Genomic DNA, 72,089 nt, shown 5'->3' on the forward strand with positions numbered 1-72,089 from the left:
TAACTTCAGGCGTCAAATGCCTTCAGCCAATTCTTATGGATCACCGGCAGGGTGCTTCCATTTATGTTGATCAGTTTGTAGTATCCTCCATTTATGGACTTATCAACTACAAATGTCCCTTACCAATTGGAGCTTCTTGCAGAGTGAAGGTTGCGCTGAGTTGCCTTGAGAACTAGGTATCCTTCACAAAATTTGTTAGGCTTGGTTGTTTGCGCCTTGAATATCTTCTGTTGATTTAGAATTCCTTGTGCGGAGTAACTCCAAGGCTGTGGTACATATGGACACTCACGCAAAGGGGAGTATCCAGAGTATTGTCTGTCATGCTTAGCCATATCTTCAACGATGAACCTTTTGATAGAATTATCAATTTGAAGGGGCTTTGTGCTCAACCATTTGGTGTAATATTGTTGAGGTGAAGATATCCACTCGTAGATTTTCGTGATTGCTAAGTTGTTAGTGGGAAGAAGTCCTCGAACCATAGCAACATAATTAAACATTGGTAGTATAGGCGCATGAAGAGGAATTAAACTTGCCTGAGTACGGAACCTTCTGATGAAAGAGTGTGCACTTTCTCCAGGTTTCTGTGCTAATTCCACCAAATCTTTAACCTCCTCCAGGTGTCCGAATGATGGAATATCTTCTACTTCTTCTGAATCAGAGCTTTCTTCAATTGAAGGTATTAGAGTCATTTTTCCAGCGTGAATCCAAGGTCTTCCAAGAATCATGTCGTATCCTGGATCTTCCCGGATTATATAAAATTTGGTCTCAGTGCAAACTGAGTTTTCTCTGACCTTAACGGTGATGTGGCCGTATGCATCTTTGAATTCCCCTTCGTGATCCCTGATTGACATGGGAGCATGAGTAGCTTCTTGTCGAGTGATGCCAGCAGCTCTGAGAGTTTTCAAAGGAATGATGTTGATGGCAGTACCAACATCAAAAAATGCTATTTTGAATTCATTTCCCTTGATTTACACTGTGGTGAGCAGTCCCAAGGTTTACATTTCTTTGTCGGTGGCTGGAGGTTCAGGAGATACTTATGGAATAAGTAAACATTTACCAGATACTATATGGTTCAAAGCCATGAACTTGTCTCCCCTTTGCGCTTTCAACAGATAAAGCAATTCACAGACATGCTCGATCAATGACTGAACCGCTTCTTTAACTGGTTGTTCAGAGATGGAGAAAGTCCTGACTGGGAGAGGGTCTCTGTGCACTCCTTCAGTCCCCAAGTTGAGCTCTCCTGATTCAACCTTTTCCATGAATGCGTTTCAAGACTCTGCAGTCACTGGTGGGATGATTGACAAACCTGTGAAAGCGACAATACCGAGGACTTTCCATGTCTTCTTCAGTTGGTTCTTTCTTGACATATGGCAGCTTGATTGCACCATCTTGGATCCAAGCATCCAGGAGCTCGATCACTTCTTTAATGGAAAGGGGAAAGTCAGGTGCGTCTTGATCAGGAACCCATGTGCGCTGGTCAGGGAATTGTGCATCTTGCTTATCCTTCCTTTGTGCTTTTGAAGGAGCGGAGGTATGTTTGCGCGGAGGTTCAGCTTTCCGTTTGCTCCCTTCTCCAACAACATTTGTGGAAGGCTGAAGGTTGTATTGCTTGTTGATCAGACGTCTGTTACCTCGAGTGTCTCGCGGTTATTCAGCCTTTGTAGTTTTTGCTCTTTCCAATAGAACAGGCGCAGTAGTTGCTGATCTCTTCATCGCTTCATGAAGCTCTGAGAAATTCTGGAAACGAAGATTTTACAATAAAGCTCTGTAGACTGGGATCATGTCGTTGATGCACAAGTCCACCAGCTGTTGCTCCATGACGTTTGGGTCATTGCAGTCCAGGGCTTGGACTCTGAATCTTTTCACGTAGTCATTGGGATGTTCATTGACACTCTGAAACATTCTTCCAAGATCAGAGAGAGAACTTGCTCTGACACAAAGAAGTACTTTCTGTAGAAGGCATTGATCATTTCTCTCCAATTGCTGATAGTTCCTGGTGCGATGTTATTGTACCAGGTGTATACCCTGCCTTTCAAGGATTTTGAAAATTCCTTGAGGCGAACAACATGATTGTGTTCATGTTCTCCCAAGGCCTCCAGAAAATGAGAGACATGTTCTCGAGCATTACCTGTTCCATCATACATCGTGAAGGTTGGAGAGGTATACCCTTTTGGAAGAGGAATCTTTTGCGTAGCAGCAGGGTATAGAGGCTGGTGACGATGGACATGTGATGTCTTGTATTTTCCATGGTTCTCCAAGAGGCGTTCCAAATCTTCTCGAGTAATAAAATTTGATGATTCCTTCGCTGATGGATGTCTGCAGCTTTGCGAACTTCACTGTCATCCACTGTATGAATTGGAACTACTTCAGGATCAACATCTGAGGATGTTTCCTTTTCTTTTCCTTTTCCTTGAGTCTTCTATGACATCTTGTCAGTGAGAGTCTTGAGATAATTGAATAACTATTTCTGTGTTGCAGCCATGTCAGTTTGATTCTTTGCAAGAGTCTCTTGCACTTTGATGAGATCAGCCATGGTAGGTGGTGGATTTCCCCTGACTTCCTCAAATTTTCGTCCGAACATGGGATGACCTTCCATGTTAGCGTGAGGAGGAATAACATAACCACCGTTAACGTTAGAGGCCAGAATGGTTTTTGGGATATCTTCATTGTTGTTGTTGCTAGTGCTAGCGTCGTTTGTGTTGGAACCTGTAACTAACCCAGACCTAATACCAGCCATCTTGTGAAATTGTGAGATTGCAACCGATAGATTAATCTCCCACTGTGGTCGCCAATCTGTAGATGGGGAAAAACGATTTTCTGGTTTTTACGGAATTGAGGAGATGACCGTACGGAGGAGACTCCTTGAATCGATCAAATGCTCAAACTCACGCAGATGCACTGCAAGAAGGGAGTGCTTCAAGTTCGAGAGATCAATCTGTAGGACTCTGTCCTAAACCAAGACAATGGTCGTTCCAGAGTCAATTCGGTCACAAGAGAGGATGGGCTGATCTGTAGGAGGGAAGCTGAGAAATGTGTGAGATCAATGGTGATCGAGATTGTAGGTGTGTTGTGTATTCTGCGTAAGAAGGTTCTGAATGATTGATTTTACTCAGTTGAGAGTGATTTCTCAGACGATGAGTTCGTGTAGACGAAAGATTGTCTGTGTGAACTTGTCGAGAATTTCTTGTCTAGACGAATGTTGTCTCCCTTTTCAATCATGATTCAGAGGCATTTTATATTGCTGAATTGGAAACACCATGATCCCATGAAGTGTGATAGTCACTGGAGTCAAAGAGTGGGGAAGTGAAAATCGTATTGAAACCAGTTGCTCATCGTGCGGAGATTTGGTTAACTTTCCACACACTACTTTGCTAACTCCTCTAACTGATTGCACGACTTTCTCACATTCTCATCTTCTGTATGAACACATGTGTCGTAGACCACCAGACCAAAACCCTAGTTAATATCCCCCCATGTGACACGATTGACATCTCGTGATTGTGGAGTCGGTTGCTGACTTTATGGGATGATGTGTTATTGTGTTACTGAGTTGAACGTGACTTTGCAAATGTTTTGAGACTCATGAATTGAACATGTCCGTTGAGACAGAGGTATAATTATGTTGGTTGTTAAAGTGAGAAAATATTGCTCGTATGAGAAAATGCTGCTCGTTTGATATATCGTTGAATGTTGATAATCAATATTCATGGAATGAACAAACATTGAATATTGATAGTTGAAACAATATTCATGGATTGAACAAATATTGAATATTGATAGTTGAACCAATATTCATGGACTTAACAAATATTGAATATTGATCGTTGAACCAATATTCATGGACTGAGCGAATATTGCTCATTTGATGAATTATTGAATATTGATAGTTGAACCAATATTCTTCAGTGCGAACAAATATTGTTCATCTGAGCAAATGTTGCTCATTTGATGAATTGTTGAATATTGATAGTTGAACCAATATTCCTTAGTCTGAGAAAATATTGTTCATCTGAGCAAATGTTGCTCATTTGATGAATTGTTGAATATTGTTAGTTGAACCAATAATCATGGACTGAGCAAATGTTGCTCATTTGATGAATTATTGGTAGAGTGACCAAATAAATATTAAATTAAAATACTGGCGACCAAACCAAATATAATTAATTAGAGTGCTGATCATGGGATCAACATAAAATTTAGTGTTTGAATATGGAATTATGAACCTTGAACTCAAAACCCTAATTTTGATCAATTGCTGGATTGATGATTAATTGATGATATATTGAAAATCATTTATGAAATGAAGGAGGGACCGGCTGGGGATGATGAGTCGATCATGTCGTTCCCAGATTCTCAAGTGAGCAAAATACCAAAGTCTCTTGAAGACTAGTTGGTGAAAGGATGATCAAATGCTGGTTTAATCATTTATTGTTGAAAAATAATGCTCGTCTCAGCATTAGGTGTTAAAACCTAATTATGAAGAGATGAGAGACCGACCAAGGAATCATGAAACCGGCCTTGGTTGATCATGGGATCGTCTGTTGATCATTTTTATGAAGTTCCAAGTTGTTTGGAAGAGTTTTGGACCTAATACGTGCAATTGTGCAAATTAGGTCAAATCATGAAAATACATGGGACCGGCTCCTTGCAAGCCAAAGAGACAACCTTGGTCGGTCTTAGTCCTGAGAATTTTGATATTTTCTGGTGTGCGTTTGAGCAACATTTTGAGAAAATATGAAGAAACAGAGATTTTGCTGAAACCGTGAAAACTTCATGAGATGAACGAAAATAATAATAAGAAATGAAGGAATCATGAAGTGTGGGACCATCTAGGCCAAGGCATGGCCGGCCGGCCAATGAGCCGGTCCCAAGGCACTTTTTCCTAATTTATAATATTTTCATGATTTTATGAAAATATCATGAAATCAAAGAGTTTGTTGAAACCAAGGAATTTTGTTGAAATCAAGGAGTTTTCATGAGATGAGGAAACAAATAATATTAAAATAATAAGACACAGACGTGTGGGACCGGCCATGGCTAGGGCATGGCCGGCCGACCAATGAACCCGGTCCCGTGAGTTTTCATTAATTTTATGTTATTTTTCATGAGTTGAGAGAAATATCATGAAATCAAGAAATCTTCATGGGACGAGGAAATAATAATAATAATAAAATAAAGGCGTGTGGGACCGGCCGGCTAGGGCTCGGTCCCACGAGTTTCCCTAATTTTTTATTATTTTTTGTGACTTGAGGGAAACTTCATGAATTCAAGGAGTTTTTTCATGAAACGAAGGACATTTACTCGAATGAAGAGATTTTCATGAGATCAAGAAAAATAAAAAATATGTTAAAATATAATGTTGGGCGTGGGACTGGCCACGGCATGACCGGACGTCCGTGGGCCCAGTTCTCTGACGCTTTGATCAATATTTTATATTTATTATTTTCTTCCTATTTTGCATAGGTTCATCGTTCCTTCATGTTTTGGAAGGCTCGTTCGTGCATTCAGGTGCTCGTTTGTGCATTATTGCTGAGTACACTTACACCATTTAATTGGGGCTTACTCGATAGCTGCTCAGATGCCCGTATGTTTAATATTTATCACTAACCCATGGAATTCTACTGGGAAGAACCATGAATTGAAGTGAAGAAATATTACGAAGAATCGTAGAATACCGCTGAATATTCAGTTAACGATTAGAGATAATTAATTGATGGCTCTATACTAGTAGGCATGATGTCTAGGAGCATTAATTATCTGAGAATTGAGATATATGAGCTTGTTGAAACGTCATATTTCTCTTATATAGTCAGGAAAACCTTGTTGCATCCTGAAGACGTTATTGCTCTATACTAGCAGGCATGCTGTCTAGAAGCCGTCCAATATTTCGATTCTATATAGAAATAATTACTGAAATTGTTCAGTATTCATGAGATGTGTCGTTGCCTCAGCTGAGAGACTACACATCTTCATATACTCTGAGAGACATCATTCTCAGTCAGAGATTTTATGGCATGAGCATTCATGCTTCAATGAGAGACATGAGCCTCAATACTCATCTGATTGCCGGATCAGAAGCATGTATAATTATGGTTTTACGATTTTAACTCTTGTCGAAAATCCACCATCTACACCGACATAATAGAGATAACTTTTGAACAAGTATGAGACAGTCACAGATTCACGGACGTAAACAACATATCCTATAGCAATTTGCAATATATAAAATCATAAAGATTGAAATTGCAAAAACCATCTTCCAAATAACTTAGAATTTAAATAATAAATCTAAAAACATTGAAGATGAAAATCGTTGGACATAGCTATGTGTACCCACAATAACGGCTACTCCAAACCCTAGTTACTCTTCTAAAATCACAAGAAATAAATTCTCAAAAGAAGATTTACTAGACATTGAGACCTCTAAAGAATTCTTTATCGTCCCCGAACTCCTTGTCGTCAACAGCCATAGGAACATAAGGTTCGTGAAGAAAGGAGTCAATTTAAACAAACCTTCTGGGCTGATGATGTCGAACCAGGGCCTTCTGAATTTTGAGAGTTCTCATAACAAAATCCTTTATTTGTTGAATCTCCTTCCTTGTTTCCTTCAACTCTTCAAGAACATCAGAAAACTTCTGAGAATTTGAAGGAACGGCTCTTGGCTTCCACACATTCCTTCTTTTTCTTTTCAAAGTTGGAGGCAACGGAGATTTTCTTTATGATTGATGGCTTAACAATCATATTAACATCTTTTCCATCAGAACACATTATGCTTGGAGTCTCCATACATGTATGGGTTTGTGAGAGGAAATCACAATTTAAACTCAACAGGCAGTCTTAAGATGAAAAAGGTTTCAGAGAAGGAAAAAAGAATGTAGGGTTACAGAACCTTAAACAGCACAGGTTCACACACGCACAATTCACAACCCTAAAGAGAGTAGAATTGTCGAGAATAACCCTCTTTCATTGATAAAACAGATAAGTGCCTTCCAATAGCAATTAGATATGAAAGAATTCCAAATTTGCAAACGAAAGCAAAAACTAAGAAGAGAAAAAAAAACTACATTTCTTTTCTTAAAGCCTGAGGTGTGCACAATCTTGTCTCTTTTGATCAGGCACATGAGACGAGATGCACCAAAACAACACAATCAAGTTGTGTTGTGGTGAACAACAATTTGTCCACCATAACCTTTCTGAAAGGAATTCATAGAACCATGTCTATCAAATTGTTTAGAGCATACTCTTTTCTCTAGTGGTCTTGACCTATCTTTGGAAACCAACTTATTTGAAGAGGATAAAATCTTACATACCTCAGCGGTTTTTTGAACAAGTTTGAGCTTGTTTGCTAGGCGATTTGCTCTTCGTTGAAGTCTCTTTACATGTCTCATCTTGTGTTTATACTTGAAACACTTTAAAAGTTCATGACCCTTGAGTGAACAATAAAAGCATGTCCCTGGATAAAATGATTCAGACACACGAGATGCGCAAGCTGCAAGGCACAAAGTGGAACCTGAAAAATCAGACAAAGAGTTTCCAACAGAATGGTTAATTTCTTCTTCCAGATTGGTTGAGTCTTCTTTTGGAAGAATATCAAGATTGATGTATGTATTGCTACAATTATCAAAATCAATATCTTCACAAAAAAGTGCAACACTCGATTTTTCGTCTTCATTGGAATCATAGTGATCAGACATTTGATCAAGAGTTGCAGCAAGACCTTTGTTCCCAGTGTATTTTCTACGATTTGGACACTCATTTACAAAATGACTAAAACCTTTATACTTAAAGCATTGTGGCATATCCTCGTCATCAGCCTCGTCAGCATCCCAATTTTTATGAGGAATGCGGTTGTGAGGTTTAACTGATGACCTGGGTTTGTCTCTGAAAAACCGTTTATTTCTCTTCAATAGAAGATCCTAAAAGTGTCTTCTGATCAAAGAGACTGATTTGTCAAGATCTTCACCCGATGAATCAGCCTCAGAAATATCATCCTCAGAGACATAAAAACTTTTTATTTTGTCAAGTAATTTAGTGTTCTTTTGTGCTTTAAAGGAAACATCCTTTCTAATTTTGGATGTATGCTCATGATCAAAGATCTTTAGATTTCAAACCAACGTGTTTTTGGAAAGAGCATCAAGGTTATTTCCTTCAACGATGGCACGCTTCTTAGAATTGTATCTAGATGGTAGCGATCTGAGAATTTCATCACAATGTCCTTTTCAGGAATAATCTTACCCAATGCAAAAGATGCATTCACAATTTCAGACACTTTGTGATTAAACTCATCAAATGAATCTTCACCTGCCATACGAAGGTTTTCCCAATCGGAATTAAGGTTTTGAAGCCTAGCTTTCTTTTCATTGGTATGCCCTCGAATACAGTTTCTAAGATATCCCAAGCATCTTTAGACCGAGTGCACGTAGTCACATGGTGCTGAAGATATGTGGTAATGGCATGTATGATGACATTCAAACGATCGGAGTTTTGCTTTGCAGCAAGTATCTCGGCAGCATCGTATGCACCAATGTTCTTTGGAACGGTTGCATTCCCTACTTCCACAACAGGAGCATCATACCCATTAATAACATAAACCCATGACTGAAAATCACGCGCTTGAAGAAAGGCACGCATATCAATTTTCCACCACAAGTAATTTGAGCCATCGAAGACTGGTGGTACGTTTATAGAGATAACACCTTTGTCCATATCAGATCGCTACAAACACATACTTGTAAGGTCTTTAATGTGTTTGGCTGCTCTGATACCAATTGAAAATGCGGGGGTCTAACAACCACACCCAACAATTTGTTTGGAAATGTGATAGGACTTACTCCAATACACTTTCTATAGAATCAACTAGAGAGTCAGGCTCAATCTAGAATAAATTATATCAAAGAGTTTAATATCTTTGTTTCATAATGTAATCAGCAAATCAAATAGATAGAAATCCGCGAGCCTGATTATTATGTGAAACAACTTGAACTGTAACAAAGACCAATGTTCAAGTGTCAATCAATGTAAATCAACAACCAAAGGTTGGATATTCCAATTGAGTGATCTTAACGCACAACCTGTGATATTTCAATTATATAACAAAATATAATGCGGAAAAGAAATAATACAGACACCAGAATTTTGTTAACGAGGAAACTGCAAATGCAGAAAAACCACGAGACCTAGTCCAGTTTGAACACCACACTGTATTAAGCCGCTACAGACTCTAGCCTACTACCAATTAGCTTCGGACTGGACTATAGTTGAACCTTAATCAATCTCACACTGATTAAAGGTACATTTGCGCTCCTTACGTCTCTGATCCCAGCAGGATATTATGCACTTGATTCCCTTAGCTGATCTCACCCACAACGAAGAGTTGCTACGACCCAAAGTCGAAGACTTGATAGACAAATTTGTCTCACACAGAAAAGTCTATATGATTGAATAAATATGTCTCCCACAGAAATACCCAAGATATTTTGTCCCGTCTTTTGATAAATCAAGGTGAACAGGAACCAATTGATAAACCGAACTTATATTCCCGAAGAACAGCCTAGTATTATCAATCACCTCACAATAATCTTAATAGACTAGTGAAACAAGATATTGTGGAATCACAAACGATGATACGAAGGTGTTTGTGATTAATTTTCTATCTTGCCTATCAGAGATATAAATCTCAATCCAATCTTACGATTGCACTCAATCATGATACAAACAACAAGATCTGATCATACAACTAAAAAGATAATAGTTGGGTCGGGTTTCACAGTTCCAATGAATTCTTCAAGTCGTTAACATACAGGGTATCGAGAAGAAACCTAAGTTTAAAGGATAATCGACTCTAGTTATGCATCTAATAAGGGTTTGCAATCGACTCTAGTTACACGGGATGTGTGGGGATTAGGTTTCCCAGTTGCTAGAGTTCTCCTTTTTATAGTTTTCAAATCAGGGTTTGCAATCCAAGTTACCTTGGTAACAAAGCATTCAATATTCACCGTTCGATGAAAAACCTGATTCAACCAAGCTAATATCTTTCAACCGTTAGATCGAACTTAACTTGTTACACACAAATGAAATGTACCCTCATTTAGGTTTATGTAGCCGTACCTAAACGTGTACACCATGTTGGTTCACAAATAGTTAACTGAGATTATCCATATGATTACTCTCATATCAACCTTATTCATCTCAACCATAACTAGTTCAAATGACTCAAATGAAACTAGTTAAAGAGTTGTTCAATTGCTATATTCTCATAGAATTATACAAGAACACAATTGAAGTAAAATCGGTTTGATTCACTCGAATCAGTTAATGAACATTATAGCCACGGTTTGCAAAGATTGCATTCCTTATTGATAAATATTTAGGTTCATGTACAACCGATTTTAGAAAGTAACCACTTAAGTATGCGTACGAGTATGCATACTTAAATAACCGGATTTGAGTTTGTTTTAGTTTTTAAACTCAGCAGAAATTCACGAACGTGAACTTTCCGCCAGTATGCGTACAGGTACGCGTACTTTAGGGATGAGTTTGGTTTTAGTTTTCAAATGCAGCAGAAATTCACGTACGTGAACTTCCGCCAGTATGCGTATGGGTACGCATACTTACCTAGTTTCCTACAACCATTTTGTATACACACAACTATGCATATAGGGCTGGCAACGGATAAATATCCGCCGGATATTGGAAGTACCGATAAGGTTAAGGTTAAGTATTATCGGATATCCGGTATCCGATAATATCCGACGGATATCAAAAATTCCATATCGATAAGGTTAAGGGTAAGCTATCGGATATCGGACTTTTATCCGATAAAATCCAGTAACTAGAAAAAAAAACTTAAAACTTAGAAAAAACATAGTCTTAGTCTTTTTGAGTTCAAAATGTTCAGTGAAAAATACAAACCCCACACAAGCACAATGTAAACAAATCCCTGAATTCCTTGCATACGACACTTAAACATCAGTTGCAGTCATCATTGATCACTGAAAACATGGACATTGCGTGCCTTCTAGTACTGTTATGATACTAGTTTCTTTTTCAGACATGAGAATTCAAGCTAATACTGGAAATAAAACACGTTTAAACAAGTACGTGATGTACTGCCACAGTCACACGCGATAATTATTCGAAATAAAAAGATAGCTTTTATCAATAAAAGTAACGACCGTTACAACGTTCCACTGCTTCATCTGCTGGTTCCAACGCAACTAACATTAGAATCTTAGATTTACTTAACAATCCCAATTAAATAAAAGAGAAGTAAAAATATAGCTAATGAGGTCGATCATTTTACCTAATTCCTTGGAAGAGGCTATATTTTTGCACAAAGAGAATGCACATCCCAACTTGCAGTACTCATTGATTTCAATCAGTTTGTCACACATTTGCTATGTAAACTAACACCAAGTGAAACTCAAAATTATTGAAAGAAAAAAAACACCAAGAGATCTTAAGCCAAACTGTTCATAGACATTAGACAAGGCTTGAACATAATAGAGGCAAATTCTCATTCTTCAATACAGATTTTAAAAAATTCCAGTGAGATAATTTAATGATGCAGCAAGAAAGCGACCCCAATAATACTCATGCAACACAATAACAGTGCCATAATGCACTTTTGTGCACAGACGAATGAAAGAATTTCAGATATGTGGTTATTGAATCAGTTAGTAATCAAGATTATGGTAGGTACTGTGACTTTGATGCTCCCAGTCCCAGTTGAGCCAATGAATCAGCAAACTCAAAAATCTGGTTTGTTATCAACTAAACGTCTATAATAAATCAAAATACGAAACCTGGATAGTAAAGTACTCTTTATCATGTGATTCCTAAACAATGACGCCGAATGTCTAGCTCCTAATTCTTGAGCAGACTCAACAAGACCTGCTTCAAAAAGATAAAAGAAATAAGAACATAATCAGTTCATAATCCGATTTCACTCTAACCTAGATTGAGTCTTTCCTAACCATAACACCATATCGTTTCACTATTACCATATCATGCCCAATACATGCATCGAAAACCCACATCAGTACATGAACTCGCCATTGACAATTCAAACAACTAAATGCTAATTTAACCCATTTTCACGAACTGTATCTTTTAACCTAAAAATAAAAATTAGGGCAAACGTCAATTACAAAGACTGAATAATAGCAAAGGATTTCAATCATAAGAAAAGGGAATAAGAAAAAAATTAATCAGATGAACAATATTAATTAACAGAAAACCCTAGCAATAATTTTAATCTGTAATTGAACAAAATTTGTGTTCATACTTATCTAACAAATTAGGGAAGAAGAACAGTGACAGAATTTCATTATTCTACGAAAAACATAAGAGAGAATCTCTTCTGAAAGAAAATGGTTTAAAGGCTTCACGAAATCGAATGAATGTTTTTAGGGAAACGAAAAATTTCTGTGAACAAATATTCCGAGAGAAGTGAGAACCGAGAAGAGAAGAAAAAAAAGAAAGGGAAATGAGTTCTGTACTTCTCGACTCCTCCTCGACTAGTAGATTCGGTATGGGAGAATTACAAGTATGCCCCTACACTATCGGATATCGGATATTAACCAAATGGAAAGACCCCAACCCGATTCCGATTCCGATAAGAGGTATTATCCGATAGCTTATCGGATTCGGATATCCGATATCCGATATGTCGGATTAAATCCTATAGGATATCGGATTTTCGGAAACGGATCTCGGATTTCGGCTATGCATTGCCAGCCCTATATGCATACTTTAGGTTCCAAGTTTTGGACTTATACACTAATGTGCGAACACACTACGCTTATATCCAAAGATGGTTACAATATTCTAAACTATTTATTTCAATCATTGAAACATTCTTAGAGGATGATAATAGCCGTTTTCACACACTATTAGCATCAAAGCAATTTTCAAGATATTGAAATATTTATTATCGAAACATTCCAAGCCTACATCAAATGATTATATCACACAAACCATGTAAGATGTTACTCGGAAATTCTCTTATGATATAAGATGAACTTGGTCGAAGCGAAATCTTACCAACACATATTTCGAGAAATATGTAAGCGAGATATACTCAACTCGAAATCTTAAATGTGTATAGAGAAAACTATAACGAACACGACTTCTGTCTCAATATATGAGATAGTAGAAATAGACTTTCCAAGTGATAGATGAGTTCAAGTCTCCATATACCTTTTGTCGATGAAGTTCCACAATCTCCCCTTAGTAGTTCTTCGTCTTCAAATGATGAACGCCGTGAAGTCTAAAGCTCAACTACATAATCTATGTCCTACTCCTAGACATCTATGAATAGGCTAGAAATCAAGACATATAGTTCTAATCACTAACATTGACAAACATGCTTGAGATAACAACACATGCGAGTTCGACCGAGCAGTGCTCTAACAGAAATTAACAAAATCGGAGATTTTACAGTAAAATCTATGTATAATAAACTTAATGAGAACGAAATTAATTCTTCTAACTATGAAAATTTCTGGAAATCCCTTTGGAATTTAGAAGTCTCTCATAGAATTAAGCTTTTCCTGTAGAAAGTTTTACACAATGTTTTATTGACATACTCTAAGATTAAAGGGATAATTCGAAACATTAATCCACTTTGCTCTTTTTGTGGAGTACATGAGGACCTAGTTGAACATATATTTATGCATTGCTCTTTTGCCAAAGCAGTATGAGAACTAGGTCATAATCCAGTTCAGTTCAATTTTCCCCAAATGATGTAATATCCCTAGAATTAGTTTCGACTAAGATGTGGTTCATATGGAGAGCAATATGTAATAAAACTTTTCAGGGATCCTCTCAAAATTCCAACAATTATCCTTAGAAATTCAAAAACATTTGAAATTTTGGACAAAGACACACGAAACCAACAGTCAAAGCAGGGAAAAGGAACAAAAAAACAATTTATCCCTTGGTCAGCTCCTAAAAGGCATAATTTAAAAATAAATGTAGATGCAGCGTGCGTCTCAGATATTATTCCATCTAGTTTGACTCTTACATTGCAAAATGATACAAGTATATTTGAAGGAGTAAGAGCAAGAGATTCAACTAGTTCAGATCCGCAAGAAGCAGATGGAATAGGTTTGTTGCAGGCAGCAACATGGGCAGCAAGGGGAAAAACACTCACCAAATTCGGTATCACTGTGAAAATATAATCAAAAATCTGAATGACAATCCAGTGGCCATCTCATGGAGAATTAAATCTATTTTGGAGGAAACAGACAGACGAACAAGACAATGTCAGAACTTCTTAGATTTTTATTTTGTATCCTGAAGGGGTAATGAAGTAGGAGACTCTTTAGCAAAGAAAGCTAAACATTTTCAGAATGTAATAGATCGAAATGTTATTCAATGTTATTCCCCGTATTAACCAAAAAATGTTAGTAGACAAATCTAAAATTAAGAGAACAGATCCTCCCCTCTACTCATAATGTAATGCCTTTTTTTTTTTACTCAAAAAGGGAAGTGTATTATTGAAAAACTTCAGCTCATCACTAAGGTGGTAATGGCACTGAGAAAAAAAATACAAAAGAGAGCCAAAACACTCAAAGCTGAGTCTATTGGCGTAGTGTAAAAAAGAAAAAAATCCTAGCAAAAACTATTTACAGAAGCTAACTCATTAAAGCCTCCCAATTATGAAGTATTGTGTTTAAAGGGATATCTCCAAACATATCCCTTCCAATACACCAATTATAGATATAAGTCTTCACACTGTCGATGATATAGTCCAAAGTATGGTACTTCCCATTAAACGCCCTTTCATTCCTTTCAATCCATATTGCCCACCAAATAGCAAAAGGAAATACTCCACTTTATAGATGAATTCTTGCACTTCTTCTTTTTCTATTCCTACATATTAATTTTGACAGAGTCATGAAACACTCATTGCAGTTTTTATAGATTCAAGAAATAATGCCATACAGACCTTGTAGTTTCACAATGCAAAAAAACATGCATATTTGATTCAGCTGCTTTCTTACACAATAAACACCCTTTCACCATTATGATATCCGTGCGAGTAATTATAGGAGCTACATTGTAGTATAAAGTCCAAACAGAAAAAATTACCTTACGAGGAATTCTTGGATTCCAAAGACACCATTATGTAATGCCTTACTTTAAGTTCTTTTAATGAAATCTTATTACAAAAAAAAAAACCAACTAATCAAGAAAAATTTAAGTATGTTCCAATACATCCGGGAAACAAGCGCCAAGAGAAGCCCCGCCACACCAATTCAATACCCGGTAGTACATTCTAAAATTAATATTTTTTACCTCAGCAAGTGCCAACACGATTTAAACAGCTATGAGTTTCAAGGCTGAACATGATCTAGGAAGAAGTTAACAGAATATCACAAATCAACACTGAACAGGATCTTTAACACGATCTATTTTACGAGACGACCCACTGAAGAAGCATTGAGATCCACCACAAGCGCGTTGAGATGATGCACCACAAGGGCAATTGCATCGATGACGATTTCGGCAGAACAGTTGTTCATGACTGAGTTCGTGTGGTAACATATCACGGGGATTTCTGCAAGGGAGTTCCACTGATTAGCTTTTGAATCTTGTAACAGTAGTTAAGAAATCTAAGAAGTGAAACCAAATTTCGGTAACATCAAAACAGGTACTCAAGACCCGTAGGTCCCCTACGGGTAGACACGATAATAACCCGAAACTAACCGGTTCTTTATCAGGTCTGCACATCGGGGTACTGAAACTACAAATGTGTCCTATACTAGCACACGAACCCGGTATCGGACTCCATTCATTGACAGCCCTACCTGTAATCTGCACCAGTAGCTTCTGTGGTTGACTTGCATCCATCCCCTTCTAAGCGCTCAACCGATTCAACCTGGATATATAAAACAAAAGTTTACATACAAAAGTTGATTAATCACAAAACTACACCAATTTACCAACAGAAAAAAAGGGTTAATTATTCACTTAAACAAGAAATTAAAAAAGGGATGGGAGAGGGGGCGATCGTGGAATCCTGTAGGGGTGGTGGTGACACAGTGCCATGCCTATGCAAGCAATGTGGATACCATTACTACGAAACAACAGCTTTTAACGATCGTTAACACAAATATGCATGACAAATTCTATGGACCTCATTGAAACTTTAGGGAAATATCTAAATCATCCTACGAAATTTTACACAATGACTAATCATCCTCTTGGGTCATAAAGATCTTCCCTTTGATCATCATGTTCGGACCTACAATGCAGTTGTGTATACATATATCTCACCATCAGACACGTGTATATAGAAAAATACGTGGAAAGCATGCAGGCCAGGACATTAAAATACGATGCACTACGGAACACCAAATAAACCCCAAGGAATTACTTTATCTCATCCCAAAAGAAGCTAAGATCAACGGTGGAGAGAAAGTTAGCTGACACGAACGTGACAGGGGCAGAAGACACTTGTCTGACACGAGCAGGCATCTCAACCACCTTCATTAAACACTCTGAGCAGTATACGTGTCGATCAACCCGTGGAACGAGCGAGGATGTCTCTGCATGATCAAGTGGCAAACGCATACCTCTGCGTGATGGACACAAGACACTAGAAGATAAGGTTCCAACGGCCTTCAGAGATGGGTCCCACACTCTCACCCTATAAATACCCCCTCTCCACCAAGAGGAAGGGGGATCGGAAAAATCAGGAAGGGAAGGAGAGAGAGATTGCAAGTGTAAGTTAATCCTTTAGAAGAGAAAAACATGTAAACCCAAAAGTCATTCGACTACTCTTGTAACCGTGAAGAATATAGTGAAACAACAAACCCCGTGGACGTAGGCCTTAGTGCTGAACCACGTAAACCTCGGTCTTGTTTACATTTCAGCACTTTACATTTGTCTAACCCCATGGATCTTTACTTATACGTTTTGCTTTCTTTGTTTTTACCTATATCCCGTGCGCAAACGCCTCGCATGGAGTTGTTAGATGAGGCTATGATAAACCCGAAGGTTTTGAACCAAGGAATCAACACTAGGATATCATCATCACAAATCGCTCTAGATTACGATGATTGGTTGTGAGCATTCGGATGCCTTCGTGATTTGTGTGTTCACAGCAGTGCAGTTCCAAACAAAGGCGGGGCGTGCTTATGTTCATATATAGGGAAGTTTGAGAAGGAAAACAAATGTTTTGATCTAAAGCACCTTCTTTTGGGGAATGAGAGCAGGTTCCTTATAGGCAAAGGCTGTGGAAAGCTGAACCTTCTTACCCGCATCCTCGCCACTGGATCAAGATAATATTTACAAAAAATTCAGGCTACTTACTTACAAAATCGTAGGTGTAGCAACACGACTGACAGGCACAAGATGCTGCCAATTTTTTAGACTTACTAGCTAATTACTTCACAACCAATAAGAGGAACCTTTCCCTAGAATACGAATATAACAAACCATAAGTTCCGAGAGAAAAAGAAGTAAAAAACATGGTCAGACAAGATTAACATCAAGATTTGAAATCTGTCATTAACTTTTGCAGCCAACTGCAAGATTTTTGTTTCTCTTAGTTTCATAATCGAAATTGCTAAAAACATTGGTCTGCAATTCAACCTAATATTACATTCTATAGTTTTCAAAGAAACTGCACCAAATTGACCAAATTCTTTGTACTCAAATTTCTTTTTCTTGAACTTAAGACCATGAGGAATCATAATCTTGAATACCAGAAAAGTGCTGACTGTAAATATAAACTTACCCTTGTCAAATGATACATGTCCCTGAGCACGTTGAGTGACAGGATGAATGGATGTTCCCCACTTAAACCACCAGTTTCTTCAGAAACTGGTTTCTTACTAGCTAGACCTGGTCTTGGAATGGTTACGATCTGAGAGGAAAAAGTGAATAATTGACAATTAAATTCCACTGACATGATAAATTCATATTTCTCCGCAGTGTGAAGCATGGACAGGAGAAATGCATCTGAAGCTTTAGAAGGATAGATATTAAATATGGTCAAAAGAATGAATATTCATAACTTACCAATCCATCCACACGGAGTGTCAAGGCAACCTGAAATAAAAAGATTAAACCATAAAAATATACTACTGGTGAAGTATATAAAAAACAAAATACATGAGCATCTGAGTCACATAGGCTGCACACCACTGCAATATCTTTGAGATCTAGCTTGGACAAGTCTGCATCAATTTTCACAAGCAGCGGAGGAGGGCCTTCCTCTCCCCATTGCATTCCGTCACGAGCAGCTTGTACCTTGGCAAATAATTCAGTTATGGCTAGTTAGGAGCAGCAATTGTAGGATCGATAACTCATTCGCCACAGGAGAGAATAAACGGTAAACTTGCAGTTGGAGAACCAACCTTTTCAACAAGATCCTTAGGTTGTTCTCCTCCTTGAAGCTTACGCGATCCTGGAGTATTTGGTGATGAATGTCGATAACCTGTATGAATTTAATATCAAACAAACAATTTAATATTTTCTGTATACGCACAATCGAAAATTTATGCAGGCAGTGATTAATTGCGATCAATTCGGCTAATATCCATGTCGTCATGGAGACCTCAGAAACGTACTTAAAAAATGAAACAAAATCTGAGGTAGGTATGAATCTCAGACACATGCCAACACCCAAGCCTGGAAGATACAAGTTCAGCATCTACTCTAGAGTAGAACGGAGACACATCACTTCGATATCTATTTCCAAGTTAGTACTTCCCAGCTTATTCGACTCCTCTTTACTGTGGGAGTCTTGCAACAATAGAAGAAACGTCAGATGTATCAAACAATAAATATAAAGAACCGTATCAAACAACTCTACCACGAACAAATTGATGAGGGCAGAATCACAGGTTCAACAAGCTGTCCTTAACAATTAGTTCGCGGGTATAATCTGAAGTAATGCTAAACCCCAACGTGCGAAGATGTGTCCAGGATAAGACTGCCCGATATAACTTAAGTTAGCACAACGCAAGTTACCCACTCTTGAACTCAGCAACAGGGATGGAAGTAAAACACCGCACAAAAAACAACAAGAAGAAGAAAAGTAGACCTAGAGATATTCGCTGTTTATATATTTTGAAAACCGAATTTCGAGTCATATTTATAGGATGAGATACTTGCAAATCAAGTTAGGTTTTGGTTTTCTTCAAAAACAAGTAAAACTCGTAAAAAGAATTTCCCACAAATAAAACTCTCAAGAAAATATTTTTGGAATTTATTTCCTAAAGAAAAATTCGCCAAAAATAAATACGAGTAGAAGAGGAACTTGGTGCATGGTATACGCGCATGGGCATGGATCGAAACAAATTGATGAGGGAAGAATCACAGATTCAACAAGCTGTCCTTAACACATTAGTTCGCAGGTATACTCTGAAGTAATGCTAAACCCCAACGTGCGAAGATGTGTCCAGGATAAGACTGCCCGATAAAAACTTGAGTTGGCACAACGCAGTTACCCACTCTTGAACTCAGCAACAGGATGGAAGTAAAACACTGCACAAAAAACAACACAAGAGAAAAAGTAGACCTAGAGATATCGCTGCTTATATATTTTGAAAACAGAATTTCGAGTCATATTTATAGGATGAGATACTTGCAAATCAAGTTAGGTTTTGGTTTTCTTCAAAAACAAGTAAAACTCGTAAAAGGAATTTGCCACAAATAAAACTCTTAAGAAAATATTTTTGGAATTTATTTCCTAAAGAAAAATTCGCCAAAAATAAATACGAGTAGAAGATGAACTTGGTGCATGGTATATGCACATGGACATGGGTCGAAACAAATTGATGAGGGCAGAATCACAGGTTCTACAAGTTGTCCTTAACACATTAGTTCGCGTGTATACTCTGAAGTAATGCTAAACCCCAATGTGCGAAGATGTTTCCAGGATAAGACTGCTCGATATAACTTGAGTTAGCACAACGCAAGTTACCCACTCTTGAACTCAGCAACAGGGATGGAAGTAAAACACCGCACAAAAAACAACAAGAAGAAGAAAAGTAGACCTAGAGATAGTCGCTGCTTATATATTTTGAAAAGTGAATTTCGAGTCATATTTATAGGATGAGATACTTGCAACTCAAGTTAGGTTTTGGTTTTCTTAAAAAATAAGTAAAACTCGTAAAAAGAATTTCCCACAAATAAAACTCTTAAGAAAATATTTTTGGAATTTATTTCCTAAAGAAAAATTCGCCAAAAATAAATACGGGTAGAATAGGAACTTGGTGCATGGTATACGCGCATGGGCATGGGTCGAAACAAATTGATGAGGGCAGAATCACAGGTTCAACAAGCTGTCCTTAACACATTAGTTCGCGGGTATACTCTGAAGTAATGCTAAACCCCAACGTGCGAAGATGTGTCCAGGATAAGACTGCCCGATATAACTTGAGTTAGCACAACGCAAGTTACCCACTCTTGAACTCAACAACAGGGATGGAAGTAAAACACCGCACAAAAAACAACAAGAAGAAAAAAAGTTGACCTAGAGATAGTCGCTGCTTATATATTTTGAAAACAGAATTTCGAGTCATATTTATAGGATGAGATACTTGCAAATCAAGTTATGTTTTGGTTTTCTTCAAAAACAAGTAAAACTCGTAAAAGGAATTTCCCACAAATAAAACTCTTAAGAAAATATTTTTGGAATTTATTTCCTAAAGAAAAATTCGCCAAAAATAAATACGAGTAGAAGAGGAACTTGGTGCATGGTATACGCGCATGGACATGGGTCGAAACAAATTGATGAGGGCAGAATCACAGGTTCAACAAGCTGTCCTTAACGCATTAGTTCGTGGGTATACTCTGAAGTAATGCTAAACCCCAACGTGTGAAGATGTGTCCAGGATAAGACTGCCCGATATAACTTGAGTTAGCACAACGCAAGTTACCCACTCTTGAACTCAGCAACAGGGATGGAAGTAAAACACGCACAAAAAACAACAAGAAGAAGAAAAGTAGACCTAGATATAGTCGCTGCTTATATATTTTGAAAACAGAATTTCGAGTCATATTTATAGGATGAGATACTTGCAAATCAAGTTAGGTTTTGGTTTTCTTTAAAAACAAGTAAAACTCGTAAAAGGAATTTCCCACAAATAAAACTCTTAAGAAAATATTTTTGGAATTTATTTCCTAAAGAAAAATTCGCCAAAAATAAATACGAGTAGAAGAAGAACTTGGTGCATGGTATACGCGCATGGGCATGGGTTGAAACAAATTGATGAGGGCAGAATCACAGGTTCAACAAGCTGTCCTTAACACATTAGTTCGTGGGTATACTTTGAAGTAATGTTAAACCCAAACGTGCGAAGATGTGTCCAGGATAAGACGCCCGATATAACTTGAGTTAGCACAACGCAAGTTACCCACTCTTGAACTCAGCAACAGGGATGGAAGTAAAACACCGCACAAAAAACAACAAGAAGAAGAAAACTAGACCTATATATAGTCGCTGCTTATATATTTTGAAAACAGAATTTCGAGTCATATTTATAGGTTGAGATACTTGCAAATCAAGTTAGGTTTTGGTTTTCTTCAAAAACAAGTAAAACTCGTAAAAGGAATTTCCCACAAATAAAACTCTTAAGAAAATATTTTTGGAATTTATTTCCTTAAGAAATATTCGCCAAAAATAAATACGAGTAGAAGAGGAACTTGGTGCATGGTATACGGGCATGGGCATAAGTCGAAACAAATTGATGAGGGAAGAATCACAGGTTCAACAAGCTTTCCTTAACACATTGGTTCGGGGGTATACTCTGAAGTAATGCTGAACCCCAACGTGCGAAGATGTGTCCAGGATAAGACTCCGCGATATAACATGAGTTAGCACAACGCAAGTTACCCACTCTTGAACTCAGCAATAGGGATGGAAGTAAAACACCTCACAAAAAACAACAACAAGAAGAAAAGTAGACCTAGAGATAGTCGCTGCTTATATATTTTGAAAACAGAATTTCGAGTCATATTTATAGGATGAGATACTTGCAACTCAAGTTAGGTTTTGGTTTTCTTCAAAAACAAGTAAAACTCGTAAAAGGAATTGCCCACAAATAAAACTCTTAAGAAAATATTTTTGAAATTTATTTCCTAAAGAAAAATTCGCCAAAAATAAATACTAGTAGAATATGAACTTGGTGCATGGTATACGCGCATGGGCATGGGTCGAAACAAATTGATGAGGGAAGAATCACAGGTTCTACAAGCTTTCCTTAACACATTAGTTCGCGGGTATACTCTGAAGTAATGCTAAACCCCAACGTGCGAAGATATGTCCAGGATAAGACTGCCCGATATAACTTGAGTTAGCACAACGCAAGTTACCCACTCTTGAACTCAGCAACAGGGATGGAAGTAAAACACCGGACAAAAAACAACAAGAAGAAGAAAAGTAGACCTAGAGATAGTCCCTGCTTATATATTTTGAAAACAGAATTTCGAGTCATATTTATAGGATGAGATACTTGCAACTCAAGTTAGGTTTTGGTTTTCTTCAAAAACAAGTAAAACTCGTAAAAGGAATTTCCCACAAATAAAACTCTTAAGAAAATATTTTTGGAATTTATTTCCTAAAGAAAAATTCGCCAAAAATAAATACGAGTAGAAGAGGAACTTGGTGCATGGTATGCATGGACATGGGTCGAAACAAATTGATGAGGGCAGAATCACAGGTTCAACAAGCTGTCCTTAACGCATTAGTTCGTGGGTATACTCTGAAGTAATGCTAAACCCCAACGTGCGAAGATGTGTCCAGGATAAGACTGCCCGATATAACTTGAGTTAGCACAACGCAAGTTACCCACTCTTGAACTCAGCAACAAGGATGGAAGTAAAACACCGCACAAAAAACAACAAGAAGAAGAAAAGTAGACCTAGATATAGTCGCTGCTTATATATTTTGAAAACAGAATTTCGAGTCATATTTATAGGATGAGATACTTGCAAATCAAGTTAGGTTTTGGTTTTCTTTAAAAACAAGTAAAACTCGTAAAAGGAATTTCCCACAAATAAAACTCTTAAGAAAATATTTTTGGAATTTATTTCCTAAAGAAAAATTCGCCAAAAATAAATACGAGTAGAAGAAGAACTTGGTGCATGGTATACGCGCATGGGCATGGGTTGAAACAAATTGATGAGGGCAGAATCACAGGTTCAACAAGCTGTCCTTAACACATTAGTTCGTGGGTATACTTTGAAGTAATGTTAAACCCAAACGTGCGAAGATGTGTCCAGGATAAGACGCCCGATATAACTTGAGTTAGCACAACGCAAGTTACCCACTCTTGAACTCAGCAACAGGGATGGAAGTAAAACACCGCACAAAAAACAACAAGAAGAAGAAAACTAGACCTATATATAGTCGCTGCTTATATATTTTGAAAACAGAATTTCGAGTCATATTTATAGGTTGAGATACTTGCAAATCAAGTTAGGTTTTGGTTTTCTTCAAAAACAAGTAAAACTCGTAAAAGGAATTTCCCACAAATAAAACTCTTAAGAAATATTTTGGAATTTATTTCCTAAGAAAATTCGCAAAAATAAATACGAGTAGAAGAGGAACTTGGTGCATGGTATACGGGCATGGGCATAAGTCGAAACAAATTGATGAGGGCAGAATCACAGGTTCAACAAGCTTTCCTTAACACATTAGTTCGGGGTATACTCTGAAGTAATGCTAAACCCCAACGTGCGAAGATGTGTCCAGGATAAGACGCGATATAACTTGAGTTAGCACAACGCAAGTTACCCACTCTTGAACTCAGCAACAGGGATGGAAGTAAAACACCCAAAAAACAACAACGAAGAAGAAAAGTAGACCTAGAGATAGTCGCTGCTTATATATTTTGAAAACAGAATTTCGAGTCATATTTATAGGATGAGATACTTGCAAATCAAGTTAGGTTTTGGTTTTCTTCAAAAACAAGTAAAACTCGTAAAAGGAATTCCCACAAATAAAACTCTTAAGAAAATATTTTTGGAATTTATTCCTAAAGAAAAATTCGCCAAAAATAAATACTAGTAGAATATGAACTTGGTGCATGGTATACGCGCATGGGCATGGGTCGAAACAAATTGATGAGGGAAGAATCACAGGTTCAACAAGCTTCCTTAACACATTAGTTCGCGGGTATACTCTGAAGTAATGCTAAACCCCAACGTGCGAAGATTGTCCAGGATAAGACTGCCCGATATAACTTGAGTTAGCACAACGCAAGTTACCCACTCTTGAACTCAGCAACAGGGATGGAAGTAAAACACCGACAAAAAACAACAAGAAGAAGAAAAGTAGACCTAGAGATAGTCGCTGCTTATATTTTGAAAACAGAATTTCGAGTCATATTTATAGGATGAGATACTTGCAAATCAAGTTAGGTTTTGGTTTTCTTCAAAAACAAGTAAAACTCGTAAAAGGAATTTCCCACAAATAAAACTCTTAAGAAAATATTTTGGAATTTATTCCTAAAGAAAAATTCGCCAAAAATAAATACGAGAGAAGGACTTGGTGCATGGTATGCATGGCATGGGTCGAAACAAATTGATGAGGGCAGAATCACAGGTTCAACAAGCTGTCCTTAACACATTAGTTCGGGGTATACTCTGAAGTAATGCTAAACCCCAACGTGCGAAGATGTGTCCAGGATAAGACTGCCCGATATAACTTGAGTTAGCACAACGCAAGTTACCCACTCTTGAACTCAGCAACAAGGATGGAAGTAAAACACCGCACAAAAAAACACAGAAGAAGAAAAGTAGACCTAGATATAGTCGCTGCTTATATATTTTGAAAACAGAATTTCGAGTCATATTTATAGGATGAGATACTTGCAAATCAAGTTAGGTTTTGGTTTTCTTAAAAACAAGTAAAACTCGTAAAAGGAATTTCCCCAAATAAAACTCTTAAGAAAATATTTTTGGAATTTATTTCCTAAAGAAAAATTCGCCAAAAATAAATACGTAGAAGAGGAACTTGGTGCATGGTATACGCGCAGCGCATGGGCATGGGTGAAACAAATTGATGAGGGCAGAATCACAGGTTCAACAAGCTGTCCTTAACACATTAGTTCGCGGGTACTCTGAAGTAATGCTAAACCCCAACGTGCGAAGATGTGTCCAGGATAAGACTGCCCGATATAACTTGAGTTAGCACAACGCAAGTTACCCACTCTTGAACTCAGCAACAGGGATGGAAGTAAAACACCGCACAAAAAACAAAAGAAGAAGAAAAGTAGACCTAGATAGTCGCTGCTTATATTTTTGAAAACAGAATTTCGAGTCATATTTATAGGATGAGATACTTGCAAATCAAGTTAGGTTTTTGGTTTTCTTCAAAAACAAGTAAAACTCGTAAAAGGAATTTCCCACAAATAAAACTCTTAAGAAAATATTTTGGAATTATTTCCTAAAGAAAAATTCCAAAAATAAATACGAGTAGAAGAGGAACTTGGTGCATGGTATACGGCATGGGCATAAGTCGAAACAAATTGATGAGGGCAGAATCACAGGTTCAACAAGCTGTCCTTAACACATTAGTTCGGGGTATACTCTGAAGTAATGCTAAACCCCAACGTGCGAAGATGTGTCCAGGATAAGACTGCCCGATATAACTTGAGTTAGCACAACGCAAGTTACCCACTCTTGAACTCAGCAACAGGGATGGAAGTAAAACACCGCACAAAAAACAACAAGAAGAAAAAAGTAGACCTAGAGATAGTCGCTGCTTATATTTTGAAAACAGAATTTCGAGTCATATTTATAGGATGAGATACTTGCAAATCAAGTTAGGTTTTGGTTTTCTTCAAAAACAAGTAAAACTCGTAAAAGGAATTTCCCACAAATAAAACTCTTAAGAAAATATTTTGGAATTTATTTCCTAAAGAAAAATTCGCCAAAAATAAATACGAGTAGAAGGAACTTGGTGCATGGTATACGCGCATGGGCATGGGTCGAAACAAATTGATGAGGGCAGAATCACAGGTTCAACAAGCTGTCCTTAACACATTAGTTCGCGGGTATACTCTGAAGTAATGCTAAACCCCAACGTGCGAAGATGTGTCCAGGATAAGACTGCCCGATATAACTTGAGTTAGCACAACGCAAGTTACCCACTCTTGAACTCAGCAACAGGGATGGAAGTAAAACACCGCAAAAAACAACAAGAAGAAGAAAAGTAGACCTAGAGATAGTCGCTGCTTATATATTTTGAAAACAGAATTTCGAGTCATATTTATAGGATGAGATACTTGCAAACTCAAGTTAGGTTTTGGTTTTCTTCAAAAACAAGTAAAACTCGTAAAAGGAATTTCCCACAAATAAAACTCTTAAGAAAATATTTTGGAATTTATTTCCTAAAGAAAAATTCGCCAAAAATAAATACGAGTAGAAGAAACTTGGTGCATGGTATCGCGCATGGGCATGGGTCGAAACAAATTGATGAGGGAAGAATCACAGGTTCTACAAGCTTCCTTAACACATTAGTTCGGGTATACTCTGAAGTAATGCTAAACCCCAACGTGCGAAGATGTGTCCAGGATAAGACTGCCCGATATAACTTGAGTTAGCACAACGCAAGTTACCCACTCTTGAACTCAGCAACAGGGATGGAAGTAAAACACCGCACAAAAAACAACAGAAGAAGAAAAAGTAGACCTAGAGATAGTCGCTGCTTATTATTTTGAAAACAGAATTTCGAGTCATATTTATAGGATGAGATACTTGCAAATCAAGTTAGGTTTTGGTTTTCTTCAAAAACAAGTAAAACTCGTAAAAGGAATTTCCCACAAATAAAACTCTTAAGAAAATTTTTGGAATTTTTTCCTAAAGAAAAATTCGCAAAAATAAATACGAGTGAAGAGGAACTTGGTGCATGGTATACGCGCATGGCATGGGTCGAAACAAATTGATGAGGGCAGAATCACAGGTTCAACAAGCTGTCCTTAACACATTAGTTCGGGGTATACTCTGAAGTAATGCTAAACCCCAACGTGCGAAGATGTGTCCAGGATAAGACTGCCCGATATAACTGAGTTAGCACAACGCAAGTTACCCACTCTTGAACTCAGCAACAGGGATGGAAGTAAAACACCGCACAAAAAACAACAAGAAGAAGAAAAGTAGACCTAGAGATAGTCTGCTTTATATTTTGAAAACAGAATTTCGAGTCATATTTATAGGATGAGATACTTGCAATCAAGTTAGGTTTTGGTTTTCTTCAAAAACAAGTAAAACTCGTAAAAGGAATTTCCCACAAATAAAACTCTTAAGAAAATATTTTTGGAATTTATTTCCTAAAGAAAAAATTCGCCAAAAATAAATACGAGTAGAATAGGAACTTGGTGCATGGTATACGCGCATGGGCATGGGTCGAAACAAATTGATGAGGGAGAATCACAGGTTCAACAAGCTGTCCTTAACACATTAGTTCGCGGGTATACTCTGAAGTAATGCTAAACCCCAACGTGCGAAGATGTGTCCAGGATAAGACTGCCCGATATAACTTGAGTTAGCACAACGCAAGTTACCCACTCTTGAACTCAGCAACAGGGATGGAAGTAAAACACCGCACAAAAAACAACAAGAAGAAGAAAAGTAGACCTAGAGATAGTCGCTGCTTATATATTTTGAAAACAGAATTTCGAGTCATATTTATAGGATGAGATACTTGCAAATCAAGTTAGGTTTTGTTTTCTTCAAAAACAAGTAAAACTCGTAAAAGGAATTTCCCACAAATAAAACTCTTAAGAAAATATTTTGGAATTTATTTCCTAAAGAAAAATTCGCAAAAATAAATACGAGTAGAAGAGGAACTTGGTGCATGGTATACGCGCATGGGCATGGGTCGAAACAAATTGATGAGGGAAGAATCACAGATTCAACAAGCTGTCCTTAACACATTAGTTCGCAGGTATACTCTGAAGTAATGCTAAACCCCAACGTGCGAAGATGTGTCCAGGATAAGACTGCCCAATATAACTTGAGTTAGCACAACGCAAGTTACCCACTCTTGAACTCAGCAACAGGGATGGAAGTAAAACACCGCACAAAAAACAACAAGAAGAAGAAAAGTAGACCTAGAGATAGTCGCTGCTTATATATTTTGAAAACATAATTTCGAGTCATATTTATAGGATGAGATACTTGCAAATCAAGTTAGGTTTTGGTTTTCTTCAAAAACAAGTAAAAACTCGTAAAAGGAATTTCCCACAAATAAAACTCTTAAGAAAATATTTTTGGAATTTATTTCCTAAAGAAAAATTCGCCAAAAATAAATACGAGTAGAAGAGGAACTTGGTGCATAGTATACGCGCATGGACATGGGTCGAAACAAATTGATGAGGACAGAATCACAGGTTCAACAAGTTGTCCTTAACACATTAGTTCGCGGGTATACTCTGAAGTAATGTTAAACCCCAACGTGCGAAGATGTGTCCAGGATAAGACTGCCCGATATAACTTGAGTTAGCACAACGCAAGTTACCCACTCTTGAACTCAACAACAGGGATGGAAGTAAAACACCGCACAAAAAACAACAAGAAGAAGAAAAGTAGACCTAGAGATAGTCGCTGCTTATATATTTTGAAAACAGAATTTCGAGTCATATTTATAGGATGAGATACTTGCAAATCAATTTAGGTTTTGGTTTTCTTCAAAAACAAGTAAAACTCGTAAAAGGAATTTCCCACAAATAAAACTCTTAAGAAAATATTTTTGGAATTTATTTCCTAAAGAAAAATTCGCAAAAAATAAATACGAGTAGAAGAGGAACTTGGTGCATGGTATACGCGCATGTGCATGGGTCGAAACAAATTGATGAGGGCAGAATCACAGGTTCAACAAGCTGTCCTTAATACATTAGTTCGCGGGTATACTCTGAAGTAATGCTAAACCCCAACGTGCGAAGATGTGTCCAGGATAAGATTGCCCGATATAGCTTGAGTTAGCACAACGCAAGTTACCCACTCTTGAACTCAGCAACAGGGATGGAAGTAAAACACCGCACAAAAAACAACAAGAAGAAGAAAAGTATACCTAGACCTAGAGATAGTCGCTGCTTATATATTTTGAGAACAGAATTTCGAGTCATATTTATAGGATGAGATACTTGCAAATCAAGTTAGGTTTTGGTTTTCTTCAAAAACAAGTAAAAACTCGTAAAAGGAATTTCCCACAAATAAAACTCGTAAGAAATTATTTTTGGAATTTATTTCATAAAGAAAAATTCGCAAAAATAAATACGAGTAGAAGAGGAACTTGGTGCATGGTATACGCGCATGGGCATGGGTCGAAACAAATTGATGAGGGAAGAATCACAGGTTCAACAAGCTGTCCTTAACACATTAGTTCGCAGGTATACTCTGAAGCAATGCTAAACCCCAACGTGCGAAGATGTGTCCAGGATAAGACTGCCTGATATAACTTGAGTTAGCACAACGCAAGTTACCCACTCTTGAACTCAGCAACAGGGATGGATGTAAAACTCCGCACAAAAAACAATAAGAAGAAGAAAAGTAGACCTAGAGATAGTCGCTGCTTATATATTTTGAAAACAGAATTTCGAGTCATATTTATAGGATGAGATACTTGCAAATCAAGTTAGGTTTTGGTTTTCTTCAAAAACAAGTAAAACTCGTAAAAGGAATTTCCCACAAATAAAACTCGTAAGAAATTATTTTTGGAATTTATTTCCTAAAGAAAAATTCGCAAAAAATAAATACGAGTAGAAGAGGAACTTGGTGCATGGTATACGCGCATGGACATGGTTCGAAACAAATTGATGAGGGCAGAATCACAGGTTCAACAAGTTGTGCCTAACACATTAGTTCGCGGGTATATTCTGAAGTAATGCTAAACCCCAACGTGGGAAGATGTGTCCAGGATAAGACTGCCCGATATAACTTGAGTTAGCACAACGCAAGTTACCCACTCTTGAACTCAGCAACAGGGATGGAAGTAAAACACCGCACAAAAAACAACAAGAAGAAGAAAAGTAGACCTAGAGATAGTCGCTGCTTATATATTTTGAAAACAGAATTTCGAGTCATATTTATAGGATGAGATACTTGCAAATCAAGTTAGGTTTTGGTTTTCTTCAAAAACAAGTAAAAACTCGTAAAAGGAATTTCCCACAAATAAAACTCGTAAGAAATTATTTTTGGAATTTATTTCCTAAAGAAAAATTCGCAAAAATAAATACGAGTAGAAGAGGAACTTGGTGCATGGTATACGCGCATGGGCATGGGTCGAAAAAAATTGATGAGGGAAGAATCACAGGTTCAACAAGCTGTCCTTAACACATTAGTTCGCAGGTATACTCTGAAGTAATGCTAAACCCCAACGTGCGAAGATGTGTCCAGGATAAGACTGCCTGATATAACCTGAGTTAGCACAACGCAAGTTACCCACTCTTGAACTCAGCAACAGGGATGGATGTAAAACTCCGCACAAAAAACAATAAGAAGAAGAAAAGTAGACCTAGAGATAGTCGCTGCTTATATATTTTGAAAACAGAATTTCGAGTCATATTTATAGGATGAGATACTTGCAAATCAAGTTAGGTTTTGGTTTTCTTCAAAAACAAGTAAAACTCGTAAAAGGAATTTCCCACAAATAAAACTCGTAAGACATTATTTTTGGAATTTATTTCCTAAAGAAAAATTCGCAAAAAATAAATACGAGTAGAAGAGGAACTTGGTGCATGGTATACGCGCATGGGCATGGGTCGAAACAAATTGATGAGGGCAGAATCACAGGTTCAACAAGCTTTCCTTAACACATTAGTTCGCGGGTATATTCTGAAGTAATGCTAAACCCCAACGTGGGAAGATGCGTCCAGGATAAGACTGCCCGATATAACTTGAGTTAGCACAACGCAAGTTACCCACTCTTGAACTCAGCAACAGGGATGGAAGTAAAACACCGCACAAAAAACAACAAGAAGAAAAAAGTAGACCTAGAGATAGTCGCTGCTTATATATTTTGAAAACAGAATTTCGAGTCATATTTATAGGATGAGATACTTGCAAATCAAGTTAGGTTTTGGTTTTCTTCAAAAACAAGTAAAACTCGTAAAAGGAATTTCCCACAAATAAAACTCTTAAGAAAATATTTTTGGAATTTATTTCCTAAAGAAAAATTCGCCAAAAATAAATACGAGTAGAAGGGAACTTGGTGCATGGTATACGCGCATGGGCATGGGTCGAAACAAATTGATGAGGGCAGAATCACAGGTTCAACAAGCTGTCCTTAACACATTAGTTCGCGGGTATACTCTGAAGTAATGCTAAACCCCAACGTGCGAAGATGTGTCCAGGATAAGACTGCCCGATATAACTTGAGTTAGCACAACGCAAGTTACCCACTCTTGAACTCAGCAACAGGGATGGAAGTAAAACACCGCACAAAAAACAACAAGAAGAAGAAAAGTAGACCTAGAGATAGTCGCTGCTTATATGTTTTGAAAACAGAATTTCGAGTCATATTTATAGGATGAGATACTTGCAAATCAAGTTAGGTTTTGGTTTTCTTCAAAAACAAGTAAAACTCGTAAAAGGAATTTCCCACAAATAAAACTCTTAAGAAAATATTTTTGGAATTTATTTCCTAAAGAAAAATTCGCAAAAATAAATACGAGTAGAAGAGGAACTTGGTGCATGGTATACGCGCATGGGCATGGGTCGAAACAAATTGATGAGGGCAGAATCACAGGTTCAACAAGCTGTCCTTAACACATTAGTTCGTGGGTATACTCTGAAGTAATGCTAAACCCCAACGTGCGAAGATGTGTCCAGGATAAGACTGCCCGATATAACTTGAGTTAGCACAACGCAAGTTACCCACTCTTGAACTCAGCAACAGGGATGGAAGTAAAACACCGCACAAAAAACAACAAGAAGAAGAAAAGTAGACCTAGAGATAGTCGCTGCTTATATTTTGAAAACAGAATTTCGAGTCATATTTATAGGATGAGATACTTGCAATCAAGTTAGGTTTTGGTTTTCTTCAAAAACAAGTAAAACTCGTAAAAGGAATTTCCCACAAATAAAACTCTTAAGAAAATATTTTTGGAATTTATTTCCTAAAGAAAAATTCGCCAAAAATAAATACGAGTAGAAGGGAACTTGGTGCATGGTATACGCGCATGGGCATGGGTCGAAACAAATTGATGAGGGCAGAATCACAGGTTCAACAAGCTGTCCTTAACACATTAGTTCGCGGGTATACTCTGAAGTAATGCTAAACCCCAACGTGCGAAGATGTGTCCAGGATAAGACTGCCCGATATAACTTGAGTTAGCACAACGCAAGTTACCCACTCTTGAACTCAGCAACAGGGATGGAAGTAAAACACCGCACAAAAAAACAACAAGAAGAAGAAAAGTAGACCTAGAGATAGTCGCTGCTTATATATTTTGAAAACAGAATTTCGAGTCATATTTATAGGATGAGATACTTGCAAATCAAGTTAGGTTTTGGTTTTCTTCAAAAACAAGTAAAACTCGTAAAAGGAATTTCCCACAAATAAAACTCTTAAAAATATGTTTGGAATTTATTTCCTAAAGAAAAATTCGCCAAAAATAAATACTAGTAGAATATGAACTTGGTGCATGGTATACGCGCATGGGCATGGGTCGAAACAAATTGATGAGGGAAGAATCACAGGTTCTACAAGCTTTCCTTAACACATTAGTTCGTGGGTATACTCTGAAGTAATGCTAAACCCCAACGTGCGAAGATGTGTCCAGGATAAGACTGCCCAATATAACTTGAGTTAGCACAACGCAAGTTACCCACTCTTGAACTCAGCAACAGGGATGGAAGTAAAACACCGCACAAAAAACAACAAGAAGAAGAAAAGTAGACCTAGAGATAGTCGCTGCTTATATATTTTGAAAACAGAATTTCGAGTCATATTTATAGGATGAGATACTTGCAAATCAAGTTAGGTTTTGGTTTTCTTCAAAAACAAGTAAAACTCGTAAAAGGAATTTCCCACAAATAAAACTCTTAAGAAAATATTTTTGGAATTTATTTCCTGAAGAAAATTCGCGAAAAATAAATACGAGTAGAAGAGGAACTTGGTGCATGGTATACGCGCATGGGCATGGGTCGAAACAAATTGATGAGGGCAGAATCACAGGTTCAACAAGCTGTCCTTAACACATTAGTTCGTGGGTATACTCTGAAGTAATGCTAAACCCCAACGTGCGAAGATGTGTCCAGGATAAGACTGCCCGATATAACTCGAGTTAGCACAACGCAAGTTACCCACTCTTGAATTCAGCAACAGGGATGGAAGTAAAACACCGCACAAAAAACAACAAGAAGAAGAAAAGTAGACCTAGAGATAGTCCCTGCTTATATATTTTGAAAACAGAATTTCGAGTCATATTTATAGGATGAGATACTTGCAACTCAAGTTAGGTTTTGGTTTTCTTCAAAAACAAGTAAAACTCGTAAAAGGAATTTCCCACAAATAAAACTCTTAAGAAAATATTTTTGGAATTTATTTCCTAAAGAAAAATTCGCCAAAAATAAATACGAGTAGAATATGAACTTGGTGAATGGTATACGCGCATGGGCATGGGTCGAAACAAATTGATGAGGGAAGAATCACAGGTTCTACAAGCTTTCCTTAACACATTAGTTCGCGGGTATACTCTGAAGTAATGCTAAACCCCAACGTGCGAAGATGTGTCCAGGATAAGACTGCCCGATATAACTTGAGTTAGCACAACGCAAGTTACCCATTCTTGAACTCAGCAACAGGGATGGAAGTAAAACACCGCACAAAAAACAACAAGAAGAAGAAAAGTAGACCTAGAGATAGTCGCTGCTTATATATTTTGAAAAACAGAATTTCGAGTCATATTTATAGGATGAGATACTTGCAAATCAAGTTAGGTTTTGGTTTTCTTCAAAAATAAGTAAAACTCGTAAAAAGAATTTCCCACAAATAAAACTCTTAAGAAAATATTTTTGGAATTTATTTCCTAAAGAAAAATTCGCCAAAAATAAATACGAGTAGAAGAGGAACTTGGTGCATGGTATACGCGCATGGACATGGGTCGAAACAAATTGATGAGGACAGAATCACAGGTTCAACAAGTTGTCCTTAACACATTAGTTCGCGGGTATACTCTGAAGTAATGCTAAACCCCAACGTGCGAAGATGTGTCCAGGATAAGACTGCCCGATATAACTTGAGTTAGCACAACGCAAGTTACCCACTCTTGAACTCAGCAACAGGGATGGAAGTAAAACACCGCACAAAAAACAACAAGAAGAATAAAAGTAGACCTAGAGATAGTCGCTGCTTATATATTTTGAAAAACAGAATTTCGAGTCATATTTATAGGATGAGATACTTGCAAATCAAGTTAGGTTTTGGTTTTCTTCAAAAATAAGTAAAACTCGTAAAAAGAATTTCCCACAAATAAAACTCTTAAGAAAATATTTTTGGAATTTATTTCCTAAAGAAAAATTCGCCAAAAATAAATACGTGTAGAAGAGGAACTTGGTGCATGGTATACGCGCATGGGCATGGGTCGAAACAAATTGATGAGGGCAGAATCACAGGTTCAACAAGTTGTCCTTAACACATTAGTTCGCGGGTATACTCTGAAGTAATGCTAAACCCCAACGTGCGAAGATGTGTCCAGGATAAGACTGCCCGATATAACTTGAGTTAGCACAACGCAAGTTACCCACTCTTGAACTCAATAACAGGGATGGAATTAAAACACCGCACAAAAAACAACAAGAAGAAGAAAAGTAGACCTAGAGATAGTCGCTGCTTATATGTTTTGAAAACAGAATTTCGAGTCATATTTATAGGAGGAGATACTTGCAAATCAAGTTAGGTTTTGGTTTTCTTCAAAAACAAGTAAAACTCGTAAAAGGAATTTCCCACAAATAAAACTCTTAAGAAAATATTTTTGGAATTTATTTCCTAAAGAAAAATTCGCGAAAAATAAATACGAGTAGAAGAGGAACTTGGTGCATGGTATACGCGCATGGGAATGGGTCGAAACAAATTGATGAGGGCAGAATCACAGGTTCTACAAGCTGTCCTTAACACATTAGTTCGTGGGTATACTCTGAAGTAATGCTAAACCCCAACGTGCGAAGATGTGTCCAGGATAAGACTGCCCGATATAACTTGAGTTAGCACAACGCAAGTTACCCACTCTTGAATTCAGCAACAGGGATGGAAGTAAAACACCGCACAAAAAACAACAAGAAGAAGAAAAGTAGACCTAGATATAGTCGCTGCTTATATATTTTGAAAACAGAATTTCGAGTCATATTTATAGGATGAGATACTTGCAACTCAAGTTAGGTTTTGGTTTTCTTCAAAAACAAGTAAAACTCGTAAAAGGAATTTCCCACAAATAAAACTCTTAAGAAAATATTTTTGGAATTTATTTCCTAAAGAAAAATTCGCCAAAAATAAATACGAGTAGAAGGTGAACTTGGTGCATGGTATACGCGCATGGGCATGGGTCGAAACAAATTGATGAGGGAAGAATCACAGGTTATACAAGCTGTCCTTAACACATTAGTTCGCGGGTATACTCTGAAGTAATGCTAAACCCCAACGTGCGAAGATGTGTCCAGGATAAGACTGCCCGATATAACTTGAGTTAGCACAACGCAAGTTACCCACTCTTGAACTCAGCAACAGGGATGGAAGTAAAACACCGCACAAAAAACAACAACAAGAAGAAGAAAAGTAGACCTAGAGATAGTCGCTGCTTATATATTTTGAAAACAGAATTTCGAGTCATATTTATAGGATGAGATACTTGCAACTCAAGTTAGGTTTTGGTTTTCTTCAAAAACAAGTAAAACTCGTAAAAGGAATTTCCCACAAATAAAACTCTTAAGAAAATATTTTTGGAATTTATTTCCTAAAGAAAAATTCGCCAAAAATAAATACGAGTAGAAGGTGAACTTGGTGCATGGTATACGCGCATGGGCATGGGTCGAAACAAATTGATGAGGGAAGAATCACAGGTTCTACAAGCTGTCCTTAACACATTAGTTCGCGGGTATACTCTGAAGTAATGCTAAACCCCAACGTGCGAAGATGTGTCCAGGATAAGACTGCCCGATATAACTTGAGTTAGCACAACGCAAGTTACCCATTCTTGAACTCAGCAACAGGGATGGAAGTCAAACACCGCACAAAAAACAACAAGAAGAAGAAAAGTAGACCTAGAGATAGTCGCTGCTTATATATTTTGAAAACAGAATTTCGAGTCATATTTATAGGATGAGATACTTGCAAATCAAGTTAGGTTTTGGTTTTCTTCAAAAACAAGTAAAACTCGTAAAAGGAATTTCCCACAAATAAAACTCTTAAGAAAATATTTTTGGAATTTATTTCCTAAAGAAAAATTCGCCAAAAATAAATACGAGTAGAAGAGGAACTTGGTGCATGGTATACGCGCATGGACATGGGTCGAAACAAATTGATGAGGACAGAATCACAGGTTCAACAAGTTGTCCTTAACACATTAGTTCGCGGGTATACTCTGAAGTAATGCTAAACCCCTAGTTCGCGGGTATACTCTGAAGTAATGCTAAACCCCAACGTGCGAAGATGTGTCCAGGATGAGACTGCCCGATATAACTTGAGTTAGCACAACGCAAGTTACCCACTCTTGAACTCAGCAACAGGAATGGAAGTAAAACACCGCACAAAAAACAACAAGAAGAAGAAAAGTATACCTAGAGATAGTCGTTGCTTATATATTTTGAAAACAGAATTTCGAGTCATATTTATAAGATGAGATACTTGCAAATCAAGTTATGTTTTGGTTTTCTTTAAAAACAAGTAAAACTCGTAAAAGGAATTTCCCACAAATAAAACTCTTAAGAAAATATTTTTGGAATTTATTTCCTAAAGAAAAATTCGCCAAAAATAAATACGAGTAGAAGAGGAACTTGGTGCATGGTATACGCGCATGGGCATGGGTCGAAACAAATTGATGAGGGCAGAATCACAGGTTCAACAAGTTGTCCTTAACACATTAGTTCGCGGGTATACTCTGAAGTAATGCTAAACCCCAACGTGCGAAGATGTGTCCAGGATAAGACTGCCCGATATAACTTGAGTTAGCACAACGCAAGTTACCCACTCTTGAACTCAATAACAGGGATGGAATTAAAACACCGCACAAAAAACAACAAGAAGAAGAAAAGTAGACCTAGAGATAGTCGCTGCTTATATGTTTTGAAAACAGAATTTCGAGTCATATTTATAGGAGGAGATACTTGCAAATCAAGTTAGGTTTTGGTTTTCTTCAAAAACAAGTAAAACTCGTAAAAGGAATTTCCCACAAATAAAACTCTTAAGAAAATATTTTTGGAATTTATTTCCTAAAGAAAAATTCGCGAAAAATAAATACGAGTAGAAGAGGAACTTGGTGCATGGTATACGCGCATGGGAATGGGTCGAAACAAATTGATGAGGGCAGAATCACAGGTTCTACAAGCTGTCCTTAACACATTAGTTCGTGGGTATACTCTGAAGTAATGCTAAACCCCAACGTGCGAAGATGTGTCCAGGATAAGAATGCCCGATATAACTTGAGTTAGCACAACGCAAGTTACCCACTCTTGAATTCAGCAACAGGGATGGAAGTAAAACACCGCACAAAAAACAACAAGAAGAAGAAAAGTAGACCTAGATATAGTCGCTGCTTATATATTTTGAAAACAGAATTTCGAGTCATATTTATAGGATGAGATACTTGCAACTCAAGTTAGGTTTTGGTTTTCTTCAAAAACAAGTAAAACTCGTAAAAGGAATTTCCCACAAATAAAACTCTTAAGAAAATATTTTTGGAATTTATTTCCTAAAGAAAAATTCGCCAAAAATAAATACGAGTAGAAGGTGAACTTGGTGCATGGTATACGCGCATGGGCATGGGTCGAAACAAATTGATGAGGGAAGAATCACAGGTTCTACAAGCTGTCCTTAACACATTAGTTCGCGGGTATACTCTGAAGTAATGCTAAACCCCAACGTGCGAAGATGTGTCCAGGATAAGACTGCCCGATATAACTTGAGTTAGCACAACGCAAGTTACCCACTCTTGAACTCAATAACAGGGATGGAATTAAAACACCGCACAAAAAACAACAAGAAGAAGAAAAGTAGACCTAGAGATAGTCGCTGCTTATTGTTTTGAAAACAGAATTTCGAGTCATATTTATAGGAGGAGATACTTGCAAATCAAGTTAGGTTTTGGTTTTCTTCAAAAACAAGTAAAACTCGTAAAAGGAATTTCCCACAAATAAAACTCTTAAGAAAATATTTTTGGAATTTATTTCCTAAAGAAAAATTCGCGAAAAATAAATACGAGTAGAAGAGGAACTTGGTGCATGGTATACGCGCATGGGAATGGGTCGAAACAAATTGATGAGGGCAGAATCACAGGTTCTACAAGCTGTCCTTAACACATTAGTTCGTGGGTATACTCTGAAGTAATGCTAAACCCCAACGTGCGAAGATGTGTCCAGGATAAGACTGCCCGATATAACTTGAGTTAGCACAACGCAAGTTACCCACTCTTGAACTCAGCAACAGGGATGGAAGCAAAACGCCGCACAAAATATAAGAAGAAGAAGAAAAGTAGACCTAGAGATAGTCGCTGCTTGTGTGTTTTTTAAAAAAAGAATTTCGAGTCATATTTATAGGATGAGATACTTGCAAATCAAGTTAGGTTTTTTTTTGTTTTCTTCAAAAACAAGTAAAACTCGTAAAAGGAATTTCCCACAAATAAAACTCTTAAAAAATAATTTTGGAATTAAATTCCTAAAGAAAAAATTCTCCAAAAAGTAAATCCGAATAGGAAAGGGACTTGGTGCATGGTATACGCGTATATCGCATGGGTCAAAACAAGTACAACTCTACCACGAACAAATTGATGAGGGCAGAATCACAGGTTCTACAAGCTGTCCTTAACACATTAGTTCGTGGGTATACTCTGAAGTAATGCTAAACCCCAACGTGCGAAGATGTGTCCAGGATAAGACTGCCCGATATAACTTGAGTTAGCACAACGCAAGTTACCCACTCTTGAACTCAGCAACAGGGATGGAAGTAAAACACCGCACAAAAAACAACAAGAAGAAGAAGAAGAAAAGTAGACCTAGAGATAGTCGCTGCTTATATATTTTGAAAACAGAATTTCGAGTCATATTTATAGGATGAGATACTTGCAACTCAAGTTAGGTTTTGGTTTTCTTCAAAAACAAGTAAAACTCGTAAAAGGAATTTCCCACAAATAAAACTCTTAAGAAAATATTTTTGGAATTTATTTCCTAAAGAAAAATTCGCCAAAAATAAATACGAGTAGAAGGTGAACTTGGTGCATGGTATACGCGCATGGGCATGGGTCGAAACAAATTGATGAGGGAAGAATCACAGGTTCTACAAGCTGTCCTTAACACATTAGTTCGCGGGTATACTCTGAAGTAATGCTAAACCCCAACGTGCGAAGATGTGTCCAGGATGAGACTGCCCGATATAACTTGAGTTAGCACAACGCAAGTTACCCACTCTTGAACTCAGCAACAGGAATGGAAGTAAAACACCGCACAAAAAACAACAAGAAGAAGAAAAGTATACCTAGAGATAGTCGTTGCTTATATATTTTGAAAACAGAATTTCGAGTCATATTTATAAGATGAGATACTTGCAAATCAAGTTATGTTTTGGTTTTCTTTAAAAACAAGTAAAACTCGTAAAAGGAATTTCCCACAAATAAAACTCTTAAGAAAATATTTTTGGAATTTATTTCCTAAAGAAAAATTCGCCAAAAATAAATACGAGTAGAAGAGGAACTTGGTGCATGTTATACGCGCATGGGCATGGGTCGAAACAAATTGATGAAGGCAGAATCACAGGTTCAACAAGCTGTCCTTAACACATTAGTTCGCGGGTATACTCTGAAGTAATGCTAAACCCCAACGTGCGAAGATGTGTCCAGGATAAGACTGCCCGATATAACTTGAGTTAGCACAACACAAGTTACCCACTCTTGAACTCAGCAACAGGGATGGAAGTAAAACACCGCACAAAAAACAACAAGAAGAAGAAAAGTAGACCTAGAGATAGTCGCTGCTTATATGTTTTGAAAACAGAATTTCGAGTCATATTTATAGGATGAGATACTTGCAAATCAAGTTAGGTTTGGGTTTTCTTCAAAAACAAGTAAAACTCGTAAAAGGAATTTCCCACAAATAAAACTCTTAAGAAAATATTTTTGGAATTTAATTACTAAAGAAAAATTCGCCAAAAATAAATACGAGTAGAAGAGGAACTTGGTGCATGGTATACGGGCATGGGCATAAGTCGAAACAAATTGATGAGGGCAGAATCACAGGTTCAACAAGCTGTCCTTAACACATTAGTTCGGGGGTATACTCTGAAGTAATGCTAAACCCCAACGTGCGAAGATGTGTCCAGGATAAGACTGCCCGATATAACTTGAGTTAGCACAACGCAAGTTACCCACTCTTGAACTCAGCAACAGGGATGGAAGTAAAACACCGCACAAAAAACAACAACAAGAAGAAGAAAAAAAGACCTAGAGATAGTCACTGCTTATATATTTTGAAAACAGAATTTCGAGTCATATTTATAGGATGAGATACTTGCAACTCAAGTTAGGTTTTGGTTTTCTTCAAAAACAAGTAAAACTCGTAAAAGGAATTTCCCACAAATAAAACTCTTAAGAAAATATTTTTGGAATTTATTTCCTAAAGAAAAATTCGCCAAAAATAAATACGAGTAGAAGATGAACTTGGTGCATGGTATACGCGCATGGGCATGGGTCGAAACAAATTGATGAGGGCAGAATCACAGGTTCTACAAGCTGTCCTTAACACATTAGTTCGCGGGTATACTCTGAAGTAATGCTAAACCCCAACGTGCGAAGATGTGTCCAGGATAAGACTGCCCGATATAACTTGAGTTAGCACAACGCAAGTTACCCATTCTTGAACTCAGCAACAGGGATGGAAGTAAAACACCGCACAAAAAACAACAAGAAGAAGAAAAGTAGACCTAGAGATAGTCGCTGCTTATATATTTTGAAAACAGAATTTCGAGTCATATTTATAGGATGAGATACTTGCAACTCAAGTTAGGTTTTGGTTTTCTTCAAAAAAAAGTAAAACTCGTAAAAGGAATTTCCCACAAATAAAACTCTTAAGAAAATATTTTTGGAATTTATTTCTTAAAGAAAAATTCGCCAAAAATAAATACGAGTAGAAGATGAACTTGGTGCATGGTATACGCGCATGGGCATGGGTCGAAACAAATTGATGAGGGCAGAATTACAGGTTCTACAAGCTGTCCTTAACACATTAGTTCGCGGGTATACTCTGAAGTAATGCTAAACCCCAACGTGCGAAGATGTGTCCAGGATAAGACTGCCCGATATAACTTGAGTTAGCACAACGCAAGTTACCCATTCTTGAACTCAGCAACAGGGATGGAAGTAAAACACCGCACAAAAAACAACAAGAAGAAGAAAAGTAGACCTAGAGATAGTCGCTGCTTATATATTTTGAAAACAGAATTTTGAGTCATATTTATAGGATGAGATACTTGCAACTCAAGTTAGGTTTTGGTTTTCTTCAAAAACAAGTAAAACTCGTAAAAGGAATTTCTCACAAATAAAACTCTTAAGAAAATATTTTTGGAATTTATTTCCTAAAGAAAAATTCGCCAAAAATAAATACAAGTAGAAGATGAACTTGGTGCATGGTATACGCGCATGGGCATGGGTCGAAACAAATTGATGAAGGCAGAATCACAGGTTCTACAAGCTGTCCTTAACACATTAGTTCGCGGGTATACTCTGAAGTAATGCTAAACCCCAACGTGCGAAGATGTGTCCAGGATAAGACTGCCCGATATAACTTGAGTTAGCACAACGCAAGTTACCCACTCTTGAACTCAGCAACAGGGATGGAAGTAAAACACCGCACAAAAAACAACAACAAGAAGAAAAGTAGACCTAGAGATAGTCGCTGCTTATATATTTTGAAAACAGAATTTCGAGTCATATTTATAGGATGAGATACTTGCAAATAAAGTTAGGTTTTGGTTTTCTTCAAAAATAAGTAAAACTCGTAAAAAGAATTTCCCACAAATAAAACTCTTAAGAAAATATTTTTGGAATTTATTTCCTAAAGAAAAATTCGCCAAAAATAAATACGAGTAGAAGAGGAATTTGGTGCATGGTATACGCGCATGGGCATGGGTCGAAACAAATTGATGAGGGCAGAATCACAGGTTCTACAAGCTGTCCTTAACACATTAGTTCGCGGGTATACTCTGAAGTAATGCTAAACCCCAACGTGCGAAGATGTGTCCAGGATAAGACTGCCCGATATAACTTGAGTTAGCACAACGCAAGTTACCCATTCTTGAACTCAGCAACAGGGATGGAAGTAAAACACCGCACAAAAAACAACAAGAAGAAGAAAAGTAGACCTAGAGATAGTCGCTGCTTATATATTTTGAAAACAGAATTTCGAGTCATATTTATAGGATGAGATACTTGCAACTCAAGTTAGGTTTTGGTTTTCTTCAAAAACAAGTAAAACTCGTAAAAGGAATTTCTCACAAATAAAACTCTTAAGAAAATATTTTTGGAATTTATTTTCTAAAGAAAAATTCGCCAAAAATAAATACAAGTAGAAGATGAACTTGGTGCATGGTATACGCGCATGGGCATGGGTCGAAACAAATTGATGAGGGCAGAATCACAGGTTCTACAAGCTGTCCTTAACACATTAGTTCGCGGGTATACTCTGAAGTAATGCTAAACCCCAACGTGCGAAGATGTGTCCAGGATAAGACTGCCCGATATAACTTGAGTTAGCACAACGCAAGTTACCCACTCTTGAACTCAGCAACAGGGATGGAAGTAAAACACCGCACAAAAAACAACAACAAGAAGAAAAGTAGACCTAGAGATAGTCGCTGCTTATATATTTTGAAAACAGAATTTCGAGTCATATTTATAGGATGAGATACTTGCAAATAAAGTTAGGTTTTGGTTTTCTTCAAAAATAAGTAAAACTCGTAAAAAGAATTTCTCACAAATAAAACTCTTAAGAAAATATTTTTGGAATTTATTTCCTAAAGAAAAATTCGCCAAAAATAAATACGAGTAGAAGAGGAATTTGGTGCATGGTATACGCGCATGGGCATGGTTATATAGTGGAGCACCTCTTTAGTTTTCCACAATGTGGGACTAAAGGTTGCATTTCATTCACTCAAAAATGAGTGAGTATCCTTAGACCCTTAGGTCATGAGATCAAACCACACCAATACCAAAAATCCATTTATTAAATAACTCATTTTCTCCAACATCTCAGACACATGCCAACACTCAAGCCTGGAAGATACAAGTTCAACATCTACTCTAGAGTAGAACGGAGACACATCACTTCGGTATATATTTCCAAGTTAGTACTTCCCAGCTTATTCGACTCCTCTTTACTGTTTATGTATATTATGTATTACGTCTCTCTTTGAGTTCAACTTTGTTAAATAGTGCTTATATAACAACTTTGTTAAATAGTGCTTATATAAGATAATTAACTAGCCTCCATTTCTAAAAAAGAAATACTTTCACTTTTTCCTTTTGGCCTAAAAATAGGAGAAATTGAAAAACTAAAAGTATCTCATTTTTAGAAACGGAAGTAGGAGGAGCAAAAATCTTATATGCTGCATAGGCCTGTGGCAGTGGGTATTAGATGGAGACTATGTACTAACAATGTTCTCCTCACCATGAGGATGATCACCACCCAAATTTATGTTTATATATTTACGACCTATGTATTTTTGATGAAAAGTAACTGTGAAATGAAGATGCAATCTCTTCGTTTTCAACCAAAACTTGAAATGACTACAGTAAACTGAATCACTAATACTGGAGTAGAGATCCCAGATTATCAAGTGTACACTTTAATTGTATTTATTGTTGGGGTTTTGTTCCGCAAACAAACCCGTGTGGCTGAAATTGGACTTATGGTGACAGTTTTTGAAGCAGAAACAGTGATCTAATGCTGTCAAAACCGTGGTAAAAGGACAGTTTCGGGTTTGGAATGTCTACAAGGTTTACTTGGATTAGGAAACTTGTATGACGGTTTGGAGGAGTGTTTTCCAAGTTTAGGGTTCTCTAATTAAGGTGTGAGTCTATTTTTAGGAGTTCTAAGACTTTGGGAGCAAGAGTTTGTCTACTATATAAGATGGCTTATATTGTGAGTAGAAATCATTATCTTTTCTCTTGAAGAATCCTCTCTCTTTATGAGAGTGATTGTGTCACAAGCGTTGTGTCCTATGATGGTGGTTGATGGGGCAAAATCTATGTGAGGAGAGAGACTTGTAGTGAGAGCGAGTGTAGGAGAAATCTAGGGTTTCTAGGGTTCATGTGGGGGAAACTAGAATTCATGGTGTTCTTCGTGTTCTTGTCTAAAGTCGAAGCAACCATGGCGATGAAAGTTTATGGAAGAAGAAGAACAAAGGAAGAGGTAAACTCTTCGTAATATGTCTTGTTGTTTCTAACGTTTAGCGCTAGTGGGTTATGAAACTATTTGATTATATGATGTATGACGATGTAATAACTTGTTATGATAATGAAGATTCTCGGGGTGGTTTTGGCCGTGGATGTATCCTACAAAGGTGAACCACGTAATCTTCTGTCGTGTGTGATTGTCTATTATCGTGTTGATTATATATTCGTGCTGGTATTATTCGATCATGCTAATCTAAAGATGTAAGAGAAGGATTCGAGCTAAGTTATCTAAAGTATGATGTTTCGTGGAATTTACTTCTATGGAAACATGCCGGTTCGAGATGAACGTAACCTCGGTTTCCTTACAAGTGGTGCGGTGAAGGTGGATAAAGATGGCAGTGATTCGGTAATTTGAACAAAAGGTTTCAAAGAAGAGAAAATATTGGTTTGTAGCTGAATGATATAGATCATGAAGATGATGAGTAAATCAAGACCGAACAAAGAATAGGATGACATCAAGAAAGATTCGACAACTTTGGTTGATGTGACTATGATTCGTGTTAAAGGTGTTTTCTTTACAAGAGAAGATCGTTCGTGGGTTCAACTAGCGTCTGCAAAATATTGTCAGGGAATATTTCGAATCATGATGGTGCTAAGTGACAATCGTTCATACACAACATATGAAGGTTGTAACATGTTTTGTCTACATGGAGGATGACTCAAGATTGTTGGTTCTTGGAGTTGGTGAGGTCCGCCTGGAATTGTTTGATGGCTCAGATCAAATAATGTCAAGTGTTAGACATGTGTCGAAGAAGAAGTATTCTACGAAAGTAGAATGATAAGTGATCACGGCGACGAAGTAGTTTGATACAAGTCATGCAGAAACTTGTATAAATTATATGAAGAAGTTGTTTGTGGTGAGGCTTGAAGATCGACAGATAGCGATTCCGGTGGTGCAAGTGCAAAGAAGGAATTCGGCTTAGGTGGTGGTTCAAGCACAAAGTACAAGACAATTTTGATTCGTGCTAGTGATAATGTCCGCGAGGATGGCCTTGTATAAGGTGGTAAACATTTATGCTTTGTTGGAATGGAGATGGTGGTTTTGTTCACGTCACAAAAGGTGGTGATTTTTGGGGTTTTGTTCCGCAAACAAACCCAAAAGTAGCTGAAATTGGACTTATGGTGACAGTTTTTGAAGCAGAAACAGTGATCTAATGCTGTCAAAACCGTGGCTAAAGGGCAGTTTCGGGTTTGGAATGTCTACAAGGTTTACTTGGATTAGGAAACTTGTATGACGGTTTGGATGAGCGTTTTCCAAGTTTAGGGTTTCCTAATTAAGGTGTGAGTCTATTTTTAGGAGTTCTAAGACTTTGGTAGCAAGAGTTTGTCTATTATATAAGATGGCTTATATTGTGAGTAGAAATCATTCTCTTGAAGAACCTCTCTCTTTATGAGAGTGATTGTGTCACAACAGTTGTGTCCTACGATGGTGGGTGATGGGGAAAAATCTATGTGAGAATAGAGACTTGTAGTGAGAGCGGGTGTAGGAGAAATCTAGGGTTTCTAGGGTTCATGTGGGGGAAACTAGAATTCATGATGTTCTTCGTGTTCTTGTCTAAAGTTGAAGCAACCATGGCGATGGAAGTTTATGGAAGAAGAAGAAGAAGAACAAAGGAAGAGGTAAACTCTTCGTAATATGTCTTGTTGTTTCTAACGTTTAGCGCTAGTGGGTTATATAACTAGTTGATTATATGATGTATGATGATGTAATAACTTGTTATGATAATGAAGATTGTCGGGGTGGTTTTGGCCGTGGATGTAGCCTACAAAGGTGAACCACGTAATCTTTGTGTCGTGTGTGATTGTCTATTATCGTGTTGATTATATATTCGTGCTGGTATTATTCGATCATGCTAATCTAAAGATGTAAGAGAAGGATTCGAGCTAAGTTATCTAAAGTAGGATGTTTCGTGGAATTTACTTCTATGGAAACATGCCGGTTCAAGATGAACGTAACCTCGGTTTCCTGATAAGTGGTGCGGTGAAGGTGGATAAAGATGGCAGTGACTCGGTAATTTGAACAAAAGATTTCAAAGAACAGAAAATATTGGTTTGTAGCTGAATGATATAGATCATGAAGATGATGAGTAAATCAAGACCGAAAAAAGAATAGGATGACATCAAGAAAGATTCGTCAACTTTGGTTGATGTGACTATGAATCGTGTTGAAGGTGTTTTCTTTACAAGAGAAGATCGTTTGTGGGTTCAACTGGCGTCTGCAAAATATTTTCTGGGAATATTTCGAATCATGGTGGTGCTAAGTGACAATCGTTCATACACAACATATGAAGGTTGTAGCATGTTTTTTCTACATGGAGGATGACTCAAGATTGTTGGTTCTTGGAGTTGGTGAAATCCGTCTGGAATTGTTTGATGGCTCAAATCAAATAATGTCAAGTGTCAGACATGTGTCGAAGAAGAAGTATTCTACGAAAGTAGAATGATGAGTGATCATGGTGACGAAGTAGTTTGATACAAGTCATGCAGAAACTTGTATAAATTATATGAAGAATTTTTTTTTGGTGAGGATAGAAGATCGACAGATAGCGATTCCGGTGATGCAAGTGCAAAGAAGGAATTCGGCTTAGGTGGTGGTTCAAGCACAAAGTACAAGACAATTTTGATTCGTGCTAGTGATAATATCCGCGAGGATGGCCTTGTATAAGGTGGTAAACATTCATGCTTAGTTGGAGTGGAAATGGTGGTTTTGTTCACGTCACAAAAGGTGTTGATTGTTGGGGTTTTGTTCCGCAAACAAACCCATGTGGCTGAAATTTGACTTATGGTGACAGTTTTTGAAGCAGAAACAGTGATCTAATGCTGTCAAAACCGTGGCTAAAGGGAAATTTCGGGTTTGGAATGTCTACAAGGTTTACTTGGATTAGGAAACTTGTATGACGGTTTGGATGAGAGTTTTCCAAGTTTAGGGTTTCCTAATTAAGGTGTGAGTCTATTTTTAGGAGTTCTAAGACTTTGGTAGCAAGAGTTTGTCTACTATATAAGATGGCTTATATTGTGAGTAGAAATCATTCTCTTGAAGAATCCTCTCTCTTTATGAGAGTGATTGTGTCACAACCGTTGTGTCCTACGATGGTGGGTAATGGGGCAAAATATATGTGAGAATAGAGACTTGTAGTGAGAGCGGGTGTGGGAGAAATCTAGGGTTTCTAGGTTTCATGTGGGGGAAACTAGAATTCATGATGTTCTTCCTGTTCTTTTCTAAAGTCGAAGCAACATGGCGATGGAAGTTTATGGAAGAAGAAGAACAAAGGAAGAGGTAAACTCTTCGTAATATGTCTTGTTGTTTTTAACGTTTAGTGTTAGTGGGTTATATAATTAGTTGATTATACGATGTATGACAATGTAATAACTTGTTATGATAATGAAGATTCTCGGGGTGGTTTTGGTCGTGGATGTAGCCTACAAAGGTGAACCACGTAATCTTTGTGTCGTGTGTGATTGTGTGTTGATTATATATTCGTGCTAATATTATTCGATCATGCTAATCTAAAGATGTAAGAGAAGGATTCGAACTAAGTTATCTAAAGTAGGATGTTTCGTGGAATTTACTTCTATGAAAACATGCCGGTTCGAAATGAACGTAACCTCAGTTTCCCGACATTTATGACATCTCGATGAAGAAACCCCAGCAAACTAAAGGCTAATGTGAGTTCATATTTAAATAGTAAATTCATACCAAGTAATCGGCATACTGGGACAGAGAGTGAACTCCTTGAACATAGTCAGCAAAAACATCTTCACTAGTCTTATTCTTCCCAAGTTTGACACGCAGAATGCCTCCGTCGCTGGACCCAATCTCTACGAATCCAAAACCCATCCCTAATAAACTTTCAACTGCCTCCGCATTTTTATCAAAACCAGCAGAAAGACCGATCGGGTTTGAAATCCTCCGACCCCATACTTCCATCCCCAATATAGATGGGTCCTCCCTCTTCTCAGCATTGAGGTAGGAAAAGAATGGATTCACAAGCTTCGTTGCTGAAAATAACCACCCACTGCACCAAATACAGAACAATTAAATGAAAACGATTGAAAGTAGCCACCCACTGCACCAAATGCATTAAGCTGGTTGTTTGCAGATAAGTTATCACCAAAAGCTGATTACAGTGTGTACAACTGAATGAAAAGCAGTGGATCCATATGACTAAAACAATTCATGTTCAAGTACATCTATAGAAGGTATAGGGACAGAAATTCTGTTTGGTAAACTTATAGTACTACAATAATGGATTACAAAGTTTGAGAAATAAGTGTTTGGATCAAATGAACAAAAACTAATACCAGGAAGTTGCCTCATCCAGAGTACTCACATAAGCTCCTCCAGAAATAACTATGCCTAAAAAGGCTACTGTAAAGATTCTTTCCTACAATGCAAACACATGTACACAAATTAGAAATAAAACAAGCTTGTCTTTCACTCAAAGAAATGGTACTTGTTTTTCTGTTTTCTTATTTGACTAGTATTTGATATCAGAATGATACGGTCAATGATAACTACAATGAAGTAAAATTCAAAAACCCCACAAACAATGGCGTATATCATCTCATGATACAGAAGCCAACAATACACTAGACAAGACGGGGATGTACCTCATCCAACATAATTGATTGTTTAATATATGTCAACAACAACAATAAAACCTTAATATTGTGACCCCAAATAAACGAACGAAAAATAATAAAACCGTAAGTTCTTGCAAGCTAAGGTGTCTCAACATCCATAATAAACATTCAAAATATCAACATCCTACTATTTCTTAGTAGACTAATTGTTTCAGCTAATTACAATCTCAAACAACAAAATATGGATATCTACGGCGACTCAACTACCTGGAACATAAAAAACAAGAAACCAATTTCTAAGTTGGACCATATTTAGTAGACAGTACAAAAAACTTGTCTAGTAATTACATAACCCCAATGTGAGATTTCAGATCATAAGGAAGTGATCTTGTATTCTTGTGATTCAGATGTAGCTACAACTTAAGGATATTCCTGTATCCAGTCATGTTAGTCAGTGAAGTCATGTACAGGACTACGGGGCATGGTTGATGCTGTGGAGCCTAAACCAGGTTCATCACCACATTGAAACGAACTCGAGATGATGTGATAGGTATAAGCTGTAAACCAGATCACTTCCAAGGTGCTAAGGAAATGAATGTGCACAAATGGAACCTCCTATGCCCCCATACGTTGTCTTTTAAGTAGAGCACCTAACAGAGCCTAGAGAAGCTAATTCAGTGAAATGCCAAGACACGTAGAGAAGCTACTTTAACAAATCCATATCCAGAATAAACCTGTTCAAAATCAACCATAAGACCACCGCATGAGAATAAAACAGCATAGGTGTAAATCACACTACCTGAATACTCACACTGTGACATTAAATAAAACCCTTAAACCAAAAATTTAAGTTACTAAATAGTACCCAAACGCAAACACATAATTCAACATAAATTGCACTAAGAAAAGGAGGGACCTTTTTGCAGGAAATAAATCTAATTGAAAAAGTACACAAGTGCACAAAATTCTCAAACCCCAGAAGAAAACAAAACCCAGAATTGAGTAAATCAAAAGAAGCTCATACTTTCTTTGACAACCGAGGAATTTTAGGGCGAATTTTAGGAACAGAACTTGAATGTCTAACAGCTCCCAATCCTTCTCCTCCACCTCCAGAAGCTCCAATTTTTGAATTTTGATATAATAAATTTTTGATATAATTCCTAGAATCCCTTGGCGCCATGACACTTTTTCTGTCTCCAACTCAAAACCGTAATTAGTTTCGCACTAATAAAAGAAACTTTTATTTTCATTTTTTTTCTTTTTGCCCAAGGAAATGTGAACCGTCAAGATATATAAAAGGGATGCAATAACGGAGAAAGTTGAGTTTTTTCTGAATATTGGAAGTAGAGGTTTTCTGAATATAATTTGATATTTTGCCTCAATGCAACGGTTCGCGCCAAAAGAAAAAGGCCTATTCTCGTAGAAATCCGAAGGTTTCCAAAGATTTGGGTCAAGCAAAGCATCTGGAGGTTTCAGTCAATCCAAATTGACGGACAGAGTCGAATGGGTGATCCTGGTTCCCCTTAACCGATCTAAAATGACGTTCTAGTCCTTAAGTAGTTGACATAATCAAATCTCCCATGGGTAAAGTAAATAACCCATACCCATTGATTTGAATCCATAAGCAACTTGCCTAGCCCATTTTATACCTCATTTGTTCTTCGTGCTCCCTCATTTTTATTTTTTGTGGTTGAAAAACCTAGACGAGGTTGTCGAGCTTAATAAAGAGAAAAACAATGGTAAACGTGAAAAGGATAAATAGTTATCAACAAAATCTGAAGAACAAAGAAAGTATTCTCTGATTTGATAACTAATTTTATAACAGGCTCTTTCAAGGACTAATAATGACAATGTTTTTCCTTACCCTGATAATATATATGGATTAGTGTGGATTATCTCTTCAATCATGTAGATTCCTTATGAGGTCAGTTTGATTTGATATGGTAGCAGTTTGATTCAATACTTTGGAAAATTTGTGGTTGAATATTGATTTTGATTGGTTTTCTTATTCTATAAAATGTAGGTTATTTGGATTTTATTATGGATTTTTGGTTTAACAGATTAAGATTCAACTTCATTCAGATAGAAATCATCTGAAGATCAAAAGTATAAGTGTAAGAAGTGTGTGGGAAGAAAACCACATTACCATGTGGTAGCATCCCAAGGTTCAAGCATAACTCAGTATAATAAAGAAGGAAGCCCTAGAAAACCCACTGGAACTGCTTTACCCTAAAGAGAGATATATACCACTCGCTCAGGATGAAGACACGTATAGAGGGACAGCAAGATCGACGGTCAAATTTGAAGTAGGTAGATATGCATTTAATGTTGGTCATAAAAGTCAAATCAGTAATCCAATTTTATCTATCTCTTTGGGGTGTGGATGTAGACTTATCTGCAGTTACATTTTGGTACTATTGATAGACACATTTTTGTGTCTAATTTGATCTCAATACTATATATTGTTGGCACTCGATTTTGTACTAATTTTGTTATTTTATGTATTTGTAGGTATTTTTTGGAAATAAACATTTTTGGAAAATTCTGCTCGAAAAGTTGATTTTGTCACCCGGAGGACAAGTGTTATTCGGACTCTCGCTTTTGGATAAGGGGTAACCTAATTACTAAGGGGCACCCCCAGGTCACCCCAAGGCAGCTGCTATTCGCACCCAAGTTCTGGTTAGGGGGAGGACATCTTCTTCCCAAATTCAAAAAAAAAACAAAATTGGCGGGAAAAAATTGTTATCAACTGGCAGATTTAGGGTTGGAAGTTTGGACGGGATTAAAGGAGATTCAATGGCCCAAATTAAATGGGTTTGTTCCTAGGGCCTAGATAGAGCTGGTATGGGTGTTGGATTCGGTCAAAATTGGTTAGATAACCGGTGGTAATCAAATCAGGGAAGATATTCTAAAATAAGAAAAATATTCTATTCTTGGAATTCTTGGATGGAAGAGACGTGCATGGGTTGATTTTATTGGCTGGAAACAATCCCTACAGCTCAAGGATGACGCGTGAGAAGAGATAAAACATGGAACAATCCGTAACAAATCAGAGAATTAAAGAAAAAAATATCGGGAATATTTTCATTCACTGCCGAGTAATGGGAAGATTTTTTGGATTAATGGAGGAGATTCAATGGTTCAATTACGTATAAATATGTTCCTAATGTGCTACAGAGAGGCTGTCGAGAGTTTGGGGAGGTTTGGAGGCGAGCAGAGAGGCGCAGGAGGAGTTGCAGAGAAGTTACCTGCTGCTGCTGCTGCCATTAACACGCCTGAAGAACACGAAAACGGACTCTCAGAAGCAGTCGTTCTTCAACAGCAACATCGACTGTCCTCTGTGGGTCGTAGTTCTTCAACGACAACAGCACCTCATCTCTGTCGTTGATTCTGGACGCCTTCTGTGGGTCGCAGAGTTCTGTTTTACATCAATTTCTTGTATTTCTCTTCATTGTAAAACACTTTTGAGCATCAATGAAATATTTTGAGAGCATTTTTACTATGATGAGTTAAACCCCAACACTGGGGCGACGGAGGAGGCCGAGCTTCATAAATGGGTAATTTTATTAATTCTTTTTAAGACTTTTGCATTAAAAATTAAGTGAAATATGATTTGATTAAATTGGGTGTTATTTGATTAGATGGGTCATGCTTAGCTTAGGTGATTTGATGTTCCATGCTTAACATTTACAACCAATGTTTTGAGAATCGACTTTGGCAAAATAAGAGTCCATATATGTTTTGAGCTATTATTGTTGAGAATAAATCATTAAGCCTTATGTTATGAAGATTGGCCGAATCATTAGTCCCAGTACCTCTCTACCAATTTGTCAATATTTGTATATATATTTATTTTCTAAAAAATTATCCTTCACAAGTCCGAGAGTTTGAACCTCATTACTACAACCACCGAAAAATCTTTTAAATCAAAATGGCGCCGCCGACGCGGATTTGTGCTTAGGTAGAATTTTTAGGTTTATTTTTTTTTATTTTTTTTTTATTATTTGTTCCTTTTTACTTTGTCTTTTTGTCTTTGATTTACAGGTTCAAAGTGGAGCACTAAGGACTTGGAGAGGAAAAAGCTTAAAGCGAAAAGCGAAAAGACAAGAAAAAAAGGACAATTTTAGGATTTAATTTTTAATTTTTTTTAGAGTGTGTGAGGAAAACTGTAATTTTTTTATTTATTATTTGGACTTTGGACTTTAACAATTGGACTTTTTTTTAACCCTACGGAAGGGTTTATTATAAAAAAAAAAATATTATATAAACTGTGTGCAGGGAAGGACGACGATTACTATATCGTCTCGGCCCCTCGGGTTCGCACACGGCATAGGAGTCGTGGCCCGAGTCGACGACAACGGTTCATCGCCCGTCTGGTACGGGAGGTAAGTCCAATCGAAACACCCGCGAATCTCCTGCAAGCGGGTTACTGTCTGCCTTAAGGTGATAATTGTTTGAGGACGAACCGGACTGTCTTTATTTTCCTAGTAAAGGGCAAGGCCTGGCCTAAACAAGATAAGGGTTCGGATTTCATCACCGTTCCCTTCTTGCCCGCCTTAGGAAAACGAAACCTAACGCGAACCCAAGCTTAAAATTTGGAATAGAACGAGACCGATAGGGTAACGAGCTTAATAGGAAACTCGTTCGAAAAATATTGGTTGCTCTTTAAGCACACTCCAAAGTTCATGATGGTTTCTGTGGGTTGAATGCGTGACTGCGCCGCCTTGTGATAGCGGTGAGGCCTTGGGTATCAAAGCTCCACTGAGCTTCCCTCGCCTCAATTCAACTTACTTTGACTCGGATTGATTCCAGAGGGGTTTGCTCAAATTGCAACGAATTCCCTTTCGAAAGATAGAAGCTGGTCTAGAAACAATCTAAGTGGAGCCATCATGCTTTTTGTTTGCTAGAAATCTTTAGGTTTGCTTTGGTGGAGTCGAGTCGGCCTTGTTTGTGATTGTATAGAATCCCTCTGTAGTTTATATTTCTTCGGTGATGAATCCTTTTGAGGAGACGCCACCTGCGATGACGTTGCGAGAATATATGTCTAGAAATTCTCGTTATCAAGAGACGTCTTCGGAAATGACTCTTGGTGAATATATGCGTGGGCAGCGATATATGGATACTCCAACTTTTATTGAGGAATCACCTCTAACGATCTATGAGAAATATTATAAACATAGACCATGTAGTTTGGAACAAAGATTGAGAATTCTTGAATTTCAAAAATTGTATCATGATGATGAGGATAGTGATGATGAAGAATCTGAAATATGTGGGAATAGTGATCAGGAATTTGTTACCCCAGTTGAGCCTTATAATGATTATATTATTTCTGGTTCAGATCCTAATAATTTTAAAAATTATTCACCTATTCAAAAGGACGAGGATTTGACTAGAGATACCCCCGTTTCAGACGATGTAGTATGTCCTGTTTACGAAACCGATGATGGTTTAGAGGAACCAGTTTATCTTGAGATCGAGTCAAACGATTTAGAAACAATAGTCTTAGATGAACTCGTAGAGATTAGCGAGGATGAACCTGACTTAGAAAAATCAATTGCCGACCTAGAAATTAGGGAGGTTATGACCAGTCTATCTAGAGACGCCGAAAACTCTAAGTTTGGGGGTGAGTATCATTCTCCATGTGCTTTAACTCTTAGTAAGGTCCCTCACTTGGGACTTGACATCAATGCCTCAACCATCTTACAAGATTATCTTCATAATCGTTTTCCAGAACCTAATGATATCCAACAAGAGTCTCAAATGTTAGAAACCCATCCTCTGGTTGATGTGGTTAACCCAGGCAATAATACCAAGATTGATTTTGTTTTCCCACCAAATAGTTTTCTTCCAATGTGGGAACATATAGATTCAAATGTGTCGAATATTAAGTTGTGAGACTAAACCTAATGCCTTAGGAAATTAGAATCGACACATTTGCTTAAGAATGACCACTACTCTCACTGTGGTCAATGTAAGTCAATCTGATTGACTTAGAGGATCCGCATTATTTAGGTTATTATTTGTGATTCAAGTTCTATTTGAGTTTTTCCAGACTCTAGACCTATAATTTGGATCCAACCTATGAGAAACGCATCCAATGAAAATTTTATTTAGACCCTTTCATAGAACCTGAACCTGAACCACAATTGATATATCTTATCAGGAAACTAGGTGGCACGTAGCTTGTTCTTTCTTGGTTACTGCAGTTTCCTTTGGTCAGCTTTTTGGTTTTAAAGACCCACAGTTATTCCGGCTACTTTATACGGTTCGAGTTGACTAACCTTTCCTAAGTCTGGCTGAAGACTTTAAACTTAGCACTTCTTGGGAGGTAACCCAATCTCATGCGACATGGTAATATCCTTACTCTTTGCTTCAATGGTAACATTTCTCCTTGTTCATGCTTTTAGTTTCATCTTTAGAACATTGAGGACAATGTTAGATTTAAGTTTGGGGGTGATGGGAGAAACTTTTTAGTTGCAATAAATAAACTCCAGAGCCTAGAAATTTATGCGTATTAGGATAGCACTAACCAATCTAAGTGGATGGAAACATTTTTGTTTTAGGAGTTGAGGAACCAATCTGACTAGATGGAAACATCTATAGAGTCTATTCATAAAAGCACAGAGCTCAGGTGTTAGAAATAACATGATAGTTTCGCCATATCTTGTCGAGTCCTTTTCACTTTCTATTTTTAGTTTTCTTTTGTTTCAAGTGATTTGGTGGGGCACACGATTCAAGTTGTTACCTTTGCTAGGGTGAAATAGAGTGACTGAGTTACCTTTTCAAAAAAAAAAAAAAAAAAAAAAAAAAAAAAAAAAGACCGGACCAGTTAGACCAATCGGAATAAGTATTAACACTTGGATAGCAATATGTGTGTTCTCCCTGTTTCCGTCGCCTAAGCAAGCGTGGAATGCAGGACCCGTGGGAACTATCGTGTAATCTGCTGACAAGAAGCATGCACTTGGATCCAAAAGATCTATTCATGCCGTTAAGTTAAAAAAAAAAAAAAAAAAAATGGTTATTGTTATGTGTAGTCAACTGCTGGTTCCCTTGTATTTGCCAGTTTGTTGATCTAGATTTAAGTTATTGACCACTGGTTCCCTTGTATATGCCAGTGTGTTAATATTAGTCAGACCGGTATCTCAGTCATTTAGGTTAGGTTCACCTTGGCAGAGGCCTTCAGACAGATATGGGAAACACCGTTCACTTTTCAACCATCTACATTTTTCTTTTTCCATCTTCTTAATCTTTTCATGTGATTAGTCTGACTCCGAGTATGATGTCCATCGTGAAACTATCTTAGTAGAGCTCTGTCACTTATATGAATTTTAGTATGCTTGAGTGCAAACTCGTGTACAGCAATTGGAATTTCGCATCAGGGTTCTTCCTCTTAAAGTCAATAATTGTATGCCAACCAAGGAGGTTCTTTAGTGCTTTCCAAGGTTCTGCGTAGATAGCTGGGGTCTGGAGTATTGGTTTTTGTGGGTACACCTCTGATAAACCCACCCGAGATTAACTCGGTCACTTTTCAAGAATAAATTTTGCTCGAGGACTAGCAAATAATAAGTTTGGGGGTATTTGATAGACACATTTTTGTGTCTAATTTGATCTCAATACTATATATTGTTGGCACTCGATTTTGTACTAATTTTGTTATTTTATGTATTTGTAGGTATTTTTTGGAAATAAACATTTTTGGAAAATTCTGCTCGAAAAGTTGATTTTGTCACCCGGAGGACAAGTGTTATTCGGACTCTCGCTTTTGGATAAGGGGTAACCTAATTACTAAGGGGCACCCCCAGGTCACCCCAAGGCAGCTGCTATTCGCACCCAAGTTCTGGTTAGGGGGAGGACATCTTCTTCCCAAATTCAAAAAAACAAAATTGGCGGGAAAAAATTGTTATCAACTGGCAGATTTAGGGTTGGAAGTTTGGACGGGATTAAAGGAGATTCAATGGCCCAAATTAAATGGGTTTGTTCCTAGGGCCTAGATAGAGCTGGTATGGGTGTTGGATTCGGTCAAAATTGGTTAGATAACCGGTGGTAATCAAATCAGGGAAGATATTCTAAAATAAGAAAAATATTCTATTCTTGGAATTCTTGGATGGAAGAGACGTGCATGGGTTGATTTTATTGGCTGGAAACAATCCCTACAGCTCAAGGATGACGCGTGAGAAGAGATAAAACATGGAACAATCCGTAACAAATCAGAGAATTAAAGAAAAAAATATCGGGAATATTTTTCATTCACTGCCGAGTAATGGGAAGATTTTTTGGATTAATGGAGGAGATTCAATGGTTCAATTACGTATAAATATGTTCCTAATGTGCTACAGAGAGGCTGTCGAGAGTTTGGGGAGGTTTGGAGGCGAGCAGAGAGGCGCAGGAGGAGTTGCAGAGAAGTTACCTGCTGCTGCTGCTGCCATTAACACGCCTGAAGAACACGAAAAACGGACTCTCAGAAGCAGTCGTTCTTCAACAGCAACATCGACTGTCCTCTGTGGGTCGTAGTTCTTCAACGACAACAGCACCTCATCTCTGTCGTTGATTCTGGACGCCTTCTGTGGGTCGCAGAGTTCTGTTTTACATCAATTTCTTGTATTTCTCTTCATTGTAAAACACTTTTGAGCATCAATGAAATATTTTGAGAGCATTTTTACTATGATGAGTTAAACCTCAACACTGGGGCGACGGAGGAGGCCGAGCTTCATAAATGGGTAATTTTATTAATTCTTTTTAATACTTTTGCATTAAAAATTAAGTGAAATATGATTTGATTAAATTGGGTGTTATTTGATTAGATGGGTCATGCTTAGCTTAGGTGATTTGATGTTCCATGCTTAACATTTACAACCAATGTTTTGAGAATCGACTTTGGCAAAATAAGAGTCCATATATGTTTTGAGCTATTATTGTTGAGAATAAATCATTAAGCCTTATGTTATGAAGATTGGCCGAATCATTAGTCCCAGTACCTCTCTACCAATTTGTCAATATTTGTATATATATTTATTTTCTAAAAAATTATCCTTCACAAGTCCGAGAGTTTGAACCTCATTACTACAACCACCGAAAAATCTTTTAAATCAACTATTAACAGGGAAAATAGTTTTAAACGGATTTATCCTACCTGGTTTGGTACTTGAGAAGGGTTTTTACTGGATTTACATGCTTTAAATCACATACTACGGCAATAAAGAGTATAGATCTCAAAGATCTTGAGAGTTAGTTCTTAAGGAAGTCGATATTCGCATATAATTGTCAGTTGAACACCATAACATGAGTAGAAGGTGTGTCGTGCTTTATCGTAAGATTTTCGTTTAAAAAAAAAAAGGCAGATCCCAGAGTTATTGTGAGTCACAATTTGCAAGAAAGTTGGATATGTTGAGTAACAGGGTTTCAGGATTTAACATTTTTATTTTTCAAAAATAGTATTTATTTATTTTTGATACGAAGGAAGAATTTATTAATTTGTAGCAAGGGTGTAGTCCCTTGCAGAAGAGTACATATTTCTTCAGGAAAATTATTTGTGAGATCTAAATTGATGGATGTTTCCCTCACAGCTCTAGAAACTGCGTCAGCCACCTGATTGTCATCTCTGCTGACATAAGAAAAACTACATATTGAAAAACTTGAACTTAAATGTTTAATCTCCTTAAGTAAATTTATATTCTCCCATTGTATGAGGAGAACATTGTTTGTTATTGACTAAATAACCAGTTTCGCATCAGCTTCTATGTGAATCTTTGTGAACTTTTTCTCTTTAGCCCACGCAAGAGCTTCACGTATTGCCATGCATTCTCCCATCTCCGGACTTAGAATTCCATCTGCGTAGCGTCCTTTAATTCCTTCGCATGTACCTGTGTGTGAACGTAAGACAATAACAGTACCAAGCTGATTAGTATCATGATTAAAAGAGGCGTCTACGTTAAATTTTAATGTATCATGGATGGGAGGTTGCCAATGAGAAACTCTATATGTGCTATTAAGATGCATGTGTGCAGGCAAGTCAGGCATATGAGATTGCAGGTGATAATGAATCTTATGCATTGAACCAAAAGGGTTTAGAGAAACTCCTTGGAATACCACGTCGCACCTATCCTTCCATATTATCCAAGCACTTATCATCATAGTGTATAGTAATTTTTCATCAGCCATACCATTATTGTTTATAAACCAACTTTCTACCCACTGAGATATACTTATTCCTCTATTGTGAACTTCATCCACATTAATATTCATCAATCTCCAGACTTTACGAGCATGACTGCAGCTGAACAATAAATGCTCCATTGATTCCATACTATGACCACATATTGCACACTATGGATCAATGCTTGTATTATGCAGGCTCAGTTTAAACCTTGTAGGATGTTCTTCATGTATACATTTCCAAGAAAATAGCTTTATTCTGTGAGCAGTTCTAGTTTTCCAGAGATTTTTCCAGACCTTATCTTGAATCAATCTTCCACCAGCATAAACTTCAGTGCTACTCATAGTTAGTTTTTTGTAGGCGCTCTTTACTGAAAATTTACCATCTGTAGCTGGCATCCAGATCATAACATCTTCCTTTGGTGTATCAATAAATAAGCTTTGTACTTTTTACGTCGTATTAAGATCAAACAGATTGTTGATAAGAGCTACATTCCAATTATTGGTGTTAGGCAGTATCAGCTCTTCTATATCTTGATAGAATCTGTGTATATCATTAATGGGTGTAAGGGGAGTTGCTAAACCTGGAATCCACCTGTCTTTCCAAATCTTTTTTTTCCTGCCATTGTTTACCTCCATGAAATAATTTTGCTGTACAACCTGAAGACCTTTGATAATCCCATTCCATGTGTAGGAACAGTTCACAGCTTTGAGTTTTTGATGTAGAATATCTCATTGATGAAATATTTATTGCTCATAATTTCAGTCCATAAAGCACTTGATTCAGTGCACAGTCTCCATGCTAACTTAGTAAGCAGATATAAGTTTAACATTTCAAAATCTCTGAAAGCCAAACCACCTAAATCCTTAGGTTTACAAATCTTATGCCAACCAATTGGATTGTTACCCCTGTTAGAAGTATGCCCCCAAAAGAATTTCCTCAGCACAGTAGTAAGCTTCTTGATGGTTTGATTGGGTATTTTGAAAGTGCCCATTTGGTAAATAGGGATGGAGTTTAGTACATGCTTAATCATTGTCGACCTTCCAGCTTGTGTCAGAGATGTAGAAGACCAAGTTGAGTATCTATTCATGAAGTTCTCTTCAATAGCCTTAAAAGCTTTTTATTTAGAATGCCCCAATAACAAAGGAGAGACAAGATATCTCTCTTTAGAGTTCATTGTTTTGACACCCAACTGTTGAATTATTCCAGCTGCAACATCTGGATTAGTCTTCTTGCTGAAGTGCACAGATGACTTGTCAAAATTTATAACTTGACCAGACTGATTACTGAAATTTTGAAGTAGTTCTAACAAGTTGTTAATTGTTGAAACATTTGCTTGAGTGAAAATCAAGTAGTCATCTGCAAAAAGAAAATGATTAATGGCTGGAGAGTGTGCATCCACTTTAATGCCTTTGATCATGTTGTTATTTTGAGCTGAAGCAAGGTGTCTTGATAAAAATTCCACAAATAGGATGAAAAGATAAGGTGAAAGAGGATCACCTTGTCTAATACCTCTTGTTGGATGAAAATCTTCACAAAGAGTGCCATTGAGCATGACAGAAAGTGTTGTTGTGCTAATGCATTGATAGATAAGATCACAGAAATCATCATTGAAACCAAAGTATTTGAGAACTTGGATTAAGAAATTCCATTCAAGTCTGTCAAAATCTTTTGACATATCTAATTTTAAGGCCATCCATCCAATTTGTCCTCTTTTCTTCTTCATTGAATGAATTATCTCTTGTGCTATAACTGTGTTATCACTGATTAATCTTCTAGAAACATAAGTTGCCTGATATGGTGATATTATTTTCTCCATTAATGGTTTCATTCTGTTGACTAGGATTTTAAAAATTATCTTGTATGAGGTGTTACATAGACCAATTGATCTAAAATCAGCTGCACAAGTAGATTTCTTCTTCTTAGGGATGAGAGAAATGTATGTCTTATTAATCTGTTTCAGTATATGCTTGGTTTCAAAGAATCTAGTGACCATATGACAAACATCTTCACCAATGCTCCACTGGCTTTTGTAGAAACCAGCTTGAAAACCTTCAGGGCCTGGAGCACTCCAGTTCTCCATGTTCTTTAAGGTGCTAAAAATTTCTTGATGAGTAGGAACACTAGTGAGAAGTAAATTGTCTGCCTCTGAAATAATGGAAGGAAGAAGCATGAATAAATTATCATCCAAAATGTCATTAATAGAAGTACTTATGTCTTGAAAATGAGAAGTAAGATGCTGAGATATTTCCTCCCTAGTATGGAGCCAATTGCCATTGTGATCTTGCAATGAATCAATATTATTCCTTGCCTTTCTTCTGTTTGCTTTGTTATGGAAGTACTTGATATTATTATCCATATCCTGAATGAAATGATCTCTACATTTTTGTTGATACAGTTCAGCCTTTCTTTTATGCCACATAGCTAATTCCTTATTGAGTTGAAGTATGCTGTTGTGATTGGCATCTGAAGGAGGTTGAGCTTGTATAATATCCAGATCCTTTTGAAGTTCATTGACTCTTGTATTAACATCTCCAAAATGATTCTGTTCCAAAGGGAAAATTCTTTTCTTGTTGACTGAAATATTTTGATGAGTTGAAAACCAGGAGAACCTGTTACATTAATCTTCCAAGCATTCTCAATAACAGCAGCACAACTATCATCATTCAACCAAGTTAGAAAAACTTGAAAGGTTTCCAACTCTTTTGAATTGTAATATTCGTAGAGAACATAATGAGACTATGATCACTACCAATTTGTGTAAGATGTCTCAGTTGAGAGTGAGGAAAGTTATAGCACCAATCACTATTCCCTAAGGCCATGTCTATTCTAGAACGTCTAACACCTGAGCCTATATTATTTATTTTCCAAGTGTAGTCTTTTCCAACAAATCCTAAGTCTTCTAAGCCACAGGAATTAATAATACCATTAACAAATCCATCAGAAGAAGAAGAAGCCCTATGATTATCCCCATTGAGATGAAAGTTAAGGTCTCCTATTAAAATCCAAGGACCCCTATGTTCATTGCTTATACTAAGTAAGTAATCCCATTGTTCTTTTTTCCTAGAATAATCAGGATAATTGTACATACAAGTAAGATGAACTCAGGCTTACTAGGATCAGATTGGATGATAAGATTAAACATGTTGTGGATGAAATCTAAAAGATTACAAGTGAAACCATCCTTCCATAGCAGAACTAAACCTCCTGATAGACCAACTGGCTCAATATAAGCATGATTAGGAAATTGAAGATTCCTTAAGAGTGACTTACTTTTCTCCTTGCAAATTTTAGTCTCACAAAGAAACACTATGTCAGGATTATGGGGTCTAAGCATATCATTGAGATGATCTCTGGTAATTGATGTTTTTAAACCTTGAACATTCCAGGTTATAATCTTCATAGTGCAATAAGTGTCAAGACAAATGATATGAATCAAGGAGAAAAGACTGAGCACGAAAAACCAATTTGTAAAAATTACGTGAAAATATAAAACGTAAGACTTACTACAAGAAATTATGCATGCATGAAAAGACTTTAAATGATGACAGAGGAAATTCCTAATCTTATTATTAATGACCCCTAGAGTGCATATTATAATCCCATTGAAAATTAAAAGAATATTAGGGCAAAGAGTGATTTGTAAATTGGTTACCTGATTCCCCTTATGTGTATGCACTGCAGGATTAACTCCCATTGCAATCAGTTGAGTATCCATAGAGATTTGAATTGGATTCAGCATAGTACTTTGAGAAGTTGTTTCAGAAGCTGGAGTGCTTTGAGCTGTTGTTTCACCTATCCTATGTATTTTGCCTATCTGCTTTCCTCTTTTGTGATAATCCCTTCAGCATTGAGAAGAGAGTTAAAGTTGAAAATTTCACCATCCTTAGGGGGAACAAAGCTGGTTGACTTGGCAAACTTTTTCGGATTCTTCTTAACTGTTAGAGATTTTTTTGAAGATATTTCAGTATTAGGCGTAACAGCATTAATGATTTTGCGAATGCTATTCATCTTACCCACAAAATAAGGCTTTTCATGAGCCTTTTTCAGGAAATTAGCAGCATCCTTACAAGCATCTTTAGAGTGATTAATGATATAGCACTCTGTGCAGATTCCTTTGGGTTGATGCTCGAAGAAATATTGCTGCCATTTGGTAATCCCAGCATTTGTGGAGCATTTCACACCTCTTCTCATAGGCATAGACAGGTCAACATTAACACAGACTTTGACAGGATCACTTCCTATAGGGATTGCATCCTTAGGTTTAATAGCAATAACTTCTCCCATAACCTAAGCAATTTTTGTCACAGAAGTAACATTCATGTGTTCTGGCAGTAAATACTTGAGTTGAAGCCAAAAAAGTTGAAAGCCCCAATGCTTCTCAGTATAAATCATTCGGGGGATGTAATCATGCACCACAAGAAGATGTTTGTTTATACCCCAGGGTCTTTCTTCAATTACTTTGTTGAGCATCTCCCATTGGTTGAACTTGAAAATAAAAATATTTGGCTCAACTTCAATGATCCTTAAATTTTCCAGAGTTAAAAAAGGCCAAGTGAAAGTAATCCCCTTTTCTACAACATCATAGCTCATTCGGCCTTCAATGATGACTTTGTCGATAGCGCTAGCTTCCCATTTGTCATCTGCTTCATCTTCTTTGTTGTTGTTCTTAATAACTTCAAATTCATTGACATCTCCTAAGTCTAGTGTAGCCTTCTCGAATTTACTGACTAAATCAATAACTTGACTAGAACTACCTTCCTACATCTCAGAGAAGTACTGATTTTTAAAACTCAAGATAAAATAGGATGATTGAGTTCTGGGGTTATGATTCTTGCAGGTGGGATAAGAGATGTTTAGGGTTGTGATATGAACACTATTAGGGTTTAAGGGTAGATGGTAAGTGATTTTTGTGTCAGTAAATAACTGTAAATAATCTATATTCCTATGAAAAAGGAAACATAATTGGTTGATACTCTCCCTATATTGAGAAAGTGTGTAGCTGGCAGTATAAAGAGAATTGAGTAAAAATAGGAAAGAAAATAACTGCGAACAATTGACTGGGCTTTTTTTGAATTTATTTGTTGTGCTTGATTGGGGGGATGACTTGTTGTTGAGTTTAGCTGAGTTGAGTCTGATTTGAGACATCTTCATCAAAGTACTATGAGCAAAAGCTCTGAATCCAATCCTTTGTAAACCTGTAAGCAAAAGCTTGTATGTATACTCAGCAAAAGCTATAATCACAATAACAAAAATAGCAAAAGCCATTAGAGAATAATCAAATAGCAGACACAAAAAGAGGAATCAAAAGGCAAGTTAAGTATCCATGAAAATGAAGAAAAATTAAACAAAATATCAAAGATTAACAAAAAGAAAACAAAACAATAAAGAAAGGAATTAGACTATGATTAGATCATCTAGAAAAGAAAAACCAAAGTGTAGAACCAGTGGTTAATGATGAGACTTTCACAAAAAAAAAAAATACTGAGTTGATGAGTCGAAAATCGTGAACTTTGCAGTGAGGATTTCCTGAAAGGAGGGTTAGATTGAAGATTGCATGTAGAGAAAAAAAGAGAAGATAAATTCAGACATCAAAATAATGAAAATCTAACCAAAATATTATCTCCTCGTATTTGACACTATATTTCATGTTTTCAATATTAGTATGGAAAACCCAGAACCAATAGTTTTATTTGAAACTTACCCTTTTTGTAAAGTCTTCTTTACTTTGAGGAGATCTCCTCAGATATTATTTGAGGAGATCTCCTCAAATATGTTGAGTATTTGATATTTATTAATAAGAGTCAGTAACACATCAACTATCTTTAATAATAGTTTGTCAAGATTTAAAATCCTAGGATATTTTCTGTGTTGGATCTGCATTCAATACGATGAAGCTTAGGTTCCATAGTTGAGAACCGACTGTAACCAGCAGATTGCATTAACTTCTTTATGTTTGAGAATTTTTTTATTGTACAGAAGATGAGTCGGCGAGGTTGGAGTCAAAGACAGATAAGGTAAACGTAATCAAGAAAAATCCAAGCAGTAAAACCAGATACAAAGACGGAGTAGAGGTCTGCATGAAGAAGTGTTAGGGAATGGTGGCAAAATAACACAGAATAAGGAGACAGTGATAGGTGGTGCAGAAACTAATAACCGATGGAGCGATAACGATCAGGATCTCAGTGATCATGGTGGAGGAAACGATGATGAGTTGGGGAAAAAATCGGGAGAGCACCATGGATCCAACGAGAAAGGAAATACCAAACAAACCGGAGAAATTACATTTATTGAAGCACTGGAAAGGATAATTAAAGAGAAACTCGCTCAAACGGGAACAATCAAAGAGCTTGAACGAAAAAATGAAGAACTCATTCGAGAAAATCTGAAATTTAATGAAAACTGCAACATCCAAACACATGTTTCTATGACCCACACTAGCAAGTATACTAAAGTAGTAAAAATAAAAGGGGGGTGGGGGGGGAGCCTAGAATAAATACAAGCATAGAAAAGGTTGAAAAAAATGTATCCATACTTGCAAAACAACGAGAAAATGCAGCAAGCGAAGGAAAAGCAAGTGAACCAAGAAGTGATGGAAAAACTCAAGGCCCTCAATGCCTTTTTTGGGATTTCAAAAAGACAGGAAAAGGAAAACAATTTTCCGAAGCAATGACGAAAGCCAAACAGTCACCTTTCGACTACCAAATCTTGTATGCATCAGTCACACGGAAGTGTTCGATACCGACCTTCGCCAGCATCTTCGATGACATAGAAAATATTATACAACCACAAATTTAATATTTAAACAAAAACTATTACATAGCTTTAAACAAGTAGCAAAAGCTTTCCTTGTATGGTGTTCATACTTAGTCTGGAGACCTACACATTGTAATAATTCACTCCGTAATTTGACTATTACTAATCAAAATCCTATTTTTTATGGGCTTAGCCAAATCATGTATGTGAAAACTACAGGGAAACCCATTCTCCCAGATCTTTCCACTGTGAAATCCACGCTCCCAAAACTAAAGGCGCACACCCATTTTCTGGAAGAAAATTATTCTCAGACCCATAATTTATAAAATTCGGTTGTCGTTCTTTTTTCTTCTTCATCATCTTCAATTCTTTTTAACTCAGATAAGGAAATCGAAGAATTTAGACAATGAAGATTCGAGGGAGAGTTTGCTACTATGATTTTGGTTGAATCAAAGAAGAAATTTTCAATCAGTTGGAAGGTTCCTGTTCAAGAAGAGGAAAGGGGATTTGTGAGATTTTGAAATCAAAGCAGATGAGAAGAAATTGTTGATTTTGAATTGCGAAAAATGGGTTGTAGTCTGTGTGTTGATTGGAAAGGAAGAGGAATTCGAAGGTGGGTATGTGATATTGAGAAGATTTAAGAACTTGGGTTTGTCTTTGATTCCAAGATGGCAGCAGATGGTCTCGAAATTGTGATGTGAGTTCAACACAGGAAGATGCAGAAATTGGTTGGTCGATTCACAAGTTTGACAGTGGTTCCGTCGTCGTATGTGAAGGTATCAATAGAAGGTTTAAGAGATGGAAGTTTTGTCCGATGGAGATAAGGAATAAAACGAGTTGCTGCCATCGATTTGGGTGAGTAATGGAGGAGGTTAAGACAAGGAATGTGAAGCGGAGAAGAAAATGAAGATGTGTTTTTATCGAATTTGGATTCACAACAAGGATTGATAGTGAACAGTTTCAGAAGTTATATCAGCCAGGGAAGAGAGGCAAGTTGTTGTTGTTGTTAGCTTCAGTGAATAAAGTGCATTTTGATGAATGTCTGAGGTTTATGTGAATGTTTAGGACAGTGGGTTTGTCTCTAATACACATTTTATGGTAAGAAATTGATTCTGGTAGTTTCCAAGATGCATCCATTACATAATCCGTCACCAACTCAAAACTGCACACAAGGTGCTTGGATAAATGCCTGAATGACCGGCCAGTTCTTGTTGCCACCTTTTAACTATAGAGTGGTGAGTCTTTGCACAGGTTTTGGAGAGGATTTAAAGTGGTGTCTGAGTCCGTTTAGAAGATTACCAGTTGAGCTGGATTCAAGAACAAGTTGCTTATGAATACATGAGTATTTGGCTCTGGTATTTGACGAGAAAACAAGGAAGAAAGGTGGATCAGTTTGCCATATTTTCTTGACCCTGTAACAAAGGTTTGCTGCCGGTTTCAATGGGTTCATTGGTTGTTTTTCAAGGGGCAGTGGAAAATAGTTGTTGTGGATGCTTTTGTTTTGTTGCTTTTTTTCAGAATTATTATGGTACTTTATAGTTTTAGTCGTTTTTGAGAGGTGTTGGTGTTGTTGGTTGGGAAGCCACATATGTATTTGGTCATATTGGTGTTGATGTTTGGTCATAATGGTTGAATAATTTGTTATGCATCTATGACAATGGTTGCATAACCTGTTATGCATCTACAAAAGTTGTTGCATAACTTGTTATGCAGTCCAGAAAACGGTTGCATAACACGTTATGCAGCTACTTTTTTCTTAGTATTGAAACCAACAAAAAATAAGGTTGCGTAACTTATCATGCACCTACAATAATATCTACATAACATGTTATGCAGTCGTGAAAATAGATGCATAACTTGTTATGCATCCGAAAATATGACTGCATAATGCATCGATAAAATTGTTGCACAATCTTTTATGCATCGAGAAAATAAATGCATAATCTTATATGCATCCGTAAATATGGATGCATATTGCATTATGCATCAATTTTTTAATGTATGCACTAAAATCAACCAAAACGCATAACTTTGTTATCCAAATGCATAATTTGTTATGCAGTGGAGAAAATGGTTGCATAATTCGTTATGCATCTGCAGAATGTGTTATGCATCTTTTTTGGTGGCTGTGTAATGTATTGTGAATACATGAAAGAAGATGATGGTGTAAATACATGATTTTGACCAAGAGCCCCCGAATAACTGAAAGATAATGGTTTGCGTGGGAGTTAATGAAACATGAAAGAAGATGATGATGTGGTTATGACTGCATAACATGTCATTCAGTCGAGAAATTTTCTGCATAACATGTTATGCATTCGTGAAAATGGATGCATAACCTGTTATGCATCTACAAAATTTGTTGCATAACTTGTTATGCAGTCCAGAAAACCTGCATAACCTGTTATGCGTCCGAAAATATGGCTACATAATGCATTATGCATCGAGAAAATAGATGCATAACCTGATATGCATCCGTAAATATGGATGCATACTGCATTATGCATCAATTTCTTATATGTACGGCTAAAATCAACCAAAAAAATGGTAATATAACTTGTTATAGATGCATAATTTTGTTATCCAAATGCATAATTTGTTATGCAGTGGAGAAAATGGTTGCATAATTCGTTATGCGTCTGTAGAATGTGTTATGCATCGTTTTTGGTGACTGCATAATGGTTAAGTATCAAGTTTCCAAAAAAAAATCCCTAAAATGAGGATCACCTCCGATTTTTTCGTTAAAAACAAAAATTTGATATTCTTGTTTGTACTCGTTGCGTAGCTCTTTTAAAAAGATTTCCAACGATATAAAATTTGTAAAATTCTAAAGCGCGGATTTTTAAATATGTTATGTCCAAATTGCGCTGCCAATCATACCCCTGAAAAATTAGGCTGCGTAACGAGTTATGCCTGAAAAAATAGTATGCATAACCAGTTATGTATTGATTCATATAATTATGGATGTCACGTTATACAAAATTAATTGTAGGCCTGAGAATGAGAATATTATTTTTTTTGGGTCTCCCCCTAAGTTCCCCATTATGTATAGTTAATCTCTGTGAACTGTTGCAGTTAGGATTTGTTAGGTGTATGGGTATTAAAAAAATTATATATTAATCATAAATATATTCAACTCTATCTTAGAGGATATGGTCAAAGGGATACCTTAAGGGTTTTTTTTCCCTCGTTGTTTACCCCGTCGACATCTCTATATATGATGAGAGACAATGGGTTGCTCTCTTGTTAACATCTGTAAGTTGTTTTCCATGAGAGAAGATAAGTAGAAAACCAAAAAGACAGAAAGAGGAGAGAAGGAAACAGGGAGATTTGATTTCAGAATATTGTGAGAATAAAAACCAGAGAAGAGAAAAAGTGGGGGTTGTTTGATTTGAGATCGGGATATTAAGAAGATTTGAGCTGAATTCCAATAATCCATCAAGGTGAGAACTTAAAACCTTTTCAATTGTTTTGAGATTTTGGGTAAGTAAGTCTGGAAACAACAATTCTTAGTCTCTATGCCAAAGGAGTGACACCCAAATGTTCGATGAAATGTTTAAAAGATGGGGATGCCTGACAGACCCGTTGACAGTAATTTGAACCCATGTGAATACTAAAACAGCTTAAGGTCACATCTTATCACTCTGAGTGACGATTCCGATTTGACATCAGAGGGTACTAATCTGGTATATAGTCTTACTTATGTATGTTCTTGGAAGAGCTGTTTACGTATAGTTTTCAGTTTTATTCTTCAATAATATTGCTCTCTTCATGTTTTGAATAGGATATTTAGATAGATTATCTTTATGGCTGGTAGATGATTAAGGTGGCTATTGGGTCAGTAAATGTAGAAAGCCATGTAAGGTTAAGCACAGGGTAGTCAATATCGGTTTTATCGGCCGATATTATAGGTTTTTATAGTGTACTGGGAAAAACCTTTACGATACGATATCTAAAACATCGGGATACAAAGATTAAACGATAAAAACGCTCGTATCGGCCGATACAAACTGATATATCGAGTTTACCGATACACTGATGATATCGGTAAGGATAATTAGGTAAAATAAATTATTTGGATTTGAAAATATGTAAACAGACCCCTTCCTCCTTATCTTTTTCTTCTCCTGTACACTTTAATTTGTATTGTGAAGCTTTTGATCTTGAGAATTAATGCATCGTAGGATACCAAATTTTTTTAGATTGAAATATTTATAAATATTTATGATTATATTCTTAATGATGTACCACCGATATTATATTTTATATAGGTATATCGGGTCCGGCGGATACGATACCCATACATGAAATTAACTACTTTGGTTAAGCGCATTTTGAGCTATAATAAAACTTGACAGAGTGTCTAGTACCCAATAAATGTTTCACTTGCTTACAGTATGTACTTCGAATTTTCTTTTTGAATTGGGAACCGATCTTGTGATGGCGTGTGCATTAGTTGTGTGGTCACTTGTTAAGATGTATGTACAATGGGTATGTTGTGTGGTGGTCGTTATTTGTTTTCCTCGCAACAATTGACTGTTATCTCCACATATTAGTGCTAAGTTGAGTAGTGCGAGAAGTGTGCTATTATTAGTAACGCGAGATGTGTAATTATGTATATATATATTATAATGTCTTTAGTAGCACGAGATGTGCAGTAGTATATATACACTAATATATTTGGGGAAAACAATCGTAAGTACATCACACTTGATTGTCATTCTTATTTTAATTATGTGCCATGGGTTGTATAAGCATGCTACATGTATAATTCTTGTGTAAGTAGTGTTAATGTTAAAATTCTCTTGCTAACTGTATTTTACTTGCTTGCTAAATGGGTACTCTTACTGTGGAGTTATCTTTATGGGATACTGTTTTGCTCTTCTTTTAAGTTGCATTGGGTTGTGCTTAACATAATATGTTTCTTAGTTCCAGTTGGCGAGTATTACATATGGCTTGAGTGATTCTTTTCACGTTGGATCGTTGGAAGAATAGAATCTGTCTCCTCATTTTGTGTTCCTTGTGTACAAATTCTGATCTCTTTTCAGATGATGTGTGTATAAATGCATTTTTGGGTTGTATATTTTTTGATAACAAACTTTATATATGAAGCATGTTTATAAAAAATGTATTTACTGTGTTAATTTAGTAAATCCAATCAGAAGCATTCCATTAAATTTTGTTTGTTATGATGATTCTTTTCAATTATACATTTCTGGCGACCATAGCTATATACTAAGGAATTGTCACTCATTTAGATTTGTTTCGGTATGTGCTCCAAATGTTGAGAAGTTTTCCATGAGATTACATCTGAAGAAATAACAAGTTTAAGATGACATAAGTTTGCACTAGAAATGTGTTCGTTGCCTGTGTTGTTGTACCAAATGAAAATGGGGTGTGACACACATAATATTCTTGTTATTGGGTTTGTGCAAGGGAATTATATGATAAATCGAATTGGACAACCACTAACACCACAAAGGAACAACCAACAAACATATAACCCAGACAGACCACTAACATTATAAAACATGGAGTTCAGTAAGCATGGAATAGTATCACTGAGATGCGTTTAGGATTTTTTTTATCTTCCTTGATCAAAATCAGAGTTGGCTAAGTTTGAGTGGTATAGTTTTATAAGGATATATGAGCTAATAAAGAATATCACATAAACAATGGGGGCGCTTAGATGTACGAAAGATGACGGTTATGATGGTTTTTCAATTTCTTTGTCAAACTCTTTTGTCCAGAAACGATATATTGTTTTGATTGAAATAAAATAACCAATAGTGTGCGTGGATGCAGCTATTGTGATTCCAAGTAATTAGTAATTCTATGGATTTCAAATCCAAGGAATCAAGTAAATTCCAGGCATGTTTGGCAACCCAATAATAATTATAGACAAATTATTCTTCAGGCTAGTTACGAATAAATAGGACATGGGACTCAATATGAGAATTACATCTTCTCTAATC

General features: G+C 36.9%; 1 protein-coding gene, 1 long non-coding RNA gene and 1 pseudogene across 2 annotated transcripts; 1 reads left to right on the top strand and 2 right to left on the bottom strand.

Moving 5' to 3' along the window:
- Positions 1 to 15,811: 15,811 nt before the first annotated feature.
- LOC113306101 lies at positions 15,812 to 50,382 on the bottom strand (annotated as a pseudogene).
- Positions 50,383 to 58,913: 8,531 nt separating this feature from the next.
- On the bottom strand, positions 58,914 to 59,498 carry LOC113306103. The gene has a single exon (XM_026555080.1). It carries the CDS (start codon positions 59,496 to 59,498, stop codon positions 58,914 to 58,916), a length of 585 nt encoding a protein of 194 aa, XP_026410865.1.
- Positions 59,499 to 69,286: 9,788 nt separating this feature from the next.
- Positions 69,287 to 71,234, top strand: LOC113304737. Its single transcript, XR_003338349.1, has 2 exons — positions 69,287 to 69,557; positions 71,044 to 71,234. It is a non-coding gene; the product is annotated as an uncharacterized LOC113304737 (long non-coding RNA).
- Positions 71,235 to 72,089: the final 855 nt, after the last annotated feature.

Source organism: Papaver somniferum, chromosome 8 (assembly GCF_003573695.1).
Source record: "Papaver somniferum cultivar HN1 chromosome 8, ASM357369v1, whole genome shotgun sequence".
Classification (NCBI taxonomy): Eukaryota; Viridiplantae; Streptophyta; class Magnoliopsida; order Ranunculales; family Papaveraceae; genus Papaver; species Papaver somniferum.

Bases quoted from the DNA above. Each gene is read 5' to 3' on its own strand.
- LOC113306103 (XM_026555080.1), bottom strand. From the start codon at position 59,498: ATGGAGCATTTATTGTTCAGCTGCAGTCATGCTCGTAAAGTCTGGAGA.